General features: G+C 34.7%; 1 protein-coding gene across 1 annotated transcript; it reads right to left on the reverse strand.

The window, feature by feature from the left end:
• Positions 1-10,323: 10,323 nt before the first annotated feature.
• On the reverse strand, positions 10,324-25,123 carry CYLC2 (cylicin 2; the record flags this gene model as incomplete). The annotated part of the gene is made up of 4 exons (XM_082656875.1): positions 10,324-11,685; positions 13,142-13,263; positions 14,819-14,859; positions 25,050-25,123. The coding sequence occupies 4 exons, from the start codon at positions 25,121-25,123 to the stop codon at positions 10,324-10,326; spliced, it is 1,599 nt and encodes a 532-aa protein (XP_082513001.1).
• Between the last annotated feature and the right edge of the window lie 46,966 nt (positions 25,124-72,089).

Consider the following 72,089-nt stretch of genomic DNA (forward strand, 5'->3'; position numbering starts at 1 on the left):
TTTATGCAGAGAAATTAGCTGATAGCCTTATGGGGGTTCCCTTGTAACTGACTTTTTTTTATCTTGCTGCCTTTAGAATCCTCTCTTTTTCTTTAGCTTTTGCCATTTTAATTATGATATGTCTTCATGTGAGTCTGTTTAGGTTCATCTTGTTTAGGACCTTCTGTGCTTTCATTTGTCTTTCTATCTGCTGTTCTCATTGGCTGATTTCCATTATTATGTCTTCCAGATCACTTATTCATTTTTGTCTCTTATTAATCTTCTGTTCATTGTTTCTAGATTGGTTTTTATCTCATCTATTGAATTGTCTATTTTTGATTGCTTCATCTTTATAGTTTCTAATTACTTGTTACAGTGATCTGTATTTCTATCTATAATCTTTTTAAATTTCTTAAGCCTTTTTATAATAATGGGTCTCAATAGTGTCAGGGACAGGTGTCTCTGACATAGCTACCTAAACTCTCCTCTGGGCTGAGGACGAGCTTCTCCAAGAATGGCGACAAGTCACCAAACAGCCTCCTTTAGCATTTTTATTACCTCCTTTTTGAACTCAGGGTCTAGTAGACTGGTGAAGACTGTTTCATTATTTGATATTTCAGGGGATTTTTCTTATTTTTCTTAATTTGGTGTCATTTCTCTGCCTTTTCATTTTACTTATATTACTTATATTTCTCTTTCTCCATGAATTTAGGAGAAACAGTTATCTACTGTGGTCTTGAAGGGGTGTTTTTATGTGAGAGCATCCCTGTATAGACTGTGCGTGTCCAATATTTTTGATGCAGGGGCTCATTTTGGTACAGTCACCTGTGTTTCCTCAGGGTGTGCTGTCCATTATCCCCTTGATAGAGGGTGTGGTTGGTGCTGATATACCTAGAGCCTGTGTGGGATATGAGTCAGGGCTTCCTCTCTGCGCCATGTCTGTCATTGCCCTGTTGGGGACAAGGTCTGCTCTCCAGTTGTTGGATTAGAAGCTTTGAGGGTCAAGTTCAATCAGGCTTTGTTGCCCATGCGTGTATACCTTGCCGCAAAGGAGGTGATTGCTAATGTAGATGAGGCCTACGGTCACAGAGGACCTATAAGCCGCCTCCGTAGTTGTCCCTGGTTCTGCTCAGAAGCAGCCCAAGGTCGCATCCATTTCTCTCTTGTTTTCATCCCAGATCTAGTTAGTGCAAAACTGTCCTGTGTATTAATCTGCAGGTGGGGTTGGAGTTTGGGAGTTGTGGCTGCACAGGAATTGAGGTGACTGCACTGCTGCCTGAGATCTTGGCTGCCTCTGTGGCAGTCTTCTCCCAGGACTTGTCTGCCTCAGATCCAGCACTAAGCTGCAGTGTGGAATGGGTAGAGCTTGGGCACTGTCACTGGGAGACAAACTGCTGTGTACTTCTGAGCGTGCTGACAATGGCTGTCGCCATCCCAATGGGACCACACCCCAGATCCTCCGGGCTGTCTCTCTGTAGCTAAATGAGTCCTATCCCAGGAACTCTTTGCCCCAGATTTACTGGTTAGCCTTTACATACTGTTGTGCCACCATCCCCCTCTTTGCACACACTGACAATGGCCAGTTTTGTTTGTATAGGAGTTCTGCCAGTTTCCAGTTAGTTTTCCATGAGAATTATTCCACATGTATTTATACATATAGATATATGTATCTATATGTATAAATACATATATATATATATATATTTTTTAACTGTGATTGCATTGAAATGGAAATAAGTATAGGTAGATTAGCTGTAGTGGTTTAGGCAGAACCTGATGATACTTTCGACTCATATGCATTATTGGAGATGAGAACTGAGGACTACTTAGGAATAACTACAGAACTTGAAATCAATTTGAACTGCAACAGTGCCAGTTAAGATATTTAATACTGTACTTATTCTTGGAGTCTGCAGTTCAAATCATGTCCCAGGGTAAATGGTGATATTTTCCTCATTAAGATATTATGACAGATGAATTAAACTTTCTTGCCCACTTGACTTAATGATTCTTTTTTCTCTAAGCCTTTTTTTTTCAGTTTTATTGAGGTATAATTGACAAATAAAATTACACATCATGGTGATTTGATATACACATACATTGTGAAAGGATTCCTCCCATGAGTTAATTAACATATCCACAGTTGTTAACACTGTATTGTTTAATGAAATTTACTAAGAGAACTTAAATATTGTCACCACCTCCCCCAAGAAAAATTACTCTTCTCCCAACATTGGCAGTATGACTAAGCATTGACACTATTGAACACTGTCTTTCGTTGATCCCTTTTGTATCTTCTGGTTAATATTATGAGTATTTTTTGTGTATCAGTGAGAAAAAAATTAGCATGTTTACTTGAAACATGTAGCAGAATGACAAAGGTAACTCCTATAACTGCTGTGCCTTTGAAATTTATCCCAGTCTTATTCATAACATTAATTGGATTATTCACCCATTAACCAAAGGCATCTCACATGCTGTGCATTTTGAAAGGTCAAATCTGTGGGAAATTTTATTAAAGAAATCTCAGTGCTGATATTAATAAAAATAGTCTTCACGTTAAAGCAGGGTGGCAAATACATGGCCTACATGCTCTCTCTCTGTCCTTCCGTTTCCATGTCTGGGATACTAATTGATAAAGATATGATTTCCTACTGAGCCTTTTGTGAATCCTCCTCAACACAACACGCTATGCAGCCAGTTGATCAGAGCTGGCATCAGAGTTGGAACTCATTTGTCATCCCCATTTTAACACTAAGTAAATCCTTTGTTACCCCCAAATATTCACTTTAAGTGCGTATTTACTTAGGTTTTTCTCCCCCCACAAATATGGTTTTCTGGTTTTTGTCAACAAGATCTGCTCCTTATCTTTTTTTTTTGCGGTATGCGGGCCTCTCACTGTTGTGGCCTCTCCCGTTGCAGAGCACAGGTTTCGGTTGCGCAGGCTCAGCGGCCATGGCTCACGGGCCCAGCCGCTCCTTATCTTTTCAGCTCACCTGAGCTCACAGGCAACTGTGGATGTTTCCAGCAAACTGACAGTCCTGCCTTAAGCACCAGAGTCTCTTATTCTCTGCCTCAGAACTTTCTGTGTCACTACAGGTGCTTCCTAAGCAGGGACGACCCAGAACTGTGGTAAGGTTCTCAGTCTGTATTGCAATACTCAGTGAAGACCAATCCATTTCTCCCAGTGGGAGAGGAGAGTCAGCATAAATGCCCTGGCCTTGCCATTCCACAGTAGGAAGGTTCTGATGTGTGTTCTCTGTGGCTTCTCAGAAGATCCACAGGGGGACTGAGTGATTATCTGCTCATTAGTGTTTTGCTTCCCTGATTCACTTTTCTCATTCTTCATTTGTGCTTCCTAGGGTCACTAAAGTCCTTACGTCAGGGTCTACTTTTAGAACTAAAGCTAAAATGGTGTCTTTTGTCTTCATGTTGTGTAAAACATTGATTCACAAACTGCAGTCAGTGAAGTTTCTCCTGATGATCCACGGACTGAGCTGTGAGCTCTGACTCGCCGCTCCACAGCAGATCCAGTAAAGCCATTTTTCCTTCCTCTATGGAAAGTCCCACAGGACTACCTTAGAGCACTGTAGGTCAGAAATCCAACACGGGTCTCACTGGCTAAAATCAACATGTCAGCACAGCAGCATTCTTTTTCTGGAGCTTCTAGAGGATAATCTGTTTCCTTGCATTTTCCAGTTTCTGGAACTGGCCACTACTTGCCATCTCTATCACTATAGATGTATTTTTGATGTGTTTGTTGTGGAGAGGTGAGCTCCACGTCCTCCTACCCTGCCATATTAATCCCCCTCCTTTTTACTAATGATCTTTATTTCTGTATTAGAATTATTGATAATAGTGGTTTTATTAAAATTAGAGAAAACCAGTAGTATCTAAAATATATAATTTCAGAAAATTAGTGTATATTTTATATGGGGCATAATGTGATGTTTGCTCTCTCTTACGTAAACCATTTCTTACAAAGCATTAAAGTCCATCAGTTATTTCATCTTTAATGACACTCACTTTTAACATTTTTTTCTTACGTGCTCTGTGATGTTGACAATGTTACATTAACACAGATAGACACACATATGCACACATTCATAGGAGAAAAAAAAACTCAAACCAAAAACACCTTGTAAATACTCATACCACTGCAGGTGCTGAAGCATATTGTGGAGTATTTATAGAATTCTATAATATCAAACATGACTAAATGATGATTTATTGTACTACCTTACCTTTCGATTTAAGGAGGCCAGAGAACTTACATATTTCTTTCAGGACATATACATTTCTAAAGACAAGATTTCTTTCTTTTTTTTTTTTTTTAATAGTATTGCTTCTGTGATTTTAGTCACACTGAAAATCTTTAACCATCACTGCAAGCCATTGCAATGATTTAGTCATATATCCACTGATCAACAAGCTTACAAAAGTAGCAATTCTTTAACATCTGTATTTCAGTTTTATAGCTCTAAGCTTTACTCAGGGAAAATTAATCAGTAAAAGAGGGGAAATCAATCAGTAAATGAGGAAAAATATCTTCCACATATAAATTGTGTGATGAAAGGTCTAAATTGAGAATTGAAACATATAGCAAGATTATTGAGTAGAAGGTTGTCCTGTACATGGAGCTCTCCCTTCAAATTGAGCTCCCAGACTGTTTCACCTCCCGTTTGGCCTTAGTAGGAGACCAGGCAAATAAGGGTTAGAGAAACAATCTATAGTTAAACAACCAATCATCTCTGTTGCTTATTGTTAGGAATAAAGAAAAAGTTAGCAAATAACTAAAAGTTAGAAAACTGGATATTACCTAGAGACATGTATAATTCTCATTGACTGAATGATTTTCTTAATATTTTATTATAATTTTTTAATTTTAGTGGCCAAAAGCCTTTTTTTGCATATGAGTTACAGTTTTAAATTTTTTCTTTAATCATTTTCATATATTTCTAACAGTCAGAACTCATAGCCCACATTTAGGTCATAAAATATAGCTTTAGAAAAAACCCAAGAGCCTCTGCCATAGGTCAAAGTCTAAACTGATAAGTAAATTCATTTTTAGGTGATACTAGTAGTCCTTATGGAAGAATTAATAAGTACATAGGTTAGAAATCAGAGCTACATGTAAAGACTGAAAAACTGTGCCTGTATTTTTCCCCCCACTGTATTTGAAGGGGGTAAAAATCCTTAATTGCCCTTATGTAGTTCAAACATTTTTTAAAATTCTACTTTGTTGTGCCAGTCTATAAATAGGAAGGGTATGAAGCTAGGTAACATAACTTCTAAGTTAAGCTAACCATTTGAGAGGGAGTATAGTTACATTGAGAGGAATTTTATCAAATGAGATTAAGCCATATCCTTGTGAGCAAAATAGCAATTGAAGAATTAGTCTGACTTTGCTAAGACTTGTATGTTTCAGTTTAGGATTTTGGAGAAGCCTACCCCAAGTAAGTCATTTCAGTTAGGTGCTCCAAACTGACATATTCATTTACCTGACTTGTGGTTTGAGTGTATACTACATGTCTGAGATAGTTTTTTACCCTGAAGATACAGCAGTAAATAAGTCACATACTTTCTTTCCCTGGTGGAGTTTTTATTCTTGTTGGGGAGATAAGCAACACGCAATAAATGATTTTGACTAGAGAGATAGGTAAATAGATTAAAGATAAATTAGATTAGAAAACAGATAAGATAGATTGATTGATAGATATAGACAGAAAACAGGTGGTCGTGTATGTTACATAGAAGAATAAAGCATGTTAGTGGATAGAAGCAGCTGGGTGATAGGAAAGTGAATGGCAAAGGATGGGCAGAGAAACATGTTTGGATCAAAATGGATCACAGACCTAAATGTAAAATGCAGAACTCTGAAAGTCTTAGAATATAATATGAGAGAAAATCTAAATGATCTTGGGTTTGGTGGTAACTTTTTAGATACAAAACCAAAGAAATTCGTGAAAGAATTGATAAGCCAGACTTCATTAAAACAAAATAAAAAATTCTGCTTTGTGTAAACATTGACTAGAGAATAAAAAGACAAGCCACAGACTGGGAGAAAATATTTGAAAAATATTTGATAAAGGACTTATCCAAAATATTCAGGGAACTCTTAAAAATCAACAATAAGTAAACAAACAGTCTGGTTAAAAAAATGAGTCAAAACCTTAACAGACACATCACCAAAGAAGATAAACAGATTGCAAATAAGCATATGAAAGTGTGTACCACCTATGTGTCTTGGAAGAAATGCAAATCAAAACGAGATACCACACTAACTAGAATGGCCAAAATCCAAAACACTGATAATGCCAAATCTGGGAAGGGTGTAGAGCAACAGGAACTCTCATTCATTGCTGGTGGGACTGCAAAATTGTACAGCCCACTATAAAAGACAGTTTTCAGGTTCCTTTTGTGTGTGTGTGTGTTTATGAGCAAGTGTGTGTGTAACATCTATATGTGTATATATATATATATAATATATAATACATATATACATATATATATATACACACACACACACCTTTTTTGACATGCAAAAAGCTGTACATATTAGTGTATGCATGTTGATGACTTCATGAGTTTGGAGATAAGTATACACCTGTGAAAGCATCACCACAATCTATGCCATAAACCTATTCATAACCTCCAAAAGTTTCTTCCCACCTTCTTTATATATTGTTACCATTTTTTATATGATAAAAAGCAGATCTACCCGCTTAGCAAATTTCTAAGTACATAATGTAGTATTGTTACAAAACTAAACATATTCTTATCATACAATGCAGCAATTGTGCTCCATGGTATTTACCCGAAGGGGTTGAACATTTATCTCCATGAAAATATCTACATATGAATGTTTATAGTAGCTTTATTCATAATATCCAAAGTTTAGAATCAACTAATATATTTTTCAGTTGGTAAATGGATAAATAAACAGTCTTAAATCTAGGTAATGGAATATTTTTCAACGCTATAAAGAAATGAGCCATGAAAAGACATGGAGGAATCTTAAATGCATATTACTAAATGAAAGAAGCCAGTCTGAAAAGGCTACTAACTATATTATTACAACAAAATGATATTCTTGAAAAGGAAAAACTCTGGAGACAGTAAAAAGATCGGTGGTTGCTAGGGGTAGGGGGAAAGGGTGGGATGAATCAGCAGAGCACAGAGGAGTTTTAGAACAGTGAAATTACTATATATGTCATTATGCATTTTTTTAAAAACCCATAAAGTGTATACCACTGAGAGTGTACCCTGATGTAAACTGTGGGCTTTGGATGATAATGATATATAAATGTAGGTTCATCAGTAGTAACATGTACTACTCTGGTGGCGGATGTTGACAATGGGGGAAGCTATGCATGTGTGGGTACAGGTCATATATGCGAAATCTCTGTACCTTCTGATTAATTTTTCTGTAAACCTAAAACTGTTCTAAAAAATAAAATCTTTTTAAAAATATCCAGAAAGGTAAAATTTAAGGTGAAAATTGTTAATTTGAAGATGTCAACAATATGAAGTTTGTGGAGAATTGCGTTATAAGCAGAGGGAACAAGTGTGAAGCCTAGAAACCTTAATGGTCTATATAGTTAAATACAGAAAGAAATCCAGTGTGGCAAGAGCATGGTAGGCAATTGTGTTACCACATGAGGGCAGAGAAATAGTCAGCATCCAGACCATTAAATGCTTTATAATCTAGAGTAGAAGAAAATTTATGCTAAATGTGACTTTGATACACTAGAAAGTTTAGAGTAATGGAGAAACATCATGATTTTTGTGTTGAGAATGGTTTGTGGCAAAGTGGTGAGAAATGATGTAGGGGGCTTCCCCTGCATTTAGGTAGGGTTTGGGGGGGTTCCAATTGAGATGTAATGGCTAATTGGACTTTTAGTGTGGAAATGGTAGAAATGCAGTGAAGTAAACCAATTCAGTTATCTTGGAGGTAGTCAGGAAGGACTTACTGACTGATAAGCAGGGTAAAGAAAAAAGAGTAATTATGCATGACCCATCAATTTTGGATTGAGTCATCAGGTTAGATGTCACTGTCATTTACTGAGTTGGTGAAACTTTGGAGAACCACAGGTTTTGGTGGAGGGATATCAAGAGTTCTATTTGGGACATGTTAATTTTGAGGTGCCCGGAAGACAGTCATGTAGATGCTTTAATTTAATATTTGGATATATGAATTTGGAGTTGGGTGGAGAAATCAATACTACGTTTAAATGTGGGATTCAGCAGCATAAGAATGTTGTATAAATCCATGGGGATGGATGGAATAACTCAGGGAAATATATAGATAGAAAAGAGAAGAGGGACCAGGGTAAAAAGATACTGCTATTGGATTTGGCTACATGGAGGTTCCTGGTGACCTTGGTGCATTTCAGTAGAATAGTAAAGGCAGACACTCAGTTGTTCTTTCACTGTACATTAAATTTGAATCTAAAATTTGGCTTTTGAATACTGTGTTAGAAAATGATCTTAAAAGCATTTTTAGAGGTAAGAGGGGGATTTAAAATGATTTCCTAAACTAGTACAACATTGTTGTGTTATCAACTATACTCCAATAAAAAATGAAAAAAAATGATTTCCTAAATTCCCAGAGTGATGCTAACAATTTCAGAAAAGGTTGAATGCCTAAACATAGAATTTTACTCTAAGCAGAGGGAGAATGAGGAGTTTCCTGGAAGGGGGAGGAGAACAGTGGGGCAGGATTTGATTCTCTTTGTCATTGCAGCTGATCCAGATCAGCAAGGTAGGACCATCTGGAAGACCGTGAATTACAATAGCCATTAATCCTTGAGCAGTTGATGTATGGGGGACAAGGGCCAATATTTAAAGAACAGGCAAAACAGTTATACTTCACTATTAATAGAAAGTTAGCTCTTGAGGGCATATGGAATAGGAGACCCTTCCTTTAATATCAAGGAGAAGCTTTAACTAGGATCTAGAGTTTACACTGCAAAGAATAAAGGGGAGAGAAAATCACTTGGTGAGTTCTGCAACGATGCTGAGTTTATCTGAGAGAGAATGATTTAAATCAGAAAATATTTAATTGGCACTAATTGGCAGGTCCAAGATTTTACCTTTTGCTTTATATTGCTTTTTATTTTTCTTCACATTAATAAGATTCATGGGTCAAAAGAGAGTTTAATATAGTTATAAAGATATAAAGTTAATTGTTTCCACATCAAAATAATATCATATAGGTATTTTCACTCTGCTAGATTCTGTTGAATTCTGGTTAATTTGGTTTTGTATATATATTTATCAGATTATCAAGAATCAATATGTCTCATTTAAATTTACTCACATTTGTAGTTCGGACAATTTTGATTTTCATCCTTCCTTAAATGGAGAGAAGTTGGCCACCATTTTCTGTTAGAACAATCAAACGAAACTTTTGTTAAGTAATTGTTAAAATTATTAAAGTTCTATATCATAAGCCAGTCTCTTCTCCCTCACCTTAAATAATTCTACTTCCCTTAACCTTTTCATTGACACTTGTAAAATCTCCATTCATGTGGTGTTTCCCTCCATATTCTTAAATATTTCTTATTATGAAAAAGTCCAAACTTGCTGAAAGTCTAGTAAAAATCTAGTGAGCAGATTACGGAGATTTTATAAGAATGATAAATTTCAATTCAAACCTTTAAGTCAGTTTAATTGTTTTTAATCTTATTTGACTTAAAAGAAAACAAAACTAACTTACCAAGTATGTTTATCTTGTCTTGGAAGCAGAGTATTCAAAATCCATCCACCTGGTTGTAGCTGTTTATACTTCAGAGATGGTACAGGCTCACAAAAAAGCAGTAATTTTTTTCCTCTTTTTCTTTTTTTTTTTTTTTTTTCTTTTGAGGAACACTACCTTTAATTTGTATTTGTACTTATTTGAAAGTAGACTTTATGAAATTTGTTTGACTTCCTCTCATGACTCCTGTGGTTCTTTATTTAAATCTGTGGGTGCAATTTCAGGTTGTTTAAATCTATGGTTTCAATATCTGCATCCTTGAATTTTGTTGATGCCTTTGTTGATTTTTTTCTTCTTTGTATCCACAGATTCGACATCATTAACTTCTGAATATTCTTTATGAATCTTTCTAGGGATCTTTCATTGAATTCTTCATATCCCCAAATTTAGCATAAGTATCCTCCAAGTCCTTTTAACGTCTTTCTTATATTTTTCATGAAGGTTTTCTGAGCCCATCTTTGTGTTCTTCTTTCCCCCATTTAAAAACTTATTCCATTAATTCTTTGAATCCCCCTTTTCATGTATTCAGTTTCAGACTACTAAAATTGTTCCATCAAATACTCTTTTGAATTACCATCCAAGGCCTACTTGCCCTTCTTGGCATCTTTCTTCGCATCCTTCTTGGCATCTTTCTTTTCTTTCTTGGCAGCATCTTTTGACTCACTATCTGCCTCACCAGGCTTTTCATCTTTCTTATCTTTTTTACTCTCCTTCTTCTTTGAATCTTTCTTGTCCTTTGATTCATCTCCTTTCTCGCCAGGTTTCTTTGAATCCTTGCTCCCTTTCTTATCCTTCTTTCCATCTTTCTTTTCACCTTCTGGTTCTGTAATGGACTCCTTGCCCTTCTTTGAACCTTTCTTATCTTTTTTGGAATCTTTCTTTGCATCTCCTTTTTCACCTTCTAATTCTGTAGCAGACTCCCTGCCCTTCTTTGAACCTTTCTTATCTTTCTTTGAATCTTTCTTTGCATCTCCCTTTTCACCTTCTGTTTCTGTATCAGACTCCCTGCCCTTCTTTGAACCTTTCTTATCTTTCTTTGAATCTTTCTTTGCATCTCCCTTTTCACCTTCTGTTTCTGTATCAGACTCCCTGCCCTTCTTTGAACCTTTCTTATCTTTCTTTGAATCTTTCTTTGCATCTCCCTTTTCACCTTCTGTTTCTGTATCAGACTCCCTGCCCTTCTTTGAACCTTTCTTATCTTTCTTTGAATCTTTCTTTGCATCTCCCTTTTCACCTTCTGTTTCTGTATCAGACTCCCTGCCCTTCTTTGAACCTTTCTTATCTTTCTTTGAATCTTTCTTTGCATCTCCCTTTTCACCTTCTGTTTCTGTATCAGACTCCCTGCCCTTCTTTGAACCTTTCTTATCTTTCTTTGAATCTTTCTTTGCATCTCCCTTTTCACCTTCTGTTTCTGTATCAGACTCCTTGCCCTTCTTTGACCCTTTCTTATTTTTTTTAGAGTCTTGCTTTGCATCTCCTTTTTCACCTTCTGATTCTGTAGCTGAGTCGTTGTCCTTCTTTGAACCTATCTTGTATTTTTCAGAACCTTTTATTGCACCTGCTTTTTCATCTTCAGATTCTGTAACTGACTCCTTGCCCTTCTCTGAACCTTTTTTCTCTATTTTGACATCTTTCTTTGCATCTGCTTTCTCTTCTTTAGCTCCTAGTTCTTTCTCTGAACCTTTCCTAAGTTTTTCCTCTGAAACTGTGGACTCTGCTTCTGCATCTGATTTGTCCTTCTTGTCTTCCTTACTTTTCTTAATTATTGATGGAGATAAAGGTTTTGCTGCATCTTTAGCATCCTCCCTGGAGTGTCGAGCTGGTTTCTGTAGAGGCTGCCTCCTAGCAGCTAAATAAACAGATGGTCTCTCAGAAATTCTCATTAAAGAACGGTGCATCCATAATGGTGGTTTATGGGCTCCCCTTAATTTGTCTTCATCATATCTCTGAAATATTGGTTAGAATAATAATGAACAACTTGTGTGTGAGTTACACAGCCTTTATTACCAGATATTGAATACATTTAACTTGAACCATGAAAAGATTTTAGATTTTGATAAATAGTGGGTAAATGGTAGATTGCATAGTTTATTATGCTTTTTCAACTTTGTTCCTTTTTTGTATTAAAGGACAGCATGCCTCATTTAAGGCCTAATTTTAATTTAGAGGATCTTCATAATTCCCTCAAGATTTTATGTTAAAATTCTCACAGAACTTCACTGACTAATGACAAATCAGAACCTCTCTTCACAATCATGAGAGATTTAGGTTTTGTTTTTGTTTTTTGTTTTTTTACTCTGTGTTCTTGAGATTTCTTGGAATGTCTTCCCCACCTTCCATTTCTGTGCTAACTCAGAAACTAATTATTCTCTAATATCTAAGAGTTTCATGTTCAGGCATATCCTGGTCTCTATTGTCATATTCAGAGTCTCTGGAATTTAGAATGCTACCTGTGGTTAAAAGTAAAAGCCTAATACTCCTCTGCCTGACAAGATATAATTTGAGTATCAGATAGGAAACTGCAGTAATGATAACTATAACATTCAGTGGACATTAGTTTGAGCAGAATGGTACATTCTGTTTTCAACTCCTAATCAAATATTTTTAAAAGCTTAATTGCAAAAATAGCAAATTTTGGAAAGAATGTTAATGGCTGTAAAAATAAATTTAATAAAGAAAGGAAAATGAAAAAAGGATGAGAAAACAGAAGAAACCTAGGTTACTACTGATTAAATATATTCCCTAAAATAAACAAGAGTTCATGATATGTTATTTTGTGAAAACTTTTCTTGGAACATTTTCATATTCCTTGATGATTCCAGAAACATTGGGAAATATTAATCTTCTAATACTCAAAATCTGGAATTCTATATTATAGGAAATGAGAAAGCATTGAAACTTCCTTAGTTTATAATGTAACTCCATGATTCTCATGAGGGTGTTTCTCCAACTGGGGAATATTTTCTGAATATTCATACTAACTGTAGCCTTAGGATCTCCAGATTTCTGTGCTTCTTGGATACATATTTTCTATAATGTGGGATTGCTGAGCAAATATTTAATATGAAATAAGGGAGTAATTTTTATATACTGAAATGCAAATTAAATATATCTACTTTCTCCAAGTAGTAGAATTGAATTACCTTCAACTGTGCTGTATAATATGACATTTAAAGGCCACATGTGTGAACTGAATCAAATTGAATGTAAAATTCAACTGCTCAGTTGCAGTAGCCTCATTTCAAGTGTTCAGTAGCCATATTGGAATTGGAATGCAAAGATATAAAATACTTCCATCATCACAGAAATCCCATTGGTCAATGATGATCTGTAACATAAATAGCTATACATGATTTCACAAGATTATTACCAGTAAAAGTATGTGATCTTTTCAAAACTCACAGGAACTGTTTTGTCTTGTAGTTGGGAAGGTTTTGATCTCCTTCTTGTTCCTGGCCGTGGTGGTTTGGGAAATACCAGGGCAAAATGTTGCTGATTCCATGATTTTTTACTTAATTCACTGACTAAAATAAGAAAACATTAAGCATACACTTCAGAATAAATAGAATTTTATCAGACCTAAAATGGCAGTAAGTTTCTCTTGCCCATTCTTTCCCATTGCCCAAGTACTGTCAAGAGGTTAATAATTCATAAATAAATTTGGTTTGGTTTAGAAAAAATAAAAAATAAATAAATAAAATGGCAGTAAGTAATCATATGTAAATTAATAAATAAATGATTCAAATTATGGCTTCATGTATTTGGTAATGTTTGAAATTCTGTACTATTAATATGAGAAAATAAAATTTGATTTTTTAAAAGTTTAACTAGTTTTTTTTTTTTTTTTTTTTTTTTGGCTGTACGCGGGCCTCTCACTGTTGTGGCCTCTCCCGTTGCGGAGCATAGGCTCCGGACGCGCAGGCTCAGCGGCCATGGCTTACGGGCCCAGCCGCTCCGCGGCACGTGGAATCTTCCCAGACCGGGGCATGAACCCGCGTCCCCTGCATCAGCAGGCGGACTCTCAACCACTGCGCCACCAGGGAAGCCCTTAACTAGTTTTGTAGTTAATTATATAGTCATTGTGAAACTAATATAGTCTGTAATATAAATGGAAAAAAAACAGTTTTACTGTTTCCTTTTAATCTTTCTATCTCTTCCAATCTAGATTTTTCCTTTATACTCTTTTGGCTAGAATACAATTCTACTGAGAACAGAAATTATGGTAGCTACTTTTGTAACTCCCAAAGTACTTAGCACAGTTCCTATTTAAAATATTCAGTAAATATATGACTGAATGTAAAGGCTAACACTTAAGATCCCCTTAGTTAGTAACCATATTCTAAGCTACAAGAGTAAATGTCATACACTCCAGAACCGCATTGTCATCGGTGGCATACTAATGAAGAAAATCGATAAATAAAGAGTACCTACAGAATTGTGATTGTGAGAGTCGAGTTACATAGAAACTATAATATAAATGGTTAAAAATATTTAGGTTACCAATAAGACCTGTGAGAGAGATATCCTCATCTATTTAAGTATGTACAAAAATGCTGTATATAAGAGAAAATAGACTTGTCCTGTGAGTCTCCTAAAGATAGAATCAGGATCAATGAGAAAATATGCAGAATGAAAGATGTATTTAAGTTTAATATATGAGAGAAAATTGATTACTTGATATAAGAAGTCCTTCACCATCAGATTGACTGGCCTTGTCAAGTAATGAATTTTTTTGCCAATTATATGTCCGATATAGAATATCAGCAATGTAGCAGAAGACGTTCCTGACACAGGTAAGAAGTTATTTATCCATTTTTTTACACTGCCTTTCAACTGTAAGATTATCTAACTGTTTGAATTCTAACCTGTAAATATGTCCACCTTTATGTTGCTGAACATATTCACTTAATCTTCTGTGGATAGTAAGACAAAATATCTTTAGAAGGTATTCACTGAGCCCATGAGAAAGGTGCTTAGGAAAATTAAAAGCTGATTTTTAGTAATACTCCATGACAGCTGTTGTTTATTACTTATCCCTAAAATTAATCATACCTGTTTTAAAAAATTGAACTTTCTTACCTGGGATGTAATTATCACATGTCCCGAAGTTTATTTTTTGGCTATTAAAATAAGAGGGGAAAGTTTTAATTAATTTATACAAAATCACTCTATTTAACGATCATTACTGTACATAAACACTTGCCATGACCAACTAGAGAAATATTTTACATTCTTAGATCTCTATTATTATGTAAGATTACGAAAAATAGAAATGACCAAATATGTGTTTTTAACACAAACTTCAACATAACTAAAACAAGATGGATAAAAACATTTTTAAAAAAAAATCACCAGGACTTCCCTGGTGGCGCAGTGGTTGACAGTCTGCCTGCCAATGCAGGGGACACGGGTTCGAGCCTGGTCTGGGAAGATCCCACATGCCGCGGAGCGACTAGGCCCGTGAGCCACAACTACTGAGCCTGCGTGTCTGGAGCTTGTGCTCCGCAACAAGAGAAGCCGCGACAGTGAGAGGCCTGCGCACCGCGATGAAGAGTGGCCCCCTGCAGTTGCTCACTGCAACTGGAGAAAGCCCATGCACAGAAAAGAAGACCCAGCAAGCCAAAAATAAATAAATAAATGAAATTTAAAAAAAAAAAAAAAAGAAAGTCACCAAAATGCGTATCTGAAATATGGACATTTATGGGCTTTTTAATGACACCATGATTGAATTTTTCCCCACCTTATGCTCCAAATTCTCTTAAAATTGAACTATAAGACATTGTAAGAATTATAAGACATCATCTTAAAAACACTATGCCTAGGTGAGATCAGATCCTCAAAATAATCTCAGAATTTAACCAAATCCAAATCACTCAATGGCATGCATGTCTGTCTGTGAATGTGTGCATGTGTGTGTGTGTGTGTGTGTGTGTGTGTGTCAGTGTATATCACAAGCATTGATATGGATTTTGACTTTTTTTCTTCTCTAGGAAAATATGAGAAATAAAACTATGTTGCAAAGTAGTTTCTATTTACAAATTTCCATTTGTCTTAGTACTATATGAGCATGTTTATTCTCACAAAGGGGAGTTTTATATCTAATTCTTATTTATTTGTAATGGAGGCACATATTAAGATCTGTTAAAGAAATATTATTATACATCATCCCATTATATTACAGAAATAATGTCATTGTTGATCATGAGTGAGTTTGGGGCTTACACACACACGCATACACACACACATAAAAACACACATGCTCATAGAGTGATTTCCTTATTTTAACATTATATAAATATTAAGAATAAAGTGCAGTACAAAAATATCTTGGTACCTTCATTAAAATTTTTGTTCCCAGTAAAAAACCTGGCACATTTTTGCCACTCTACAAAATTTTGAATGAATTAATTGAATAAAATTCAGGATGTGTTGACTAAGTTACCTGGTCTAGTGATTTCTTAACTGAGGGCGTGTATTAAAATTACTCACCCTACTATATCTCTAGGTTTAAACCTAGCCAATCTACATTTATATACTGCTTAAGAAATTTTGATTTTCAACCATGATTATGAACTTCTCTTTTCTAAATGCTCTGAAAGAGGAACTGTGTCATGAAACAATATTATTAAATTTGAGATTTAAAAAGTGGTACATAGGCATGGTCCATTAATTTCTGTGTAAGCTCTGAGGAATATTCTTTGATCATAAAGCAATTCAATTAAAAATCAATAACAAAATTACAGTTGACCCTTGAACAACAAGGGTTTGAACTTCATGGGTCCACTTATATGTGGATATTTTTCAGTAATACTACCATACTACAAGATCTGTGGTTGGTTGAATTCCTGAATGTAATACCACAGATTTGGAGGGCCAACTATTAAGTTCTGTGTGGATTTTTGACTTTGTGGGAATTGGCTCCCCTACAGCCCATGTTATTCATGGGTCAACAGTATATTGAAAGTACATAAACATTTGAAACATAAACATCTCCTTCTAAATAACCAGCGGTCAATTTACAATTCACACTTATGAAAAAGAAGCAAATGGACAATAATTTATAACAAAAATTGTGGAATACTGCAGACAGTACATAGAGAGAACTTTATAGCTTTAATGGATTTTATTAGAAAAAAGTTTAAAATCAATGTTGTAAATTTCTGCTTTAAAATTAGGAAAATATCATAATAAAGTTAAAGGGAGAAAATAATAAAGCTTAAGCAAGAAAAATCAGTGAAAGGGAAAACAAAATTAGAGCAAATATAACCCCACTTTTATCAGTGGAAAGATCACCCAGACAGAAAATCAATAAGGCAACACAGGCTTTAAGTGACACATTAGACCAGATGCACTTAATTGATATTTTTAGAGCATTCCATCCAAAAGCAGCAGAATACACATTCTTTTCAAATGCCTGTGGAACATTCTCTGGGATTGATCTCATGCTGGGCCCCAAAGTGAGCCTCAGTAAATTTAAGAAAATTGAAAACATATCAAGCATCTTTTCCAACGACAAGGCTATGAGATTAGAAGTCAACTAACAAGAAAAAAAAAAAAAAAACTGTAAAAAACACAGATATGTGGAGGCTAAACAATGTGGATCATTGAAGAAATGAAAGAGGAAATAAAAAAAAATACCTAGAGACAAATGACAATGATAGCGCAATGACCCAAAACCTATGGGACACAGCAAAAGAAGTTCTAAGAGGGAAGTTGATAGCAATACAATCTTACCTCAGGAAACAAGGAAAATCTCAAACAATCTAACCTTACACCTAAAGCAACTAGAGAAAGAAGAACAAACAGAACCCAAAATGAGCAGAAGGAAAGAAATCATAAAGATCAGAGCAGAAATAAATGAAATAGAGATGAAGAAAATAGAAAAGATCAATGAAACTAAAAGCTGGTTCTTTGAGAAGATAAACAAAATTGATAAATCTTTAGTGAAGCTCATTAAGAAAAAAAGAAAGAGGGGTCAAGTCAATAAATCTAGAAATGAAAAATAGGAAGTTACAACTGACAGCACAGAAATACAAAGTATCATAAGAGATTACTACAGCCACTATATTCCAATAAAATGGAAGACCTAGAAGAAATGGACACATTCTTAGAAAGGTACAATCTCCCAAGACTAAACTAGGAATAAATAGAAAATATGAATAGACTGATCATAAGTATTGAAATTCAACAAAGTACAGGACCAGATGGCTTCACAGGCAAGTCTATCAAATATATAGAGAAGAGCTAAAACCTATCCTTCTCAACTCTTCCAAAAAACTGCAGAGGGAGGAGCACTCTCAAACTCATTCTGTGAAGCCACCATTGCCCTGATACCAAAACCAGACAAAGATACCACAAAAAAAAGAAAAGAAAATTACAGGCCATACACTGATGAACATAGATGCAAAAATCCTCAACAAAATACTAGCAAACAGAATCCAACAATGCATTAAAAGGATCATACACCACTACCAAGTGGGATTTATCCCAGGGATGCAAGGATTTTTCAGTATCCTCAAGTCAATCAGTGTGATAACACTACATTAACAAATTGAAGAATAAAAACCATATGATCATCTCAATAGATGCAGAAAAAGCTTTTGACAAAATTCAACACCAATTTATGATAAAAACTTTCCAGAAAGTGGGCAATGAGGGAACACACCTCAATATAATAAAGGCTATATATTACAAACATACAGCTAACATCATACTCAATAGTGAAAAGCTGAAAGCATTTACTCTAAGATCAGGAACAGGACAAGGATGTCCACTCTTACCATTTTTACTCAACATAGATTTGGAAGTCATAGCCACAGCAATCAGAGGGGAAAAAAAGAAATAAAAGGAATCCAAATTGGAAAAGAAGTAAAACTCTCTCTCTTTGCAGATGACATGGTACTAAACATAGAAAATCCTAAAGATGCTACCAGTAAACTACTAGAGCTCATCAATGAATTTGCTAAAGTAGCAGGATATAAAATTAATACACAGAAATCTGTTGCATATCTATACACTAACAATGAAATATCAGAAAGAGAAATTAAAGAAACAATCCCATTTACCATAGCATCAAAAGAATAAAATATCTAGGAATAAACCTACATAAGGAGGCCAAAGACCTACACTCTGAAAACTATAAGCTGCTGCTGAAAGAAACTGAAGATGACACAAACAGATGGAAAGATGTTCCACGTTCTTGGACTGGAATAATCAATATTGTCAAAATAACTATATTGCTCAAGGCAATCTGAAGATTTATTGCAATCCCTATCAAATTACCAGGGGCATTTTTCACAGAACTAGAACAAAAAATTTTTTAATTTGTATGGAGACACAAAAGACCCTGAATAGCCAAGTCAATCTTTTTTTTTTTTTTTTTGGCCACGCCACACAGCATGTGGGGTCTTAGTTCCGCCACCAGGGATCAAACCCATGCCCCCTGCATTGGAAGTGTGCATTATTTTCTTAACCACTGGACTGCCAGGGAAGTCCCAAAATCAATCTTGAGAAAGAAAAACATAGCTGTAGGAATCAGGCTCCCTGACTTCAGACTATACTACTAACCTATGGTAATCAAAACAATACAGTACTGGCACAAAAACAGAAATACAGATCAATGGAACAGAATAGAAAGCCCAGAAATAAACCCACGCACCTATGGTCAATTACTCTATGACAAAGGAGGGCATGACTATACAGTGGAGAAAAGACAGTCTCTTCAATAAATGGTACTGGGAAAACTAGACAGCTACATGTAAAATAATGAAGTTAAAACATTCTCTAACACCATACACAAGAACAAACTCAAAATGGACTACAAACCTAAATGTAAGACTGGATACTATAAAACTCTTAAAGGAAAACATAGGCAAAACACTCTTTGACATAAATGGTAGCAATATCTTTTTCAGTGCATCTCCTAGAGTAATGGAAATAAAAAGAATCAAATGGGACCTAATTAAACTCAAAAGCTTTTGCACAGTAAAGCAAACCATAATCAAAAAGAAAAGACAACCCACAGAATGGGAGAAATATTTGCAAACATTGTGACCTAATTAAACTCAAAAGCTTTTGCACAGTAAAGCAAACCATAAGCAAAAAGAAAAGACAACCCACAGAATGGGAGAAATATTTGCAAACATTGTGACCAAGAAGAGATTAATCTCCAAAATTTACAAACAGCACATGCAGCTCAATATCAAAAAAAAAGAAACAACCCAATCAAAAAGTGGACAGAAGACCTAAATAGACATTTCTCTGAAGAAGACATACAGATGGCCAAGAGGGACGTGAAAATATGCTCAACATCACTAATTAGTAGAGAAATGAGAAATGCAAATCAAAACTACAATGGGATATCACCTCACACCAGTCAGAATGGCCATCATCAAAAAGTCTACAAACAATAAATGCTGGATAGAGTGTGGAGAAAAGGGAACCCTCCTACCATGTTAGTGGGAATATAAATTGGTATAGCCACTATGGAGAACAGTATGGAGGTTCCTGAAAAAACTAAAAATAGAGCTACCATATGATCCAGAGTCCCACTCCTGGGCATATATCTGGAGAAAAGCATGGTTCAAAAGGATACATGCACCCTAGTGTTCATTGCAGCACTGTTTATAATAGGCAAGACATGGAAGCAACCTAAATGTCTATTGACAGATTAATGGATAAGAAGATGTGGTACACATATGCAGTGGAATATTACTCAGCCATTAAAGAGAATAAAATTATGCCATTTGCAGGAACATGGATGGACCTGGAGATTATCATACTAAGTGAAGTAAATCAGACAGAAAAAGACACATATCATATGATATCACTTATATGTGGAATCTAAAAAAAAAATGAAAAAAATGAACTTATTTACAAAACAGAAACAGACACACAGACATAGTAAACAAACTTATGGTTACCAGAAAGGAAAGGTGAGACATATGGATAAATTGGGAGTTTGGAATTGACATATACACACTACTATATTTAAAAGTAGATAACCAAGAAGGACCTACTGTGTAGCACAGGGAACCATGCTCAATATTCTGTAATAACCTAAATGGGATAAGAATTTGAAAAAGAATAGATATATGTATATGTATAACTGAATCACTTTGCTGTACACCTGAAATTAACACAATGTTGTAAATCAGCTATACTCCAATATAAAATAAAAATTTTAAAAAACCAAATTAGTGCAAATATAAAAATCCAAAATTTGTTTTTGAAAAGATTATTAACATTTATTAACTTTTAGGATTCCCTGGTGGTGCAGTGGTTGAGAGTCCGCCTGCTGATGCAGGGGACGCGGGTTCGTGCCCTGGTCTGGGAGGATCCCGCATGCCGCAGAGCAGCTGGGCCCGTGGGCCATGGCTGCTGGGCCTGCGCGTCCGGAGCCTGTGCTCCGCAGCGGGAGAGGCTGCGGCGGTGAAAGGCCCGCGTATCGCAAAAAAATTTATTAACTTTTAGAAAAACTGATGAAGAAAAACAGAACACACAAATTACCAATATCTGGAGAGATGAAGCCTTTGTAATTATATAGATTTTAAAGGATAATGAGGAATATCAGTAACAATTTTATTGTAATAAACTGAGCAACTCAAGTGAAATAGATGAGCTCCTTGTAAAACTCAGTTTATTTACCAATACTGACACAAGATGAAACAACAAAAATGTGAAGAGCCCTATAATTATTAAATAAATTTAATTCACTATCAAAAACCTTCCCAGAAAAGAAGGCACAGGCCCATGGAGTTTTATTGATAAATCAAATTAAAAACTTAAGGGAAAATACTAACAACTCTACACAAGTTTTTCAGAAACAAGAGGAAGCAGGAAGATATTTAAACTCATTTTTGAGATCAATATAAGTAACCCTGTCACCAAAATGTCTCAAGGACATTACCAGAAATGTATATTATAGACTAATACCATGCATTAACATAGATGCAAAAATTCCTTAACAATTTATTAATTATTCTTGCTGAACAATCTATAAAAAGGCTAACATATCATGATCATTGAGGTTTACTCTCTGCAATGTAACCTAGTTAGTTTAATATGAATTAATCGTTGTAATCACTCCAAATAACATATAAGAAATTCATCTGATTATCTCAAGATATGCAGAAGTAATTTTGAAAAAGAGTAACATTCATTCATAATTAAAAACTCTGGGTGCTTCCCTGGTGGCACAGTGGTTGAGTGTCTGCCTGCCGATGGAGGGGACGCGGGTTCGTGCCCCGGTCCGGGAGGATCCCACATGCCGCGGAGCGGCTGGTCCCGTGAGCCATGGCCGCTGAGCCTGCGCGTCCAGAGCCTGTGCTCCGCGGCGGGGGAGGCCACAACAGTGAGAGGCCCGCATATTGCAAAAAAAAAAAACCAAAAAAGCAAAACTCTGATAAAACTAGGAATAGAAGGCATCTTCCTCCAATAGATAAAATGAGTCCTGACAATAGTTATTATTAAAATCAAATTAATTAATGGTGGAATATTGACTGTCTTTCCTCTATAAACTATAAACAAGGCATGGATGCTCACTTCCTTCAGCATTGTAATCCAGATGCTGTATTGTTCCATAAGGCAATAAAAGCATTAAAATGGAAAGGAAGAAGTAAAATTGGACTTTATTCACAGAGGGCATTGTTTAGTAAGTAGAATATCTAATGACACCTAAAAAATAATTTAGAGATATTTTTTGAACATAATAAGATCATATGATACAAGGTCTAATTATATCAACTAATTATATTTCTATAACTAGAAAAGTTGGGCATATAAATTTAAGAAAACAATATAATAGTATAATTTGTAATAACAAAAATTATTTTAAAATAATTTTATTGAAATATATGTGAGACCTGTATAAGAGAACTAAAGAAAAACAAATTCCTCAGGGAAATTAAAGATGAAAGGGAAGAAATATATATATACACACACACACACATATACACACACACACACACATATATATCTGATTAGAAGTAAAAGAACCCTTTAAACCCACTAGAATAGCTAAAGTTAAGGATTAATGACACCAGTCATCAGCTACAATATAGAGCATCTGACATGTTCAGCATCAGTGGTGGATGTACAAATGGTACAACCACTTTGGAATACCACTTGATTTTTTTTTTAATTTTTTCTTTACTTTTTTTTTGATATGGACCATTTTTAAAGTCTTTATTGAATTTGTTACAACATTACTTCTGTTTTATGCCTTGGTTTTTTGGCCGCAAGACATGTGGGATCTTAGCTCCCTGACCAGGGATCGAACCCGCACCCCCTGCATTGGAAGGTGAAGTTTTAACCACTGGACCATCAGGCAAGTCCCTTGATTTTTTAAAAATAAAGTTAAACATACACATGTTCTGTGTATGGTTCAGCATTTCCACTAGTAGGTTACCCAAGAGAAATCTCCAAAAAACTTGGGAAAAATGTTTATAGCAACTTTATTCATAATAACCCAAAACTAAAGTAACCCATAATAATCCAAAACTAAAGTGATCAACAGGAGAATGGATAAACTAAGTATGGTATATTCATGTAATGGAATACTACTCAGCCATGTAAAGGAACATATTACTGATGTATGCAACATGGAAACATGGATGAATCCAAAAAAATATATTATACTGAAAGAAAAAAATCCAGAAACCCAAAAGCATATATGTTATGATTTAATTTGTGTTAATTTCAAGAATAGGCAAGATTTTCCATGGTAACTTAGCAGCCATTTGTGGGGGAGAGGCAGAATGGACTGACTGGCAACTGGCAAAATGTAACTTAATGGTGTGGTTGAAAATTCTTATGTTTCTTAAGGTTGGTTAGGTTAGAGTTAGTGACAATTCAATACATTTAGTTTTATTTTTACTGAGAAGAATTTATAGGACCCCTAAAATAGCAATGATCCAAATACCATAGTTCTCACTCTCTATATAAATTTACGTATGTCATAAGCAGTTAAATCAATTTAATCTTTTAGGACTGGAGAGAATTTTTCCATTCTTTCCCCTAAGTCTAGTTCTGCTGGTGAGAGCATCTCTCCCCTTGCCTCTCTGGGACAGTCAAGAAATTTTCTAGACCAGGATGCATTCAGATTCAATTCTTGAAGTTTCTTATGAAAAAAATACGATCTCTCAGTGTATGTTTTATTGGTTTTTATTTGAAAACTATTTTTATGTGAATATAAATTTACTTCTATCCTTTTTAAAATGTCCCTCAAAAGTGTGAAGATGGTCTAATTTAATTACTTACTCTAAAAAGAAGAAGAAACACAACAATTAAGTCAAACGGTTGTTATTTTGTGATATGCCTAGTTTTTTAATTAAGGTCTTGGAATACACACACACACACACACACACACACACACACACATACACACACACACACACAATAACTAATACTTCATCTTAACTAAGATTAAATGGAACACAGAAGCCACAAATCCGCCTTCACTTCAGGTCCACATATCTAAACATTCCAAAATCAGTCTCAGTGTCCGTCAGCTTTTTAATGTAAAGAAGATACACATTGTCAGCCTTGTGGAATGTAATATTACAGATTACAGTAATGTACATTACATTGTAATGTTACACGTGTACAATATAGTAATTCACAGTTTTAAAGGTTATGCTCCATTTATAGGTATTATAAAATATTGGCTATATTCCCTGTGTTGTACAATATATCCTTGTAGCACTGGTAATCACAAGTTTGTTCTCTATATCTGTGAGTCTGTTTCTTTTTTGCTATATTCACTAGTTTGTTTTATTTTTTAGATTCTATATGTAAGTGATATCATACAGTGTTTATCTTTCTCTGTGTGACTTATTTCACTTAACATAATACTCTTCAAGTCCATCTATGTTGTTGCAAATGGCACAATTTTATTCTTTTTTATGGCTGAGCAGTATTCTATTTCATATATATCCCAATATATCCTGACAACCGGCTCTGGATTTTGGGATTCTGTGTCAGATGCACAGTAAATAAGGCCACAAAGGACTTAGCAGAAAGTTTTCCAGGGACGGACTGGGGCCTGAGTCATTGTTGTATTGCTAGAGGGGTCTCGATGTAAAGGCAAAGGTCAAGAGCCACATGGGTATTTTCTTGCTGAGGGATGGCTCTATGTGTAGTATCCTGAGATTTCCTGTCTTTTTCTAACATTTTCTAGAGCAGTGTTTCTCAACCTGAGTGTATTTTGAATCTCCTCCCCCAGGGGATATTGTGCAACGTCTGAGATATTTTTGATTGTCACAGTTGTGTGCATGTGTGTGTGTGTGCGTACGCATGTGTGCACACATACTTGCTGATACTGACATCTAGTACGTAGGGAACCACAAATGCTACTAAACATCTTATAATGCACAGGACCCCCATTCCTTCCTGCCCCCCACCCTGTCCTCAACTCCAATAAAGAGTTATCCCCCCTAAAATGTCAATAGTGCCGAGGTTAGTAAACCCTGTTTTATATCAAGGTGAAACCCTAGGCCAAGATAGTAAGAGAGGACTTATTAATGCAGCACAGGGGAGAGAAAGATAAAATGTACAGTGGATATGAGATCTGGAAGCTAATGCTGGAAGTTTTTAAAGTTCAGATTTTTAGATACCTATCTGATGCCAAATCTTCGGGCAAACCTCTTGCACTTCCCTCAGATGTCTTAGACCTATTCAGTATTAATAATGGAAGGATTGAGTTGACTGACACTACTTGAATTGAAGACAAAGGCAAGAAGAGGTGAAACTCTTGAGTTGGGTTGTTGCGATTTGGATGAACAAAGGTATTAAAGAAGATTAATTGGGCAGGGGGTGTACTGAGCTCAAAGAGGAGAATTTTCTTTATCAGGTACAAAGTTGGTAGTCATGGCACAGAAATGTAAGTCTAATATTAAGTTCCTATCATTGTTGGAAGAGTTCAGAGGAAAGACAAGCAGAAAATTATTTTCTCATCTCAAATTCTCTGTTAAGAGAATGGGAAGTTGCCACTTGAGCCTAAGGAAATATGATAATTAAGGATTTTTATGTGGGCTTCATTGGCTAACAATGAGGCCATTTGATTGTGAATTCAACTGCACTTTTATTCTGCAATAGCACAAGAGTTTGGGGATTACAGTAGAAAACAACATAAAGAAATAGTCATAAAACCAAAAATAGGTTTTTAACCATTATGGTGAAGTTATTTGAAAGCTACACAATCCTCATGATAGTAGTAATGAAATCAATATTTTATTGTGCTTAAACATTTTAAAGTAAGTACAATATGATGTTATTCTGACATGGTGTATTCCCAAGCAGAGATTACTGTGTAATAGTGAGCAAGTCACTCAACATCTAAAGTAATCAGGACAAATACAGTCAAACATTTTACTAAAGATTGTCCTTTAAAGTAGTGATTGTATTATAATGAGGTAGGCACAGGGAAGCCTGTTTTATTTTCAAGATTTGTGTTTTATCTTTTCTTTAACAGTAATGTCCAAAGAAAACCCAGTTACACTTTCCTTTATATTTCCAGAGTTACATGCCTTTGCCTTTGTTCCATGTCTTCACAGGAAAATGGTATACATAATTGAAAGGTTTTATTTTCCTACCTCACTTTAACACAAGATAAATTAAGAATATGGACACTATTATCATCAAACTTCCCATGTCTGCATAGTCTGCTTTTCATTGCAAAGTACTTTTGCATACTCAGTATTTCTCAAGGGGATACAATTAGTGTTTAGTTGTTCTTCTTTGTGTTGGGCTGCCCCACTTACTACCAAAGGTTTAACACCCTTGACCCATGCTCTCTAAAGTTCAGCAGCACTCCTTAGTCACTGTGACAAAAAAAATGTTCTTATAAATTTCCAAATGGCCTCTAAGGAGATGATAGTTATCTGAATGTCAATCATGAATTCTTTCATTCTATATGATCCAAAATACAATATGATAAAAAAAATGAAGAATCACATGGAAAAAGAATTATCCATAGCCATGTATATATTTTACCCAAGTGAATGAAATAGTTAAGTCTTGGATCAGAACAACTTATGATATTGCTTGAGAACATAAGTGTCTGTTAAACACACACTCTCTTGTTTGTCGGTGACATAATAATAATATAACAAACATCTCTTTACATTAAAGAGAATAAATGTAAAGTTAACTAGAGCATTTCAGTTATTTTAAAACATAAAATTTGACAAGAGGACTTACAGTCTTGGTACAGACATTTCCCCCACCTATGATTTGCCAGGACTTAAGCACTATGAGTTCAAATTAGTGATGTTGAGAGGTGACATCATAAAGAGGCCAAGACCACTGAGAGTTAAAGGGGAAAACAGGAAGAGCCACTATTACTTGTGTTTTCCACTATTACTTGTGTTTTATGTTCTCTAATATTCAGTCTAATATTGGTGTTTACTTTCATTCATTATTACTGACTAAATACAACTGGTAGTTTCAAAATAACCAATTGATTTTACATCTTAATAAACAGATTGTTTCAATTTTTTATATAGTTTTAATTTATTGATGAAAAGGATGAATCTAAACATTTATCTACTAAGCTTGATTGTAATCCTAACTTCCCTGACATTCATGTATCTTTTGTTAAATCATTTGCATAACTTAACATTGCCTTTTCCCATTGTAACCTTATGGGCTGCTCATAGATACAAGGTTTTAAAGAAGGCTAGGTGATTATTAAAATTACCAACTTACTGACAGAGCTGAGTTAGATAATTTTAATTCTGCCTACCACTCCACCCCACTAATAGATGAATAAAAATACTACTAGTGGGGCTTCCCTGGTGGCGCAGTGATTGAGAGTTCGCCTGCCGATGCAGGGGACCCGGGTTCGTGCCCCGGTCTGGGAAGATCCCACATGCCGCGGAGCGGCTGGGCCCGTGGACCCGTGGGCCACGGCCGCTGAGCCTGCGCGTCCGGAGCCTGTGCTCCGCAACGCGAGAGGCCACAATAGCGGGAGGCCACAACAGGGAGAGGCCTGCGTACCGAAAAAAAAAAAAAAAATACTACTAGAGTAATATTTGAAAATGTTGCCATTATTTAGCTCCTTTTGGGGAATTTCAACTGACGTTTTTTTCCCCTAAAGAGTAGTTTGTTTGTTTTTTTTAAATTTTGTTGAAGTTTAGTTGATGTACAATGTTGTGTTAATTTCTGCTATACAACAAAGTGATTCAGTTATACATATGTATATCCTTTTTCACATTCTTTTCCATTATGGTTTATCACAAAATATTGAATGTAGTTTCCTGTGCTATACAGTAAAACCTTGTTTTTTATCCATCCTATATATAATAGCTTGAATCTGCTAATCCCAAACTCCCAATCCTTCCCTCCCCCATCCCCCTTGGCAACCACAAGTCTGCTGTCTATATCTTTGAGTCTGTTTCTGTTTCATAGATAAGTTCATTTGTGGCGTATTTTAGATTCCACATATAAGTGGTATCATATAGTATTTGTCTTTCTCTTTCTGACTTAACTTCACTTAGTATGATCATCTCTAGGTTCATCCATGTTGCTGCAAATGGCATTATTTCAGTCTTTTTATGGCTGAGTAATATTCCATTGTGTGTATATGTATATCACATCTTCTTTATACATTCATCTGTTGATGGACATTTAGGTTGTTTCCATGTCTTGACTATTATAAATAGTGCTGCTATGAACATAGGGGTGCATGTATCTTTTTGAATTATAGTTTTGTCTGGATATATGTCCAAAAGTGGAATTGCTAGATCATATGGAAACTCTATTTTTAGTTTTTTGAGGAACCTCCATACTGTTCTCCATAGTGGCTGCAACAATTTACATTCCCACCAACGGTACAGGAGGGTTCTCTTTACTCCACATCCCCTCCAACATCACAGCCTCACACCATACACAAAAATAAACTCAAAATGGCTTAAAGACTTAAATATAAGACATGACACCATAAAACTCCTAGAAGAGAACATAGGCAAAACATTCTCTGGCATAAATTGAACCAGTGTTTTCTTAGGTCAGTCTCTCAAGGCAATAGAAATAAAAGCAGTGATAAACAAATGGAACCTAATCAAACTTAGATTTTGCACAGCAAAGGAAACCATAAACAAAACAAAAAGACAGCCTATGGACTGGGAGAAAATATTTGCAAATGATGTGACTGTTAAGGGCTTAATTTTCAAAATATACAAACAGCTCATACAACTCAATAACAACAGCAACAACAACAACAACAACAACAAAAACAGGCAAACAAACAACCCTGTCGAAAATGGGCAGAAGACCTAAATAGATATTTCTCCAAAGAAGACTTACAGATAGCCAGTAGGCACATGAAAAAATGCTCATCATTGCTAATTATTACAGAAATGCAAATCAAAACTACAATGAGGTACCACCTCACAGCGGTCAGAATGGCCATCATTAAAAAGTCTACAGGGGCTTCCCTGGTGGCACACTGGTTGAGAGTCCACCTGCCGCTGCAGGGGACATGGGTTCGTGCCCTGGTCTGGGAAGATCCCACGTGCTGCAGAGTGGCTAGGCCCGTGAGCCATGACCGCTGAGCCTGCACGTCCGGAGCCTGTATTCCGCAACGGGAGAGGCCACAACAGTGAGAGGCCCGCGTACCGCAAAAATAAATAAATAAATAATGCTCTAAAAATTTATAACAATACACTTTTCATAATCTATGGTAAAGGCATCATCAAGAAAGGTAGAAGAGACGATTTTGCAAATACTATCAAAACTCTCTTTCTCAGTAGTATGCCCACTCGTGTGATGTCCTGGGGTCTCATCATCCCTTCATATACATCAGACAATCAACACTTGAAAGCTTCTTTAAAATGCAGTGGTCTGTTGGTACCAGGGATAAGGCCCAGGACCTCAACATTCCTCTTAAACACCAAACTCCCATAGATAAACTTGAATATCCAATATAGACTCTAGCACTGTACACATAAATATATCTGAATAACAAAGGTGATTATAAAACTGCAAAATATAAATGTAATATGATGAGAATACTACAGTGTAGAATTTAGCTAGGAATAAAATCACCTCCAGAGAAGCAAAGTGCAGAGACGTTACAGATTAAAATAAGTTTGAAATATTTACTGATTAATGATGTTTCTCACATAAACCAAAGTTCTGAGTATAAAAAATAAGATCTTTCTAAAAAAATCAAACAAAAAAACAAAAACAAAATCAGATCTTTCTAATATTATAGTTACTTTTTTCAAAATGAACAATATGGAGCACACACACTGTTACACTTGTTATTTCTTTCTTATATTTTTTCCTTTAATTTAAGTAGTGATTCTTTTTCAATTTACCAGTCTCAAGGTATCAATACGTCTGCCTAGGTCCTGTAGGATAGAACTCCCTATCAGTCCTTACGTAGCTATCTCGGCTTGGTTTCCTAACATAGGGGTTGACAAACATTGTTTTATTTTGTTCTAGATTTGGTTTATTTCAACCCTAGTTCTCCACCATTGGTAATTTCAACCATAAAACTGGACAGTGGCACCATTTCAACTCCATTTCATATCTGGATAATGTATTTCTGGCTTTGGCTTTATTTTGGTGCCAAGTTTTAAACCACTTACAATGTGTGAACTATGTAGTGGCACCAACTCACATCAATGTATCTATATTTGTGGCCTTCTTTTGGTAATATATTTATTTCTGAATTATAAATCCTTCTTTGGTGTCAACATGACTTAATTATTTATTACATTTAAGTGTATCTAATATTTCTGTGGGTTGAGAAGTTATTAGAGATTTTGTCATGTACTCAGTTCATTGCCTACCACAAGGAATCTTTTCAAAAAGTGTCACTGGATTAGAAAGTAGAACTTTATTTAACTATTGAAGCAAACTTTGAATTTCCACATCAAATATGAACATGCAAATATGGAGGGATTATCAGTAAGAAGCAACTGAAGTATCACTCTGCTTCATATAATGACTGATGCCAAAAGCAAACTTCAGAGCTCTCACTCCCCCACATCTCTCTCTCTATCTCTCTCTCTTATATATATATATATATATATATATATATATATATACACACATACACACACACCAACAGTAGCTCTATATTTTAAAAGTGACGGTAACCAGTACTCTTTTAGAAACTACCTGCTGATAGTCCACATGGATCAAAGAAATTCAAGAAGTGGGCCTCTCCGTAGCTCTCAGAATTTCCTTTTTAAAGCTGATATCATCTGTTTATGAAGCATCAGGAGAGATCTTCCTCTAACTTAGTGCCTGGATAAATTAAATGCTCAATAAACATTTGTTGAATAAATTAATAAATTTGAAATTGAACATGCAGTTGAATAAGAAATCACATAAATAAGTGTCAGGGTTTTCACCCACTGTCTTCCTGGAAACACAATTTAGAATTTGAAAGAGGCAGTCAATTTGGGCTTGCCACACCCTTGTCCAAATGTTTACAAAGTTAAGTGTTAAACTAGTCTCATGAAGCAGTTGTTTTAATAGTAAAGTTAGATTGTTCTCAGGCATTGCAACTTTTGACATACTGAAGAAATAAAGATGTTGCCACATAAAAAGCTATTTCCAAAATGTTGATTAACTTAAATCAGTATAGAAGAGATCTAACCATTCCTGCCCTTGATTTTTTATGTGCCATAGGCAAAATTGATTATCTCTAAGCACTTTAGATGTCTAAAACAGTGGTTTAGTGTCCCCCATTATACTCGGGTTATTACCATGTATCTACTCTCCTCCATTTAATTCTGGTATCAATATGCATCTTTTTATTTGAGAATATTTCTTTCGTATGTATCAGAACCACCTGAAGGACTTGTTAAATACTGATTGTTGGGACCCAACTCTAGAGTGTCTGATTTAATGGTTCTCTGGTAGGGCTTGAGAATTTACAGTTCTAACAAGTTCCCAAGTGAAAATAATACTTCTGCTAAAGAGACCACACATTGAAAATTATTGCTTTAGGCCTGTTGCTATGATTTAATAAATTAAAAAATAATTATTTAATCTTGTTATTAGAGTTAGTTGGAGGAAAGGGTCATCATTGCTATATATAAACATGTATCAGTAATGACAAATGACATTGTACTTTTTAAATTTAAAAAAAAAATTTATACAATTTTTAAAGATTACACTCCAATTACAGTTATTACAAAATATTGGCTGTGTTCTCATGCTGTATGCTACATCCCTTTAGCTTATCTTACACTCAATAGTTTGTACCTCCCACTCGTTCACCCCTCTGTATCCCCTCCCCCACTCCCCACTGGTAACCACTAGTTTGTTCTCTATATCTGAGAGTCTCTGTTTTGTTATATTCAGTAGTTTGTTGTATTTTTTAGATTCCATATGTAAGAGATATCATACAGTATTTGTCTTTCTACGTCTGACTTATTCCACCTAGCATAATGCCCTCCCAGTCCTTTTTTTTTTTTTAGAAAATTGATCATATGTCTTTCTTCTCCTGCATTAAAATAAAATTTTACATTCAAAATTGGCTCATTATTTTGGAATGTTATTTCATAAATAATCTAGGAAAATAAAAATATAGATAAGAATTTTTAGTTCATTCTTAATGCAATTATACTATATATTTCTGTTACAACCAAGAGAATGCAAATGCTATTAGTTAAACAGTTTGTCACAATTATGTTTATCCATAAATCATTTTTTAGCTTGGAAAATTGTCTAAACTTCAGTTAGAAGGTTGCTTTTCTTCCTTTGTGCTTAGCTACAAATTTAATTAGCTGCAATATCTTTTCCCTCTTACAAAGTTGTTTGTTTTTGTTTTGTTTTCTTTTGCTTACTTAAGTGACAGTAATTAAACTGTCAGTGAAAGGAACATTTAGAACACATACAAGAACATAACACGTGTAAATTTTGGTTATTCTGCTATGCCAAGTACAGGAAAACTGTGATATAAATGATAATGATAGAACAAAATAAATTGCTTTGAGGATAACTGATTTTAGATAGCAATTGCAAAATCTTTTTTTCCAGCTACTCCACTCAACTCTGGTGTTAATATACATCTGTCTTATTTGTTTGGGTATTATTATCCAAATATAAATATCTATCAAATCCAAGTATCTTTTGTACTATGAATGTCAAAACATTGTATTTCTGAATATGGTATTCTAAAGAACCCACTGTTGGCTAGAACATTTGTTATGTGATTACAGATGCTCAGTTTATTTATTCACTCATACAGTAAACACTTATTAGATTTCTGTTGCACATCAGGAGTTTTACTGTCTATGATATGCAAACATAAGAATTATGTTATAAAGTTCCTTGAATATATTAACATAGAGAAACTTGGAAGAAACTAATTTCAAGCCAATTTGAGGAAAATATGAGGATAAAAAAATCATCAAAGATTTTTCTTACTCTTTTTCTATGACTTAATGAAATAGTTTCCATTGTTATCCCTGTTTTTATTTCAATATCCAAGTGTAACATTTGATTAAGTTGCAGATCAAGAAGTTGTACGTAGGCTGTTTGGTTCCAGAATCAGTTCTTTTAAGCACTGCACATATAGCTCATAATCTTTCTACTTGCAGAAGGAAGTCTGAGGGGTTATGTGATCACAAAGAAACAACCCTGCCAAGAGAATTCAAAGAGTAATGTTTTATAGAAAGATGGTACTTAATCTGGGTCTTGAGGGATGAGAAATACATGAGCATTGATAAAACATAGAAATATAAAAAATTAAGAAGTAAGGAGAAAGAAAAGTAGTTTAATGTGGAACAACTGACACAGAAAGAAAAAAGTGTTGAAAGATGAGGTTAGGATTTAGGTAGGCATAAGTTTGGTGTAATATCTGTATGCAAATAAAATAGGTTTAGATGATGGTTGAAGAGGAAGCAAGTGCACAGTTAAAAATATAACAAGACAAAACAGTGACATGGGCAGTGTTGGCATGAGAATCAGGAGTTACATATAAATCCCCATCTAGTGTCTCTATCACAGTGCATAAGACACAAACAAGTCACTTATTTAATTTTTAACGTTCCTGTCTGTAAAAGTATTGAGCTGGATGTTCTTTTCAGATCCTTTTCTATAGAAGGATCACTTTTATTGAGGCAAAAAAACCATGGATGTGCTTTTCTCTTTAGATGTGTATTGTGTGAATAAGAATAATTGCAACCTGTTAGTTCCTCTCTCTCTCTCTCTCACACACACACATTAAAAACTGCCAGCAAATGGGTTAAATTCCTTATATACTATCAATATCATTAATAATTTTAAATGATGTTTTTTGCGCTCATTGATGCTATTAGGGATGAAGAAATTATGGAAACTAATGTAACCTAAAAATAGCAGGGGATTTCATGTGCAATCCTCCAACAGCTACGTGAGTCGTGGGAGGATTTTAAGTGGAGGTGTGATGATTTGACTTGCAAAAGACCATTCTTTTTTTTTTTTTTACATCTTTATTGGAGTATAATTGCTTTACAATGGTGTGTTAGTTTCTGCTTTATAACAAAGTGAATCAGTTATACATATACATATGTTCCCATATCTCTTCCCTCTTGCGTCTCCCTCCCTCCCACCCTCTTGCTACAGTCCATTGTAGGTCTTTCAAAACTACTTTGCCTTGAAGATCTTCTAAGAGGAAAATGGAGGAAGTTACATTTAAAACCTTTCTACCTATCTGAGATTATTTAGGTTCAGTATTAGATTTCTTTAAGTTAATATTGAGCAATTATTTTCTTAATTCAGAGACATGATTCACAGGGTTATGGTATGGATTAAATTGAGTTAGATAAAAAGGGCATCATAATAGTGTATAATGGTAATAGTTTACCTCCTTCCCATTTTCATGTAATGTTTAGCAAAATGGCCAAAACACAGTAATGGTTGGGTGAGAGCTCCATGAGGGTAAGAGCTGACTAAAAGTAAAAGAAAATTGCATTAGTTTGAGCATAAATTTCAACATAATGTTACCTTACAAACAACAGAAGTATTCTTGTTAAATCTTTTTATCCATCCAAGAAACACTGAGGACTACTTCTTAGGGATTAACGTTCAGTAAGAAGCTGACTATAGAATTCTGATCAAAAAATAATGAGCATTCATTCTGAATAGGAGTCTTCCTGAACTCACTGTAAAAAAAGTGTAAAACAGGTTATATCTGAAATGTTATCTATAAAAATTCAATAAGATTTTAAAATTAATATATTGTTTTAAAATAAAAATAAATGATATTGCTCCTATTATAAAAGTTAAACATGCTTATTTTAGAATGTGGAATAGTAGAGGTTATAAACCTGTATTTATTGAGTTAATTAAATGTCGACAGTTACTGCCCTGAACTCAAGGGAATGGAGGTGAGGTTTTCTCAATCTTTTACTCATTCTTCAGAAATGCCACAACAACTATATATCAGTTTTAGAAGAACAGCAATGAAGATTAAACCAATAATGACTTAAAAGATTGTTTTCTGCCCTCCAGCAGGTGATAGTTTATACATGAAAATAAACGTATAACTATATTTCCAATATAAAGTGTGGGAAATAGAATCACACACTATATAAGGGTTGATATGGATATGTGTTTAACGTATCTTTATCCAAAAATGAAAAAATAAAGTGAACATAGGTAAATAATAGTTTATTTCTGCAAATTATCAATGATTCACTTATTTCATTCTCAAGTGCAATAGTTGGCATTCATTATTCTAAAACTGTCATGGAATTCAGTAAATGCTAAAATACATATGATGAATTGGGTTATATCAAATATGTAAATCTGCAGTTACCTTTTTAAAAAGCAATGTAATGAGAAGACAAACAGTGCAACAGATGTCTAATTGTTCCAAAATTGTATTTTTTCTAGTTCAGATTTATAAAATGAATTCAGTTTTGCTGAAAATATGAGATTTCCCATTCTATACGTAAAATTTTAAATTATATGTAAAGAGAATATACATGGCATATTTCTGTAGCATGAGAATATTTTCTGGAATTTGAAAACTAATTTTTAATTTTTTCCTACTGACTAGATCATTTTGATGGTATTACTGAAAAATTCAGACAATCCTAGTTGTGACATGAGTGTCTGTATGTCTCTCTGCATATCTATATATTAACAAAATATTTGAAAAGTCATACAGAGGATTAAAATCACTTATAAATGCATTTATTATTTGAAAATTATATACTTGACAGCACACTCTTGAGGATATATGGCTTGAAGATTTGTTTTTATTGTTATTTTAGCCAATTTTCTTTCTGTTTTTCATCTAGACGTTTATATAGATATGAGGTTTTACTTTCTGTCATATGGAGAACTAATTATATTGTCTTTTCTTCAAAGTAATAGTTAGGTTATATTAATAGGATCCTCATTTTTCTCCTAACTTTAAATCTTGTTGGATAAGAATGAAACTACACCCTGAGAGAAGATTTCAATATTGTGCTTAAAACAAAAATGATAGTTTGATTATTTCAAAATTTCTTCATTGTTTTCTTACCTATATGTTAGGTGTCCGCAAATAAACCCTACTCCAACATCTTTTTCTATATTTTTTGTTAAAGTTGCCAAGTTAATTTAAACAACTTCTGGTTCATAGTACTGTTCCCACAAAATTCACCTTCCTACACTTGGTACGCCTGCCTTGTCAGCCCTCAACCATGAAAACCACGTTCCATGCACTTTTCCCTTAGGTCCCACTAGAACACAAGCTACATAAACGGAGAATTTTTATCTTTTTTCTTCATTGTAGTATCATTAGTTCTTATTATGTTCTTGACATATAGTGTATGCTTAATGTATAGGTACTGAATAAATGAAGGCCCTGAATTTATATCTTTATCAGTGCGTGTCTCCTAGACCTCATCTATTATTCCTTCAACTCAGCTGCATTTTCATCACCTCCCAATTTAAGTCATCCTAATCCCATTTCAGGAGGTAAAGTCCAGGAGGTTTACCTCCTTTACTTTCATTGTAATTAGTGGTTTTTATCTAATACCTATTCCTACTTAGGGTATTTAATAAGTGCAAAAATACCATCATTAGGACATATAAAGCTAGAAACGCAATTAAAACATATATAGTACATTGTTACTTGGCCTGCATTTCTTAGTTCAATATGGGATTAATCCATGGAAGACCTTTAGGGAAATTCTGATTAATTGGCATGGAAATGTTTCATAAGCCTAAATTTCATCTGATTATCAAAAAAATCTATATCTTCACCAAAGCCAGTGATTTAGCATATAGTGATCTGGGAAATTTTGATCATGATCCACAAGAACAATACACTCTTTTTTCATCTTGGCCTAGTACACATACATATACACACACGCACATATATGTTGATTATTAAAAATTACCCGTATAACAAATGAACCATACTTTCATTTTCTATTCTAATATATTCTATCTTATCATTTGAATTAAAATACTGGTTATAGGTTATTAAAAAAATTCTGTAGCCCTGAGACAATTTATATACTGCAGTTTTAAAATCACTGATCCACTACAACCTCTGTATTTTAAAAATAAGGAAAGACACTCAGACAATTGAATTAGATTAATAATGATGACATCACATTCTTATTTTAGCTAAAACTGCTTTGAAATTCATTTGTAAAAGAATGATACTCAGCCTTCAAAAATTGTTATTATAATATAGATACATGGATAATATTTACTTTGTAATAAGCTTATGAAAAATTATTATATCATAGTACTTCCTATAACAATGTCAAGTACCATTCAACACCTCTCTTACAAGATTTCCAAATCATAAAAATGTAAGCTGTTCAACTTTTAAATATGTATGTAAATAATTATTTGCACTTATTTATTTCTTCCAAGAGGGTGGTCATAAAGGCTCTTTCATTAGTCACATAACTGCTTACAAAGTGGAAGATTTCCTTCTTTTTGTAGCATTTTAATAATACAAAGTGAGTAATTTATAAATTAAATGCAGGCTTTTGGTAGAGCACCTATGGATATAGATCTCGAGAGTTGCTATTCTGAGTTTTCTTTAATTCTTGAGGAAATAAGATTCATAATTATGATGCACCCAAGGCTGACGTTTACAGTAGAATCTGTACTTTTTCTCACATATGTGTGAAATTATATGAAGCCAGAAATCTGTTTATAACTGGTTTCATATCAGAGTTATTTATACACAAGTATACAATTTAAAACTTTATTACACCTGTGATCAAAACTTTGAATAGTTGTTCATTACATCTATTGCATGTGGTTGTTGTGAAGATCAAGTACAATTTTATATAAAGACTACCCCTAGCTAGTGCTTGGTATATAATAAATATTCAAGAGTTATCTATTCTTTTCTCTTTTGTTTAGAAGTTTGGAAGTAAAATGTTAAGAATGGTTCTTAAGAATTGTTTTTTCAATGGGTACAAAGTTTCTTTTATGAAAGATGATTAAGCTCTAGAGATCTGCTGCACCACACAGTACCTATAGATAACAGTATACTATTCAGAACATTTTGTGCTTAAGCAGAGAGTCAACCATTCCTAGACTGACTGGAAGGATTAATAGGAGGGCCAGTGGTGCAATGGATAACCTGTCTGACTCTAAGGATCACTACAAAAACTAATGTAAGATGGTAAAATTACAAAATAAAGTAAAATAGCATGCTTGACAGAAACTTAAAGTATGATATGAAAAGGAAAAGAAAGGGAAGATAGATTTATCACACAAATATGTGTTTATTCAACCATTATTTATTGACTATACTTTAGGTATTAGTGTCTTGCCAATGTCTGAAAATTCAAGACAGAGTAAGACATTATCCCTGTCCTCCATAGCTTACAGCCCAGTGGTGATGGGAGTGATGTATTTGTAATACTAGTGTAAAAAGTTTATTAAGGGATCAAACGGGTAAGTTACAGCTTTGGTTTGCTCTCATCATTGCCCTCAAACAAGGTATTTCAATCACCTGCTTCCAGTTTTTAGGATATCTCAGATGCATTCAGTAATTTAGAATTGTCCAATTGGGGAGGGAGGTGCCATGCTCCCCTTCTTGCAAGCATTCCAGATATCTAGAGCAGTTCTTTTGGAGACATTATCTCCCCTTTGAAGATGGAGCAATGATGGACACAATTTAGGTATCAGTAATCAACAGAGTATATCAACAGAAGTGACAGAATGAATGAAAGGTTTTTGTTACTGTTCTTGTATGTCATCCTCAAAAATACGAAAACAGTTTGGCCCTTTGCAAAGAATGAGTCTCGACAGGCCACCACACTATGCTTCATTGTCTGAGTTTGCTCCAGCAAACAGGTGGAAAGAGACAAATATTTGTTCCTTGGATATAACTGGACAAAATAGGTTCATCAGGGGAGTGTCAAGTATCAGTGTTCTCTTTTCTACAGGAGGATAGAAAATCATTGTTTGGATAACTGAAATGGGGCACTGAAGAGTTTAAGAAGAATGCTAAAGGGAATGAGGTGGGTTTTATTTATTTATTTATTTTAATTTTTTATTTTTGGCTGTGTTGGGTCTTCATTGTTGCACACGGGCTTTCTCTAGTTGTGGCAAGTGGGGGCTGCTCTTTGTTGCCGTGCGCAGGCTTCTCATTGTGGTGGCTTCTCTTGTTGCAGAACATGGGCTCTAGGCACGCAGGCTTCAGCAGTTGTGGCACGTGGGCTCAGTAGTTGTGGCGCACGGGCTCTAGAGCGCAGGCTCAGTAGTTGTGGCGCCCGAGTTTTATTTTGTACCCGAAATAGGTAAAGCATAGAATATAGGTTTTGTACCTTACAAGACTAGGAAACCACAGGCAAAGGTAAAGGGCTTAGGTAACTAGAAAATATTGTATTTTTCTCTAACATGGATTAAAAGAGGGGAAACCTGGCTGGTATGTTGTGGGATAGTATTGATGACTTGGTTTTAGATTTATGAAACATGGTCCCGGATGATTGTTGAATGATGAACTGCTGACTGAGAATTTGTGTATATTTTGAGACATAGGAAAACTGGTTTGTTTAGAGCCTAGCTAACCATACTCATATAATGCTTTAACACTTCAATAATGACCAAACCCCACAATAACATGTTCATCTCTTCTTGCTTTATGTCAGACTTAAACTTCTGATAGCTCAGTGGATTTGCTGATTAGATCTTCCTCAGCTTGTGAATAACTAGAACTTAGCTCTGTGTAAGAATAATTTATTTATGAGTTTATATTTGTACTAAATGGAAACAGTATCATCAAGACAGATGAGATCCTATTACTGCATACACTTGCAACAGAATTTGCTACAAAAACCTGGGAAAATCCTTGCTGCAAGCCCTGAGTCACCTGCAAAAGGAGATAATCTTGAAAGAGTCAGAGTACGTGGTACCACCCTCAAAATTGAAGGCCTATGCCATTCAATTTCTCCAGAAATCATTTATAAGTTACAAAAGAGAAAGGTGGAAAGCATGAAGCATCTGCCTGATATTCTTTTAATATCTTAACTTTTGTCCTGAGAAATTACGCATCTGTGTTACTTTGTAAATACATACATACATATACACATATATGGATATATTGTATACACATATTATAACACACACACACACACACACACACACACAGAGAGAGAGAGAGAGAGAGAGACAGACAGAGACAGAGAGAGAGTGAGAGACTGAGAGAGAAAGAGAGAGAGAGAGAGAAATCTCAAAATTTTAGTTACCCTAAGAAGAAAAGCTATAGTTTTCACTGTTAATCATTTCAACTATAAAAAAGAGAATTGAATCACCTTGGTCCTTAGAAGCAGAAAACAGGTCATGTCTTCAGAGCTTCACAATGGAAGAGTCACTCGTATCAACTGTACCTAAGGCAGGGGCAAAGTCTCTACTCTTGAGACATTAAAGCAAAAGGAAAAAAAAAAATCTTTCATGCCTAATGGTTAGAAAGAAGTGAACAGAGTCTCTGACTTTTACTTAAATAATTTCTTAAGAGAACTTAACCCCTTTCTAAAGATGGCACTCTTAAAGTTCTAAATTTTGTATTCAGGTAAAAGCTGAAACAATGAATCAATGTAGGTGTACAAAGAAATTGGTATCTCTCAGAGAAACTTAGTTAACAATTTCCTAAAATAGAAACGTGAAGAATAAAATATAACAGTAAATCTAATAGTGCTTTGGGATGGAGCAGATCTAAATTTTAAAAAGGAGGGAAAATAAAAATCTGTCAAAACGAAAATAGATAGAACTAGAATAGTAAGAAAATATAACATTTGGTCTTATATCACCACGTTGCAGTGGTTTAAAATGGGAAATGAATATCCCTATCACGTATTATAATGGTGGAGTGACATTAAGAGTAAAAAATATGTGCCTACCAATGATCCCAAATCAAAAATTAACTCAAAAATGTATTAAAGTCCTTATCTTAGGGATGGAAGTATAAAATTCCTAAGAGAAAATAGGGGGCAGAGTTTCATAACACCGGATTTGGCAGTGAGCTCTTGGGTATGATACCAAAAGTTCAGACAACAAAAGTGAAAATAGACATATGGGACTATATAAAACTTAAAAACTTCTGCATGGCAAAAAGAGTGAAAATGCTACCTATGGAAGGGGAGAAGATATTTGCAAACCATGTATCTGATAAGGGGCAAATATCCAAAATATGAGGAATTCCAACTCAATAACAAGAAAACAAATAACTGATTTAAAAAAAAAATGGTCCAAGGACTTGATTAGACATTTCTCCAATGAAGATATACAGGTGACCAACAAGCATAGGAAAAGTTGATCAACATCAGTAATCAACAGAGAAATGCAAATCAAAACCACAATGAGATATCTCCTCACACCTGTTAGTATGACCACTATCAAAACAAAACAAAACAAACAAACAAAAATAACAAAATAGGGACTTCCCTTGGTGACGCAGTGGTTAAGAATCCACCTGCCAATGCAGGGGACACAGGTTCGAGCCCTGGTCCAGGGAGATCCCACACGCCGTGGAGCACCTGGGCCCATGCACCACAACTGCTGAAACCCGTGTGCCTACAGCCCGTGCTCCGCAACGGGGGAGGCCACTGCAATGGGAAGCCTGCGCACCGCAATGAAGAGTGGCCCCCACTCGCCGCAACTAGAGAAGGCCCGCACAGCAATGAAGACCCAAAGCAGCCAAAAATAAATAAGTTAATTTATTTTAAAATAATAATAATAAAAAAATTGTTGGAGAGGATCTTGAGAAATTAGAACCCTCATTCACTGCTGTTGGGAATGTAAAATGTGCAGCCTCTATGGAAAACAGTATACACATTTCTCAAAAAATTAAAAATACTATTACCATATAATGCAGCAATCCCTCTTCTGGGCATATATCCAAAGGAAATGAAATCACTGTCTTCAAGAGATATCTGCTCTCTCATGTTCATTGCAGCATTATTCACAATAGCCAAGAGGTAGAAGTAACCTAATGCCCATCAACAGATGAATGGATAAAGAAAATGTATATACATGCAATGGAATATTATTCAGCCTTAAAAAGGGGGTCATTCTATCATATGCTGCACCATAGATGAACCTGGAGGACATTATGCTAAGTGAAATGAGACAGTCACAAAAAAACAAATATTGCCTGATTCCATTTATCTGTGGTATCCAAGGTAGTCAGACTCTTAGAAACTGAAAGTAGAATGGTGGTTGCCAGGGTCTGGAAAGAGGGGAAAAGGGAAGTTTTTGTTCAGTGGGTATAGAGTTTCTGTTTTCCAAGATGAAAACATTCTACAGATCTGTTGCATGTCAATCTGCATATAGATGACGCAACTGTACTGTACATTGAAAGTTGTTAAGGTGGTAAACTTCATGTTATGTGTTTTTTACCACAATAAAAAAGAATACATATTGCCCTTCCCTTTGATATAAAATCTACTGAAAATTATTAATCAAAATGTGAAAATTCAAAAAAGAGATTTAAAAATGTATATTATATATATGTAAAATATACCATAATAGATTCTGATGACTTGAAAGGAACAAATGCATTGGTGAGAGTACACAAAATATACTATTATTGTAATGTGGAGACTGTCCATTTGATAAATAACTAGACAAGCATTTGCTGATTTCTGTGCTTCCAATCTAATGTATTTTTGTCCTCATAAGCCTTGTATCCTAGGATGCTTCATATATCAGTGGCATCTTTCCTTTCCCGTATACAGATTTAATTATTCAATAATCAAAACCCATTCTCAGAAATTTTTTTTACTTTATTATGTCTTGAACAACATTTATTCAAGTAGCTACATATTAAGTTGCCAAAGTCATTACAAGGTGGAATAGCTTAACGCATTCTACTTTTGGTGAATTATGTTTAGAGAGGGTGGCAAAATTAATTCCTCATATCATGCAGAGTTTTATAGTTTTTACTCATATAGTTTTACTCATAGCTCCTCTCCCTTTTCTAAAGCTAATATGGAAGTTTCAAGAATTGAGCCAGGGGAAAACTATACAAATCATTTATCTCTTATCAGTCTTCTAGATATGATGAATTTAGATTAATCTCAAGCTCCAAATACCTGTACCACAACACCAATCCTAAATAAATAGTAATCCTAAATAATGGAGTAAAGCTGAATTCAACAAATATTTACTGATTACTTTATATTAACCTGCATAATGTTCCTCTATGGACTGGAATAGAGAACTGAGTAATGCTTGACCTCAAGGAACTTCATGTAAATTGTAGATAGCATATATATATATATATATAGAGAGAGAGAGAGAGAGAGAGAGAGAGCGAGAGAGAGAGAAACATACACATATATACACATACACACGTATGGGGGGGATGGGAGGGAGAGGGAGAAAAAGAGAGGTAGAGGTAGAGAGAGAGAGAGAGAATATATTATCACTAAGGAAGAATTCAAACAAAAGGAAGTTCCTTACCCATAACAATGTGATATATGAAACATTACACAAGTATTTTATCAGATAATTATGTGGTTATGTTGAGTAAGGACAATACTATACTCACATAGTAAGGTCATTCACTTACATAAATTGAAAATAAATAAATGAAGAGTCAAATAGCTATTAAACTTTTAACTAATTTATTTTAAGAATATGTCTTATTCCATCACTTTACTTCTATTAAAATACTTCCATCATGTTATTGAAATTGCTACGTCTCAAGGGATATTCTTAAATACACTGTAAGTCAAAATATTCACAGTTGAAGGAAATGTTAGAGTTAAATTGCATTTTTTAAAAGACTGATCTTTTAAAATATTAGCACCAGAACTTCAAAAGTGGTTCAATTCACAAGATGCCATATGGCCATTAATTTCAGAAACCAGCATGAAAATATATGGGCTGAGTCAAAAAGTGAGGCAGAAATTGCATTAGAAAAATAAATAGATAAAAAATGAAAAAAAAACCACATTAATTTCTCACAGTCTCTGGATGCTACTAAATTTCTAAAGGATGTGTTTGTGCTTTCTGCAAACTGATCCATTGACTTGCCAGTTGTCAACCTAGATCAGTCTATAACCAACTATGTGTTTTTATATGTACAGCATATTATATAGCATACTATACATATAGTCATTTTGTTAATATGTTCTTTGCCCTGAGAAAGTGTATACTCAACCCAGCAATGTTTTGAGTGAGTTTTTTGGAATTATTGAAAAATATGTGATATGAGCTTTATACTTTGCAGAGGAGGGAGCCATGTGTTTTGCACAGTTACAGGTGAGCGATGAATGTAAGTCAACATTGTATTTTAAATACTTCACTAATTAAGCTTTCATATATTTTGAATGTTAAAAGTTTGGCAGAGAATGTAAAACAATTCTTAAATTGGCCAAAATCTCTTCAAGAAGAGTAAATCAATATTAATGTGGTGTTTGAGCTATTTGCACATAAATACACACACACACACAATTTAAATAGGGAAATTTTTTTAAAAGACAACAACCTTTAAAATAAGAGGAAACCATTGTGCCTTCTCCATTTATTCAAAGTTTTTCTAGGTACTTCATTAAAGATTTGAGCTTTCTTCTTAAATTCCTTGCAGTTTTGTTCATTTTATTTTGAAGTATCTAAATTTTTTACTTTATCTCTGAAATTTTTGTTTACATTTCAAACTATTATTTGCTTAGTGTAAGATTCTCAATATATAATTTTCAACCAACTGCATTACTAAACTATCTCAGTTTTGCTATAGATGGTTCCCTTTTTCTCAGGTGAAAATCATATGTCAAATTTTATTGGTCTTCTGTAGAATACATTTAATTTATTTTTCTTAGCTTCTTTAAACATTTTAATGTAACTTTCAGAATAATGATAATATGATTTTTTAGCAACCATCCTCATACTGATCTTTATAATATTGGTTAGGGTTAGTAAACATCCCATTATTTTTGACTTACTAATTTATTTTTAAAAATCAAGAATGAAGATGACATTTTATCAAATATGTTTAAAGTATCTACAAGTATATTAGTCTGCTTAGGCTGCCATAATAAAATACCACAGACTGGATGGTTTAAGCAACAGATATTGATTTTTTTCATGGTTCTGGAGGCTATGATGAAGGTGTCTGCAAATTTGTATTCTGGTGAGAGCTATTTTCCCAGCTGTGGGTAGATGGCTGCCTTCTACCTGTGTCCTCAAAAGGTCTTTTTCTACTTGGTTTGTAAGAATACAAGAAATATTAAGGAAATTAACACTTTATCCTATAGCATGAAACTGTTTCTTGGACTTTTAAAGTTTTTGTTAATGATTTTTTGGCATAAAGAGGTCTTAAATTCATCTATTTCTTTTAATATGAAAGTCTACAAGTGGAATGAGGAAGACATCCTTATTCTAAATTCCATAATCATTTGCTGTCTTTTGGTTTAAATGAGATCCCTCTCTTTATATATAGATGATGGGTAGATGGATGATAGATTGATAGACAGATGCTTTTATGTGTATATATATATATATATATATATACAAACCAAGCATATAAGTATGCTTATTTAAATTTATTTTAACCATATGGGTATACTTAGTTAAATTAGCTCAAATTACTGCTTTATATAAAATGAGTATGTATTTTATAGTCTCATATTTCCTCAGTTTTCTAATTTGTAAGACAAAGCATCTCTAGTTATATCTGTGTTTTGAAAACATAAACTTTCATATCACATGTTACTTTTAAGAGGCATCTTGAATTCAAATATATTGAAATGTAAAAAAATTGATTAGATTTAAGTAATGTGCTTTTGAACTGCATTTGAAAATAGATATGCATATAGGAATCCATATGGAATATATAGAAATGGAAATACTATAAATATAGAAGAGAGAGAGATACTCAGATCATAGTATGATATTCTGATCAATTGATCAAATGACCATTTTCTGTTACCATACGACACATTTAAACAATTTACATTTTTAAAACTATCGTTATTCAAGATGCAAAAATTCTCTGAATAACCCTTTAATTCAAATTTTTTCTTGGCAAATTTTACTAGTTAAATTTTAGGAGCTTTTTGGGAAAAAATTATCTCTTGAGGTTTCAATTAGAAAATTTTTAATTTAAATGTAAATTTCAAAAAAGTACTCATCAACAATATTGAGACTTTCATATATAAACAAGATATATGTTTCCATTTTTAAATGTTTCTTATCCTGTATATGCAGAAAAATTTTATAATTTTATATTCTGTTGTTGTTCTTGTTGTCAGCTAATTCTCCATGGAGACCTTGGCTTGCTGGACATCTTTCGAGCAGATGCAATACAGATTTTTTAACAGGCTATCTTTTCAAAGTTATTTTTATATAGCTAACAGCCTTGTTAAATAGAAATAGTGCCTTCCTCTAGGGAAGAAGCTAGATTTGTTTGCTTTCCAGGAAAATAAAGATATTGTCCTATTCTGGAACAAGGATTGTGAAGAATTGCTAGCAACCTTTAAAAGACTGGGGCTTCCCAGTTTAGTTATACAAGCAAAGCTTAATTTAGCTTATTTTGCAAAACAAATGATATTAACTTGACCTGGGTCACTTCTTGCTTATGTCTCTGGAAATCATAGGCAAGAACTGTTCCCCAAAATTGATATGAGGTAAACGCTAACCAATTCCCTACATTTAAGAAAATTCTAATATTGAAAACAATCAATGTGAAGAATAAGCAGTCATTGCCTCCTCACTAATACAAGCTGCTTTATAACTCCACATCCATGGGTTCCACAATCTTGGACTCAACTAACCAAGCATGAAAAATATTCAGAAAAATAATTCCAGAAAGTTCCAAAAAGCAATTTCCTGCAAGCCAGCAACTATTTACATGGGATTTACATTGAATTTACAGCTATTTACATAGCATTTATATTGTACTGGGTTGGCCAAAAGGTTCCTTCTGGTTTTTCCATAAGATGTTATGGAAAACCCGAAGGAACCTTTTGGCCAACCCAATATTAGGTATTGTAAGTAATCTAGAGATGAGTTAAAGTTTGTGGGAGGATGTGGGTAGGTTATAGGCAAAAACTACACCATTTTATATAAGGGACTTTAGCATTCAAGGATTTTGGTGTCTTAGTGGGGGTCGTGGAACCAATCCCCCACAGATATGGAGGGACAGTTCTATACCCCTGAGCTTTCCTCCCTGTTTTGTTTTGAGTGTACTTGGTTCGTGAATTTTCTTTTCGTTGTGAGCACAAAAAAAAAAAATCAAGATTTCCTAAACTTTGACTTCTTCAGCTGTACAACACAAACCCACTTTGTGTGCAGCATCTATCTGGGTCACTGCATATCACACTTATTGGACTTGGGAGGTAAGAAGAACTGATGCAAACATGGAGCTCATGCTGCATGCTGTTCCATGATAATAAGTCCTTTGTCTCTGATAAGGAGTATCCTGTCTTCTACCAGAATCCATGGAACTGTTGCAAGCTCATTAAAATGTCAGAGCCTTTATAGTTCTTAACATGAATCTCTAGAATAATGATATCATTTTCATAGAATGGTAATTTTGTACCTATTTCCTAATAAGTTTTTTTCATAATTTGCTTCATTTATACATTCAAAACAATGTTGATTGTCAATGTTGACCATCATGCTCAGTGTTCTCTTGTTTATTTTCCTTGTCATCTTCCTTGCTTATTCATCAAGTTTATCATCCTACTTCATCTTTTCACCTCAAACCTTCTATATTTTCAGCAGAGTTGGTCCTATCCGTAAGGCGTTCTAGTCATGTTTAATACAGCCATTTTTGTTGTATTCTATTAAAAGTTACTAAATATATTCACAAGTATCTTAATTTTATACTAGGTCCTATAATAGATACTTTTTAGTGGTGTGCTCTAATTTTGTTCTTTCAGTAGAGTATTATGTGGTAGTTTTCTCAGGCTATTTATGTTGAATATTAAGTTGCCCTTGAATAAGTTATATATATTCAGAGTGCTTTGATATGATGTGTTAACTTCCCTTGTCTCTGCTCTATTTGCATTTCTGAGACAACGATTCTCTTTTTCTGCTTTGCAACTGTAAGTGAAGCTTGGGGTGTATAATTATACTTTTCTTAGGGCTTCATCTAAGAAAATGTGGATTTTCCGTATAGAACTTTAGCTTTTCCCATTACTTCAATTCGTTCATTCATTTATTACATATATATAGATTCATATACATACAATATATTGAACATTTGTCAGGCACCAGACACTGTGTTAACTGCCAAGGATAAAATGGTGAATAAAACACACAGAGTCTCTGATTTCCTGGAGTATGTGTTCAAAGAAGTACAAAAAATACAATAGTTAAATAGATATATAATTTAAAATAATGTGAGAGATGTAAGTATAGGAGGGTAGAAAAGGCTGCTCTAGTTCTGGTGATCAGGGAAGTCTTCCCCAAGGAATTGACTGCAAATGATCCAAACTCAAGGAAAGGTGGGAGGAAAAATTTCCTGAAGAGTCAATGCATATGCAGTGGTATTAGACATAAGAGAGGATGTCCTGTTTAGAGAACTTAAAGAATGTGTGTGGGCTTCCCTGGTGGCGCAGTGGTTGAGAGTCCGCCTGCAGATGCAGGGGACACGGGTTCGTGCCCTGGTCCGGGAAGATCCCACATGCCACAGAGAGGCTGGGCCCATGAGCCATGGTCGCTGAGCCTGCGCGTTCGGAGCCTGTTCTGCACAACAGGAGAGGCCACAACAGTGAGAGGCCTGCATACTGCAAATAAAAAAAAAAAGAATGTGTGTGACTGAGGTGCAAAGAAGGAGTAGAAAGGGACATGAGATTAATTTTAGTACATAGATGTGGCCATGACCTTAAGGTCATCATAGGCTAAGTTTGTTTGTTTGCTTTTATTTCTAAGACCATTGAGAAGCCATTTTAAATAAGGCTTTACCTATTAAGATATGCATTTCTAAAGACCTTCGAAGAAAAGAAGGTTAAAAGAGGAAAGGAGTTGAGGATATTAGGAAGCTACCACAGTGGTCAAGTGTTTGGAGAAAAACAGTGGAATAGAAAAGATTATGAAATATTTAGTAGTCAAATTTCACCAAGATTTGGTGATGTGCCTTCAGATGCATTGAATTAATCTCATTCCATTAGGAAATGCTACTAGTTTCCTCTCTGTCCCTTCATATACTTATTCTCAGATAAGTATCTTTTACTTGTTTTCTTTGAAGAAATTCCTCTCTGAGTGAATATAGAAAAACTGTGAGAAGAACAGAAAGACACAGGATTTGGACTTCTCTAACAGGAATATCTGCACAACAGAGTTAAGACTGTCCAGTTTTTTATTTATGTTTATTTATTCATTTTTTCCCCAAACAATGGGACTTAGACTCAAGGGGAGAGATGGCTAGGGTATGCAATACCTTTCTATATTTTGTAAATTATTCTGTTTTATGAGGTAAAGCTGTGGATGTCATGAAAGAAAGCTTAGGTTGTCATTATCTCAATTCAGCTTTATCTATTTGTCAGAGTTCTTCAAAATTCTAACATTAGGTTTTATGTCATCTTAACATAAACAGGGCTTTGTAGATATTTTTGTGTTTATTTGGTTTTGTTATCCCTTTTGTCCTCAGAGATATTATAGAAAGAAGTTGGAAGAGGCAATGTAGGCTGCTGATAAAAACAATTCTACTTTTAATTAGAACTTCTCCTAGCATTTAATTTAATTGGGATTGGGCTAAACTTTTATTCAAAGAGCTATGAGACCTTCATAAATCATTTAGTTCTGTACCTTTGCCTTCAGACAATTGAGTACCTAAAACTAATGGGAGAATATTCAATATTGTTCTTTAACTACTCAAAACTAAGATAAGGAAGGATCAATAGGCAGGTTCACTTAATTACAACTGTTAACTATTTGTAAGCTTGATTGTGTTATCTCCAATGACTGCTGACTTCATGCATAGGATTCACCATAGGACTGGCTGACAAACTTACTGTGATTGATTTATAGTGATATGAGTATTATCGATGCTCCCCCCACCACCAACCACACTAAAGAAACACAATAGTTTTAATAGAATTCATACATATGTTATCAAGTCTTTGCACTGTCTTGTGACTTATATATCATTTTGTAGAAAATCCATTCATCAATTAATTCATTTAACAGAACAGACTATATACTACCTTCTACTCTATGCCAGGTTTTATAATGACTGACTGTTATGTGCTAGGCACTGTTCTAGAACTCAATTTACCTCCAAACAAAACAAGTACAAGCCCTGCTCTCAAGCATGTTACCATTGCAGATAACCATTGGAATCCTACTGGAGAACATGTGCCTCAGATTTATTTCACCTGTGGGGCAAGGCACTGGGGTATATATACCTGAATTCTCATTAGACATCAGTGTGTATTGTTCCCAGAGGGTGTTACATTTTCAGTGTTTCTGGCTTCTGAGGACACAAGTATAACAGACTCAGCTGGCACAGGAATCTTTCAAGAAAACAGATGCATATGCTAGTAGTTAGAAATTGAACCAACGTGCCCTCACAATGCTATAGTTGGAAGGAAAATGTTTGGGAAGTAATAGCATATTCTACAATCCACCTCTGCACAGCCCAAAGCAGTACATGCTTATGTTCATGCCATCCTGTCACTGAATTTTCAAGGTGGTATCTGGTCACAATTCCTTTTAAATAAATGACAGCCACAGAATTAGTGAAATGATACAGTCCCTGGTGCTGTATATGGTCTTGAGGACGGTTACTTACTGAATTTGTGTCCCCACCCCCCAAATTGATACGCTAAAACCCTAACCCCCAAAGTGACAATATTAGGAGGTAGGGTAAAAGAAAATCTTAAAAATCTCCTTCATAAGTATTGGTGGGAGGCTTTAGCCCTCATATTAAGCAGGTAGTGGACTAATTTTGGAGTGAGATACTGAGGAGGAACTAAGTGGGCATATGGTTGTCTCCAAAACTCTTGTAGTAGATAAAATATACAGCTGTTTCCAATTAGTTTTGTCAGCCTCAGTAATTGCCTTCGGGGTTGCTGAGTCCTTGGAGAGCCCCTGATGGGGGTAAAAGGCCAAAATCTCAAATACTATGGAAAGCTGAGGGGCTGGAGTGAGAAAGGAAAGGTCTGGCAGGAGTGAACAGAAGGAAGGAGGAGGTAGAAGTTTTGAAGGAGGACATATTCAAGGGATCTGAAGGGAAGATCAAAAATGGTAAAAAAAAAAAAAAAAAAAGGGCAAAGGATCTGGGATGATGGGAAGGGAGAGGTCCTAGATAAACCACTTAGGGGAGAACTTAAGTTCCCCCCCAAAGGTCATTCAAATTCCAACTTATTCTTAATCAAATCATGCCGAAAAGGAAGGAAGCAGACAGAGTTAGCACCATAGTGACAGAGCAAATGGTCAACAGGAGTCTTCAGAGGAGAAAAATCAGAAGAGTGAGTTTCCAGTGGGGAAGGGAGGCACCAAATTAATAGCAACAAAGAGAAAAAAAATTCTAAAAAGATATCTACAAAGAAAAATAATCCAAATAAGATTTCTACAAAGAAAGTACTCCAAATGCCAAAGAACCAAAGTTCAGTCAAAGGAGATCTCAAAATTTCCCATGATCTAAACCAATAACTTTCAAATAAAGTAGGCTGGGACTATAACCCAACTTCATGTGTTTACTCAGAATCCTAAGAAACACAAGCTATCCTACTGTACTTCACGTGGACATTCATCCAGAGCACTGGATAAGGAGTACAACTCAAAATTAATAAAGGTTTTAGTAGTTCCTAATAGGTCTAATTAGTCACATACTTAGATGGAATTGGCAAATTTCAATTAGTATATCCTTGTCTATAATGTAGATTCATTTTATTATGCTTTCTTGCATTGTCTTTAAATCATTATTATAGTCCCATTTAATACATTTGAGAGCTTTATACCAGCCAAATATTATGCCTAAAAATAATGATTGATGCACATTTAGCTCTACTTTTCTTTAGTTTTGACAGTTCTATCCTCTTAAACTTTTAAAGAAATATCTTGATTTAATGGTACACAATTTCCCAATTGGTAATATTTCCCTAAAGAACTTAAACAGTGATTACTCTGATCAGCAATATATTCTTAAAAGTTTGTCTTTTCAGTTGAAGCTGAATGGTTCAAATTATCTTTGGAGATATTTGATGGGAAGAAATTTTAAACAGAATGATGTCTATATAAAGCAATAATTATATTCAGAAGAAAATATTTTTCGTTGCTGCTCAGTGTTATGACTTTCTAAGGTGGCTTTTTCTTTGAGATGCCTCTATTTATTAAGGTCTTTTGTTAAGTGTCATAGAAATGTCTAATTTGTGTTATGGTTGACATTAAGGGAAATGAGAAAAATGTCTATCTCAATAAATTTCCTGGATGTAAACTATTTATAGTTTTTTTAAATATGTATAGCATATAAAAATTAATCCAAACTATAAGAGTTTTTTTTAAACAATTTGAAGGTACCTCTTTAAGTTATATACAGATGCAGATCATTTTCTGCAATTATTGAACAAGGACTTTAGTTTGTGGTATGCCAATTCTTTTTTTTTTAATGGTGCAACAAATGATAATTCAAGGATATCTATGATGAAACTATTAAATCTTTCTTCTTAAAGTGCCTATAGCTATTTGAGTTTATGCTCTGTTCTCTTTTTCTACTTTCTGATCCAGGGGTTCATCCACCTAACTCCTCTCTTTCATTTGACTCCACCTAGTAAGTTCTGTGCCTTTCCACTATTTTATGCTTAAACAGTCTTATAGAGTCATCACAGTGATCCCAAGATCAGCTACACAAACTGCTATAGTTAAAGAGCTTAGCCGTTCATTAGTACAATAATGTAAATAGCAAAACAGAAAAAGTTAAGTGTCTCCAGAGTGTTAAAGCAGAATTTAGAAATCTTGAAATTTTTAACAATCTGGGTCTGTATACTTGCGAACAGTATTAACTTTCTTAGTTTTAATTTATTTATTATAAGTAAAGTTCTTTTTAAAAAAATTTTTGGCTGTGTTGGGTCTTCATTGCTGCACACGGGATTCCTCTAGTTGCAGTCAGCACGGGCTACTCTTCATTGTGGTGCCTGGGCTTCTCATTGCGGTGGCTTCTCTTGTTGTAGAGCATGGACTCTAGGTGCGCGGGCTTCAGTAGTTGTGGCGCACAGGCTTAGTTGCTCCATGGCATGTGGGATCTTCCTGGACCAGGGCTCGAACCCATATCCCCTGCATTGGCAGGCAGATTCTTAACCACTGTACCACCAGGGAAGCCCCAAAATTCTTACTTTTATTTTATTATTTTATTACTTATTATTGTATTGGTGATTATCACCAGTCAACCCTTTTTGCTGCAAATGTTTGCCTTTTTCTATGGCTGTTTGTCTTTTTAGTGAGACTATTGATCAAATCATGACAGAGAATAATAGGTGCCATTTGTTTAAAGTTATTGGCAGATAAGGCACATTCATATGGGCCAACTCTGAACACTCTGTGGTCTTCATTCATCAGAAATGTACTATGTCTTGGGTGTTCACACTGTTTCTTCCCTTCTGTAGTTTTCTTAATTATGTTTGATAGTTGAAGCAATAATTTTAACACTGTCTGATATGGTTATAAATGTACGTGGAGTAAATATTTAAGAAGATTATATGATCAGTGGGGAGTATAAAAGGATGTAAAGAGCGGTAAATGTTCTACACTTCAGTCAACCTGGTAAAATTACACTAGTAGACTCTGATAAGTTTTACATATATGTAGTATATAATATTACATATAATTACACATGTATACATTATATTATATATACCCATATACTTTTATATATTATATATAATATTTATACTTATATATAATTTATAATTATATATAAACATTTATAATTATATATTTCTATAATACCTGGATCAAACACTAAAAATGCTATACAAAGAGATATACTAAAAAATTGAATCAAACAAAATAAAATTCTAAGAAATGTAATCTAAAAGTAGGCAGCAAAATAAAAAAGGGAAACAGGAAAATAGAACAAATGGAAAACAAAAAATGAAAAGACAGGCTTCAGCCCTAACATATCAATAATTATATTAGATGTAATGCTCAAAAATATACCAATTAAAACACATAGATTAAAAGTGTGGATTAAACATTGCCTGACTATATGCTATCTACTAGAAACTCATTTCAAATATAATAATATAGGTAACTGCAAATTAACAGGGTAGAAAAATATTTATCATGCAAGCAGTAATAAAAAGAAAGCTGGAGTGGCTATATTAATATCAGAAAAAGTAGACACAAGACAAATAAACTTACTAGAGACAGAGATAGATATTATAAAAGGAATAAAGAGTCAATCCACCAAAAAGCTATAGCAGTCATAAAAGTGTATACAGCAAACAACAGAAGTCCTGTGGTTGCCTGTCTGCAAGCTGCAGGCCAGGAAAGATGGTGGTATAATTCAGTCCAAGTCCAAAGGCCCAAGGACCAGGGTTGCTGATGGCTTAAATCCAACTCCTAGGTTCAAAGAAGATGAAATGAAATGTCTCACCTCAAGCAGGCAGGCAGGAAGCAAAACGGAATGATTTCCCTCCTTCTTCCAACTTTTGTTCTAATCAGGCCCTTAATGGATTGGATAATGGGGAGAACAATTTTGATTACTGAGTCCACTAAGTCAAATGCTAGTCTCATCTGGAAACACCCTCACAGACATGCCCAGAAATAATGTTTAATAATGTTTAAGTTGACACATAAAATTAACCACCACAACCCTTCTATCAATACTTAATAGAGGGCTTCCCTGGTGGCACAGTGGTTGAGAGTCCCCCTGCCGATGCAGGGGACACGGGTTCGTGCCCCGGTCCAGGAAGATCCCACATGCCGCAGAGCGGCTGGGCCCGTGAGCCATGGCTGCTGAGCCTGCGCGTCCGGAGCCTGTGCTCCGCAAAGGGAGAGGCCACAACAGTGAGAGGCCCGTGTACCTCAAAAAAAAACCCAAAAAACTTAATAGAAATAGATTATCTGAACCCCCCGCTTTTTTTTTCAGCATTATGACTATTCAGGAAATTGGATTCACAATTTAAAATTTTTTCAAAGTAAATAATTTCCAGAGCCAGATGATTTTACTGAAGAATTTCTTAAATGATTAAAGGAGAATTAATATAAATTCTATACAATTTCTTCCAAAAACTAGGAGTGAACAGTTCTCAATTCATTTTATGAAACTAATATTAAAGTATTACAAAAACCTGACAAATACACTACAAAAACTAAATGTAAAGAACAATACCCTTCATGAGTATAAACACAAAAATCCTTAACATTAGCAAAGAACTTTCAACAGTATGTAAAATAATTATACACCATGTCAAGCTAGGGTTGATCCCAGGGATGAAAGGCTGGTTCAGTATCCAAATATTAATTACTGTATTCCACCACATAAAAAGTCTAAAGAAAAAATCATGTGATTATTTCAAATGATGCAGAAAAGCATTTAATCAAATTCAACACCGATTCATGTAAAAACTCTCAGAAAAATAGGATTACAGGTAAGCATCCTCAATTTGATAAAGAGCATCTTCAAAAAACCTTCTGCTAATATTATACTTAATAGTGAAAGACTGACTATTCTCCTCTTAATACAGTAACAAGGAAATTTGTCCACTTTCACCTCTCTTTTCACCACAGTGCTAGAAGTTTAGCCAATGCAATTAGGCAAAAAAAAAAAAAAAGAAGAAAAAAAAAGGAAATAAAAGATAAATAAAATAGTTTCTATTTGCAGATAGCATTATTTTCCATATAGACAATGACACAGATCTACAACACTCCTGGAATTTATAATTGAGTTCAGCAAGGTCACATGATAAACATAAACACATGTATTTATCATAGGATACACATACAAAAATCAATTGTATTTATAATACTAGCAGTGAACATAGTGAATACATATGTTGAAAATATAAAACTATTTACAATTACCTAAGGAAATACTTAGATATAAATAGGAGAAAAAAACTGTATACGGGACTTCTTTGCTAGATACTTCAGATCACATCAGAAAAAAAAAAAAATGTAGAGACAGATGGTTTTTATGGACAAAATATTTTAAAAATTAAAATAAAATTAAAATATTTATATTGCCATAAGATTGATCTCAAGATAATATCTCAATAAGAGTAATCATTCAGTGGGGAAAAGAATAGTCTCTTCAACAAATGGTGCTAGGACAACTTGATATATGTCTATCAGATAGATAGGTAGATAGGCATATAGTTATAGATATATTCACAAAAGAACAAATAGATAAAAGTTCATATATATTCACCACAGCATTTATATATTAATGAAAAATTATTACTGATGTTTATGGAACCATTAGAATATATAATGGTACATCCAAACAATGGAATATCATGTACAGAATTTTTTTAAATGAAGATTATATGTGTGTGCATGTGTGTATTCTTTCACGTTATATACTCAAGACATCATTAAGTGAAATCAAATGTGGCAGGATAGGGGCTTCCCTGGTGTCGCAGTGGTTGAGAGTCCGCCTGCCGATGCAGGGGACACGGGTTCGTGCCCCGGTTCGGGAGGATCCCACATGTTGCGGAGCGGCTGGGTCCGTGAGCCGTGGCCGCTGGGCTTGCACGTCCGGAGCCTGTGCTCCGCAGCGGGAGAGGCCGCAGCAGTGAGAGGCCCATATACCGCAAAAAAAAAAAAAAAAAAAAATGTGGCAGGATAGTATTAAATTATGATCCCATTTATATAGAAAAACTTATGCTTTCAGTCTCAATGTATACCCGCATATATAAATAGACTAGGCATTGGGTTGTAAAACTATGTATAATTTGTCTCTGGAGACTAAGACTTGGTGTTGAGAAAGAGAGATAATTTGAATTTTAACTTTCTATCCTCCTGAATTAAAGAAAAATTAAATTCCACATATATTTTATTTTAATAATAAAATACTAATTAAAATAATTAAGAAATTTTCCAACAAAACTCATTAATGTAGATAATTGCTTTACATTCTCCCAAAGGAATACTTGCTTTCACAAAGACATTAATTTTTCTTGGTAGACTTTTCATATGTTTTGAGACAAATTATTTGATATTTAGTATATAGAATTCTGATCCTATCAATAATCCTTAGGAATGTACACACGTGGCACCCATATATTCTGCAAGATAAGTTGAACTACTGGAAGTTTGATGGTTTCCTGGACAATGAAAAATGTTTATAATATCTAGACAGGAAATTGTACATTCTTAGTAGTTTGAGCTATTCTCAGTTATCCAAATAGTGAAAACACACAGTCTATACAACCCAAGTCGATTAAAGAACATCTATTATTGAGGAATGTTGTGTAATTCCTTGGAATTTATTAATTATTCTATTTTATAATAATATAGTTTGATCTGGTAACACTACCAGAGGAACTATCTTTTTTAAATTTTATTGAAGTATAGTTGATGTACAATGTTAATTTCTGCTGTACAGCAAAGTGATTCAGCTACATATATATAATACATATATATATTATTTTTCATATTCCTTTCCATTATGGTTTATCACAGGATATTGAATATGGGTTCCCTGTGCTATACAGTAGGACCTTGTTGTTTATCCATTCTATATATAATAGTTTGCAACTGCTAATCCCAAACCCCCAATCCATCCCACCCCCACCCCTCCTGCCCTTTGACAACCACAAGTCTGTTCTCTATGTCTGTGAGTCTGTTTCTATTTCGTAGATAAGTTCATTTGTGTCATATTTTAGATTCCACATATGTGATATCATATCATATTTGTCTTTCTCTTTCTGACTTACTTCACTTAGTATGTTAATTTCTAGGTCCATCCATCCATCCAAATTAGCATGATAATCTCTTCAAGTGGCATGATTTCATTCTTTTTTATGGCTGAGGAGTGGGGAACTATCTTTTTGAACCATATATGGAAAAATATTTATCTTAGTTATATTTTACACAAAACTAATAGTAATGCTTGGAAATAATTGTCACCTTCTGATGAAAATCTCAATGCCATTTCATTAAGTATGTAAACTCAGTATAGCATGCAGAAGCTTTGTGATTATGGCCAACACTCTACTTTGAAAATAAAATATGCTGTGTTTGGCAGCACCTGAAAAGGCTCTCAATTAATCCAACATTTTAGTATCTATTTGCATAATTACCTCCCCTATAGCATGGGCTCACCTAGTGACACATTTCTACAAAATAAAATATGGCCAAGGTGATGGGAGGTTACTTTGAAGATTAGGTTACCGAAAACTGTCATCTTTCTGGCTTTCTCTCACTCTCTTGCTGATGAAACCATTTGCCCTATGGAGATGCTCATCCAGCAAGGAATGAAGAAAGGCATCAGGTCAGCAGTCACCAGGCAACTGAGTTCCTCAGTCCAAAAACCTATGAGAAATTTAACCCTGCCACACAACCATGTGACAGATCCTTACGATGACTGCAGTCCTGGCTGAGCCCCTTGATTGCAGCCTTGTGAAATATTCAGAGCCAGAAGACACGGCCCGCCATGCCTGGATCCCTGACCCACATAATTGTGATTTAATAGCTAATAAGTTTGGGGTAATTTCTGTGAAGTAACTGAAAACTGATAATATTTTGGAAAGTAATTTCAGAGGATTTAATTAAAAAATACCTAGACATTGGAGACAAAAAACCACTAGCTTTAAAAACTTATTGGAACATAGAATATCAATATAACACAACAGAACCAATGACAGGAGTCATGAATTTCCCATTGCTCTCCATAATGATTATGCAGTCTTGAAATTATTTGGTTTACTTCTGAATAGTATGTTTTCAGAAGAATCTTGGGCCATATGAAGTGTTTCCAGAGGGTGTCCAGAATATGAAATATGTGAAAATTACATTGAAAGGGTAAAGCTTGTGAGAGTTACGATTAGTGTATTTTGAAGCTAAAAGCTACGAAAGCTAAGCTAAGGTGGTAATCATATTGCAGTATAAAAGCTAAGGTGGTAATCATATTGCAGTATAAAATTGTATCAAATTAATACATTGTACACCTTAAAATTATGCAATGTTATATAGCAATTACATCTCAATAAAAAAAGCATGACATTCAGAAATACAATTTTATTGATTATTTGTCATTTCATAGACTGGCTCTTAAAACAATTAGCAGGAAAACATATTATGGCTTCATATAAGAAAGATTTTTAAAGATTGACAATACTTATTCTGCTCAAAAAATTGATTATCTTATGCATATGTGAACTCTTGACTACTAATATTGTTTTGGAAGTAGTAGGATGAACATGTCTTAGGGATAGTATAAAGATGAGTGCTATATTGAATTGGAAATTTACTAGATATAATTTAAAGTTTCATATAATTATTATTTTCAAAGAGACCTGTCAAAGTTCCATGGTAAACAAATAATTAACATTAAAGTTTCCTAATTCTTATTTCAGGGCTTTAATATTTATTGAAAAAAATGCATGTGTAAGTGGACCTGCGCATCTCACACCCATGTTGTTCAAGGGTCAGCTGGATATCCTTTTGGTTCTGCTTCTCTGAAGAACCTAACTAATATACCTGTAGCCTATTAAACAAAGCAGTAGCCTTTTAAGTCAGAAATAGAAGACTATCGCTAGCCCCTCCTCCCCACAGTTGAGCTTAGTCCTTCTACTGAGAGGCAGTGTAGCAGTGTTTAAGGATGTGGGGTTTGGTGCCAGAATCACTGTGTCCCAGCCTGGCTCTATTAAATAACTAATCATTAAACCTTGGGTAAGTTATGAAACCACTCTGCTTTAGTTTCTTCATCTGTAAAATAGGAATAATGTGATATTAGTACCTGTATCACAAGGTTGTTATGAAACTTATATTATTTAATTCATATAGAACACTTAGAATAGTGTTAAACTGACTAAAAGCTCTCAATAGTTATTAGCTATTATTATCCCCTGGTTGCATGTTAGATCTCATAGGGATATTTTAATGGAAATTTCTGTTTTCTTTTCAAGTATTCACTATAAACATTATTATTATTATTATTATTTTTTTTTTTTGCGGTACGCGGGCCTCTCACTGTTGTGGCCTCTCCCTTTGCGGAGCACAGGCTCCGGACGCGCAGGCTCAGCGGCCATAGCTCACGGGCCCAGCCGCTCCGCGGCATGTGGGATTTTCCCAGACCGGGGCACGAACCCGCGTCCCCTGCATCGGCAGGCGGACTCTCAACCACTGCGCCACCAGAGAAGCCCTATAAAAATTATTTTAAATGTTTTATATAAAAATTTCTAAATTCTAAAAGCATTATCTATAGCTCTATCTTTCTAATTCTCATTTATTACTTGTCAAGATTCTCCAGAGAAACAGAACCAATAGAATGTGTGTGTAGTATGTGTGTGTGTATATATATATATATATATATAATATCAATAACACAATAGACCAACTAATATATATATAGTCTCTAAACTATAATATCGTTCTTATTTAAATAGGTTGAAATCTGTTTACGGATTCCCTTTTCCCATGGAGCCCGGTGCTAGAACCCTATCATCCTCAATTCCCTATCCCTTTTGATAAAATAAAAACATCTTTAAAGAACTATCTTTCTAGTAGACCTCATTCCTTATTCCATTTTATCCTCAATATATTTATGTCAGTTGACATGTTTCACACTCTCTACTCTTGCTCTTAAGGCATCAAAAAGTTCTTCGTTACCTTGTTATTCAGTATATTTTTACTTTATATATTTTGAGTTCTCTGACTTTGATACTTTAGTCTCTTTACTCATAAATATGTGATGAAAAACTGCGTACAAATTAGAAATGCCTTAGCCAAAATAATTCATTATGGAATTTATAGTGGATTGAATGGTAGTCTCCAAAAATTCATGTCCACCCAGAAACTCTGAAGACAGCCTTACCTGGAAATAGGGTCTTTGCAGATGTAATTAAAGTAAAGCTTAAGGTGAGATCATACTGGACTAGAATGAGTCCTAAATCTAATGGGAGTGTCCTTGTAAGAGACAGAATAGGACATACAGAAACACAAGGGAGAAGATGATGGGAAGATACTGGCAGAGACTGGTGATGTGTCTACAAGCCAAGGAGAGCCATGCTGGAAGCCAGAAGAGCTAGAAGAAAGGCACGGAATTAACTCTCTCTGAGCCTCCAGAAGGAACAAACCCTTGTGACACCTTGATTTCAGACATCTGGCTGTCAGAACTGAGAGAGAACACATTTCTGTTGTTATAAGTCACTAAATCTGTGGTAATTTTTTATGGCAACTGTAGGAAACTAATACAGAATGCATTACATAAACATTTACGGAATAATTGTTATGTTTCAGGCACTGATGTTTACACTGGTATGTTACATTCAGTAAGACCCAGGCCTAGATGTCATTTTGTTAAGTTTAATTACAATAAATTTGAGGAATGACAGTAATATAAATAGTTACAAATTGGTAAGTAACTGAGTTCAAGCTGTGGAGTAGTAAAAAAGCTGCTTTCTTTCTTTTTAAATTTTGCTACATATTTCTTTGTTTCATTTACATTTATTGGCATTTCAATCACACTTCAGAGCTTTAAAATAGTGTCAGCTTCTCCTACAAATCACTAAAACCTACTGCTTGTGGGTATTGATTAGTGGCTTTAAAAATATAAAGTGATACTCTCTTTCATCAGAGAAGATAATAGTGTGTGAACAGTTATGAATAGAATAGAATAGAATAGAGTAGAATAGAATAAAGTAATCTGAGTTGGAAGGAAAATATAATGTTTCTTTCCCTGTTACTTCAATGTCAGCCAAGTAGAAAAAATATATATATATAAACAAGTTGCTGGAACTCAAACATTTAGCAGTGCTTCACAGCCTTGTAAGCTCAAGTAACAAATGAAAAATCAAACAAGTTTTTCAGGTTCTGGGAATATCTGAATCACACATAAAATTTATCATCTCACCTTTCATATATATCATATATATACACGTATATGTATATATATATGTATATGTATGTAATATCTCAACTTTTTCAAGAAGACATTTTTGAAAACTGTATTAAGCATCTGTAGTACATGATTCTCTGTTTTCATACTTTCAGACTAAAATGCAAATTTATTTAACACAATCTCTTTGGCTATTCCAGTTTAGAATTCAAGTTTTGTTTTGTTTTCATCCCTTGTGCTCTAAGCATGAAATCAAAAACTCAATATATTTCCCCCATAATGTCCTCTATTTCTTTTTTTTTTTTCTGTATCTATATGTCTATATAAAAGACATAAAATAAACTTTGGAACTACTGTAGTCTGGATGTAAGCAGACTAGAGTAGTTCCTTATTATTGGAATAAAAAAGGTGGGATTGAGAAGAAATGTGTTTACAAGCTAAAGGGAGGTCTTAAAGCAATAATACATATTTTGAGGTATATAGCTTTCTCTAAATAGAGATATTGGGCATTTTAAAGAGGTTTGCATTTTAGAAGACTCTTCTTGTAGTTTTGGAGTGAACAATTAGGACCGTGCAGCAAAAATCTAGGAGAGGGGTACTGTGGCATGGACAAAGGGATTGGTAGTGGGGATGGATTGGATAGAACCCTTTCAAAAAGAAGGAGGCAGGGAAAAACCTAGCTGGATGCAAAACCACCAATGAATGGCAAATGGGGAAAGGCTCCTTTGTTCTTTTCTTGTTTAGTATTGGACCATTATGGAAGAGCATTCATTTTTATAAAAGTGAACTCAGGAGAGTCACAGGAATAACTTCAATGAGTTTTTCTAAATGTTTGGGCAGTGAGAAAAGGAAATTCAGTCATCACTGAGTTATTCAGGGGATGGTTATCTAAGTGATGGACTTTTTCAGAATTTTTCCCCCTGTTTTCCATCTGTTGCTTACAATTGTTCATTTAACTGCTCATTAGTCTCCTTATCTGAGGGAAGGAAATTATTTTGAAACTCCAGTGTCTTTAAATGCTGTATCCTGTTTGCATCATAATTAAGATTGTGTTTGCTTTTGTGTCTCTGATTCCAGTAATTCATTTCCTAGCATCAAAGAATATTTTAGAGCAGGAATAGCTCTTGAAAATCATTTAATCCAATGCTACCATAAATGTTACATGAGTTGTCCTAAGTCACATAGCTGGAAGGGAGGAAAAAACTGGATCAAACCCTATTCCTTCCACTGAGCTCACTATCTGTCTTCACTACATTATGATAACATTGAAAATTATCTTTAAAAAATTGGTACATTAGGCAATTTGTAGGTTTATCTTTTTACAGCTCAGATCCATGTCAGCTTCTCACAGAAGTTGTTTCATGTATCTTTATTTTATAATGCTGGCTTTGGCTGCCTCCTATCAGACTTCATGTACCTTTTAAGCCTGGCTTTGGATTTGCAAGCAAACTTTCACACTTCTTTATCTTCTTTGGTTTCATCAAAACAAGCATGCGAGTCCTTTACTTTGAAGTTTATTTGTTAATTATGGGTCATCAACAGGAAAATAAAAACTGAGAAAAAGAACAACTTATTTAGAGATAAGTCCCTTCTTGAGATGGTAACTTGAGTTTTCTAAACTGGATATTTCATTGAACTTTTACTCTTTCCATTTATTCCTACATTTGGGACTCTCATTTGCTCCCCTTCTTTCTAACCACACACTTTTCATTACTCCAGGATTTGGTTGGGAAAAATAATATGTGTCCTTTGCTTCTAGCATGACTGCCACATTGGGCGGCCTATACTTATTTGGGAAAATAAAGATTTAAATTTTAAAAAGTTGAAGTAAAGGACAGGAAGATAACAGTAGCTGTGTCATAAGTATTATTTTTGCTTTGAAGGACATTAATACGTGGTGTGTGTGTATGTGTGTGTGCGTGTGTGTGTGTTTATTTATAATCCAGTTTCTATCTTGCAATTGAAATTAAATCAGTCACTCTAGGAAAGTAGAGTAACCTATGTAGCATTTTATTAGACTGACATTCAGTAAGTTGCCTATCTCATTGCACTAACCTATAAATATTTTGCAAAGGATAGGAACCTGTTGCCATCTCATTAGTAATAATTGACAAAGAACTGGGGTAGAAATACATATGTCAAAAGCCATTCAACATCCATTCAACAAATATTTATTGAAGTGCAACTATATTCCATTAATTAGTCTAATCACAATAATGTGATATTTCACTATACTTTTCCATTAACCGTTTCCTTTTCATGAAACTAGCCAGCCTTATATCCTACTTCACCATTTCACAAACATGTCCAGATTGAGAAGACTGCCATGTATTCTCAAAAGCCTTGCCTCCACACTCTTTGGCTTCCAGGAATGGCCTGTTTCTGCCTGTAAAACTGTACCTATTTTAAAATTTGATTTATGTGTTTTTATTAACATTTTCTTCCTTGGAATCACTCTTTCTTCCATGCCCATGGATACATTCAAAGTAGAGAAGTGAGCCAATATTAATGAAAGCCAACCAAGTGCCAAACTTCTAAATGTGCCGTCTTGTTTAATCTTAACTGAAAAAAGTAAGTATAATAACTTTTATTTGTTACAGATAAGAAATCAGAGGCTCAGAAAAGGCTTATCCAGTATCATAGCACAAGCAAATGTAAAAGCTGTTATTTGAACTCTGATAAACTGACCCCAGCTTAAGGTCATTTCCACACTGAGGCTCTTCACTACATCTCCTTACCTTTAACTATGTATATATACATATATATGCATCAATGACATTGCATTTTTAGCTGAGAGGAGGAACCATGTGTAATTTAAACCTGTATCCCAAAGTGACAGAGTATTTTGCCAAATGTTGGACAAAATAAATGCTTATTAAATCAAGTTAAGTTGAATAGTTTCTGTCTTATAAAAAAAGTGAATTATATGTAAAGGCATACTGAGAATCCTGTTATAAAAAGGCAATAACAAGTCTCAGTCCTTAAGAGAGGTGAATGTGATTAATTTAAACATATAATAGATACCTTGAATTGAGGAGGGGTAGAGGCCCATTAAATAGCTAAGCCTCAAATTTAAGTGCTTAAATAGTTTACTGAGAAATGCTGCACTGTCTGCGAATATTTACTGGGGAACAAAGCCTGACTCTGTTTTAAAAGTACTATTGCAATGACTGATAGACTCACTTTAGTTAATCAACCTGGAAAGTTTTGCAATCAGAATTAGAGCAAGATACATGGAAAACACTAGAGTGGTTTTCTAATAAAGGTAAATAGGATTCCTTCAAATCAAATGATGTGTTAGCTGTATAAGAAGGAGCTGGATCTTTTAACATTTCCACAAGTTATTGTTGTAGGATACTTCTTTCATTTGAACCACTGGTTTTTAGTGCCTGAGGTAGATCAGCTCACTTGGGTTTAAAATGATCACGCCTGGCAGCCTTCTAATATGTAAAGGTTAGTGGATGGCATCCCATGAGAAGAGTCTTACATTGCTTGGGAAAGAGCTTATATGTAGGCTGGCTTTTTAATTAATAGTATTTAATGGATCATGTGTTTCATCTGGTATTGACCAATCTGTTATTCTCTCCTCTAAGGCTATAGACTAAAGGTATAATACATATCAGCCTTCAGTAGATGGATGTCATAGGCCTCAAAGTGATTAGGTCAATAAACACTGCTGGATTAGTAAAATTCATATCTATCACTCAAAAATCATAGCTAAGCATATGCATAATTGAAGGTTGATTGGTGATATAATCATTTTACAAGCAAGATAACATCTTACTGTAAGAATTTTATAGAGAGAAAATACGTAATCCAATGATCAGTTTCTGTGTCCTCAATCAGGGTTATGTAAAATTTTTCTGTAAAGGGCCAAATAAATATTTTAGGCTCTGCGGGCCATAAGGTATTTGTTGCACCTATGCAACTCTGCCATTCTAGCATGAAGGTAGCAAAAACAATATGTAAACAAATGATGTGGCTGTGTTCCAATAAAAATTTACTTATAGAATTTATTCACAGAAACAGAGGGCAGGATATGACCTGCAGACCACATATGGGCTGCAGGCCTTAACTTACTAATTCCTGTTCTAGACTCTGCATGTGATTTATCTTGTTTAATTCTCACAACATTTATATGAGGTATATGTTATTATTATTACCATTATTATTATTTCTGCTTTAAAATGAGTATATTAAGGAACATAATGCTTAAATATATTAACATTCAACTTAAAAGTTGAGCTATGATTTGAAACCATATTTTCTTACCCATTTACTATACTTCTTCTTGTATGTGTTATTCTTTTGGTCAAATGTTTGTATTAGTTAAGGCTAATTTCAGCTCTGAACAACCAAAAATATAAAATATGAATAGCTTAATCAGGATAAAAGTTGATTTGTAATTTAAAGTCAGATGAATGGCACAGGGTTGATATGAAAGCCAATGATGTCCAGAAATCCAAAATTTTTAACTTGTTTTTCTGTGATTTTCATTTTGAACTTTATAACTTGTGATTCAAGAAGCTTGCTCTAGGCTCAGCTAACATATCCACACTCCAGACAGTAAGTAAGAGAAAAAGAAAGGGTGGTACAGGAGAGCAATGCCATTTGCTTTAATGAAACTGCCCTCCTGTTACATACAATGCATCTGTTTTTTCACATGACCACATTCAAGAAAGCTTGGAAATGGTCTTTAGTATAGGCAACTACATGCTCAGGTAAAATCACAGATTCTATTATTCTAGAAAAAAGGAAGAATTGAAATGAGACAACTGGCAAGCTCTCACAAGAGTTACGCTTTCTCTGCTCAATGCAAGGCTAGTAAGGTGGTACCTGAAATTTACCAAGCTACTATAAGGAGAACACAGCATATAGGCTTTAAATAGGCGCTGCCATCTAGCCTTCATCATAGTCCAATGAAAAGAGTTTCAGGTAGATTAAATAACTTGCCCAGATCCATACAGATAATAAAGAGCAGGTTCAATAAACAAACCCAACTAAGTATAATCTCCGAGTTCCTACCTTTTCAATAGAATAGTAGTTTTTGAACAAGTTAGGGGTTTTCAAGCCAACTTGAGGATGTGTCAAAAAGCTAAGATCAATAGAAAAACACTCATACTAATAAAATATCTCTTAAATCTTCTAAAGGCAAAGACCCAGGGAAACCAAAAATGGAACATTTATAGCAATAATTCTCAATGAAGGGATGAAAAAAGGGTCACTTGATGGAATTTGAATTGAGATGAGGGAGAGGGAATTTTTTAATATATATTTTTATTAGAAGTAGATATGATTAAAACAAACCCAATAAAAATAAAGGTGAGAGGGCTTCCTTGGTGGCGCACTGGTTGAGAGTCCGCCTGCCGATGCAGGGGACACGGGTTCGTGCCCTGGTCCGGGAAGATCCCACATGCCGCGGAGCGACTGGGCCCGTGAGCCATGGCCGCTCAGCCTGCGCGTCTGGAGCCTGTGCTCTGCAACCAGAGAGGCCACAACAGTGAGAGGCCTGCGTACCGCAAAAAAAAAAAAAAGGTGAGAAAAGTTGTCCCAGTGCAAAGTATAAAAAAATCACCTGGGGATCTTCATTAAAGTGTAAATTCTGACTCAGTAGGCCTGGAGTGGAGCCTGTGATTCTAAATGGCCATCTTTTCCCTGTGTCTTCATGTGATGGAAGGGAACCTAGTAGCTCTTGTGTGGTCTCTTTTATAATAATATTAATCCTTTTCAAGAGGGATCCACTCTTATGACCTAAATATCTCCCAGAGGCCTCACCTCTTAATACCATCACATTGGGCATTAGGTTTCAACATATGAATCTGGGGGGATGCAAATAGTCAGTCCACAGCAGACCCCAAAAGCCAAAACAACCTTGCAAAAGAAGAACAAATTGGAAGTCTCGCACATCCTGATTTCAAAACTTAGTACAAAGTTATAGTAATCAAAACTCTGTGTGGTACTGACATAAAGACAGATATATAGACCAGTGTAGTAGAACAGAGAACTGGATATTCACATACAAAAGAATGAAGTTGAACGCTTATTTTATACCAGGTACAAAAATCAACTCAAAATGGATCAAAGACCTAAATGTAAGAGCTAAAACTATAAAACTCTTAGAAGAAAACATAGGGGGAAATCATGACATTGGATTTGGCAATGATTTCTTGGATATGACATCAAAAATGCAGGCAACAAAAGAAAAAAATACATAAATTTTACTGCACCAAAATTTAAAACTTCCATACATGAAAGGACACTATCAACAAAGTGAAAAGGCAACCCACAGAATGGGAGAAAATATTTGCAAAAGATAAGGAGTTAATATGCAGAATATATAAAGAATTCCTTCAACTCAACTATAAAATAACAACCCATTTTTTTTTCAATGGGCAAAGTACTTATATAGACATTTCTTCAAAGAAGCTACCTAAATGGCCAGTTATACCATGAAAAGAGTCTTAGCGTTACGGATCATTAGAGAAATGCAAATCCCAACTATAGTGAGTTACTATTATACCTCACACCCATTAGGATGGCTACCATTAAAAAACCAAAAAAAAAGGTACTAACAAATAGGATGTGGAGAATGTAAAATGGTGCAGCCATTTTACATTTGAGGAACCAAATGGTTCCTCAAAAAAATAAAAATAGAATTAACATATGGTCCAGTAATTCCATTTCTGGGTATATACCTTAAAGAACTGGAAGCAAGGTCTTAAAGAGATATTTGTACACACATGTTCACAGCAGCAGTTATTACATTAGCCAAAACATGGAAGCAACCTAAATGTCCGTCACCATTGAGGAATGAATGGATAAACAAATTGTCAGGTGCATATGTGTGTGTGTGTGTATTTTAATTATATTGTATATGATATTTTTATTTATATCACATGTAATATATACAGACATGTCTCAGAGATACTGTGAGTTCAGCTCTAGACCACAGCATTGAAGGGTATATTACAATAAAATGAGTCAAACAAATATTTTGGTTTTCCAGTGCATATAAAAGTTACTTTTACACTATAATATAGTCTATTATCTGTGCAATAGCATTATGTCTAAAAACGATGTTTATACCTTAATTTAAAAAATACTTTATTGCTAAAAATGCTAACCATCATCTGAGTCTTCAGTGAGTTGTAATCTCTTTGCAATAGTAACATCAAAGATCACTGATCACAGATCACCATAACAAATATAATAGTAATGAAAAAGTTTGAAATATTGAGAGAATTACCAAAATGTGGCACAGAGACATGAAGTGAGCAAATGTTGCTGGAGAAATGGTGCCAATAGTCTTGCTCCATGCAGCGTTGCCACAAACATTTAATTTGTAAAACAATGCAGTATCAGTGAAGTGCAGTAAAGCAAAGTTCAGTAAAATGAGGTATGCCTGTATAATGGAGTATTATTCAGCCTTAAAAGTGAAAGAAATTATGACATATGTACAAGGTGGATGAACTTTGAGGACACTATGCTTTGTGAAATAAGCCTGTCACAAAAGGACAAATACTATGATTCCACTTAGATACCTAGATTATTGAAATTCATCGAAACAGGAGAAAGAATGTTGGTTGCCAGGAGCTAGAAGAGAGGAGGATGAGGAGTTATTGTTTAATGGATACAGAGTTTCAGTTTTGCAAAATCAAAGGAGTTCTGGAGTTAGCAGTGGTGATGGTTATACAACAACATCCATAATGTACTTAAAGTTTTGAGTGCACTTAAAGCCACTGAATTGAATACTTAAAAATGGTTAAAATGGTAAATTTCATGTTACATGTATTTTGCTACTATTTTTTTTAAAAGCTGCTCGTCTTCTAGTCTATAGCGGCAAGGCTGTAAGGGATACATGGACTCCCTATTGAGATCCTGAACTGCACTGTGCGCCCAACAATTCTGACAAATGTAAATAATTTAAGAATATCACTTCAGATTTTATTGCATCGTATTCCCTTGACGTTCTCAAGCAACTAATACAATTGTCCAAAATCTACATTTTAGGGATGTATGTGTATCTGTGTGTGTGTGCGTATTTGGAGTGGGAGAGGATACCCTTCTTTCTAAACTTCATACCTTTCTCAGGAGTATCACATTTTAAACTATTATCCTTTTATTTTCAAAAAAGATTAGGAAATTGAAGATGGTGTGGGTGGGAAGAAAGAGTTTTCCTCCGATCTCAGTAGCGTCTGAATCAATTCTTAAACTTCATTCTTTCTCAATAATGTACTTTGCATTAAAAGCAGGTTAAATCCTAAATTGTTGCACTTTCCCCAAGTAACAAATTGTTTAAATGGCATTTGAGGAGGAAGTTTTTAATATTAGTCTATCTTAAAAATATATATATGCAAATAAGATATTTAGATAGAAACTCTGAGTGTAATTATTTGGTAACATTCTATTATATCCACTTTAGAACTGAGTCACAATTTCTCACTGTTATGAAAACACTACTTCCTTTTCCTTCCTCTAAGATACAGATTAGTTCAGTCGTCATTTTTTGACACTGTACAAAGAAAATTATGGAGATTTAAAGGTAAAATCTCCCCCACACACACCAGAATTCCTCCTTTTCAGAGAAAATCATATAGAATTATATAATATTGGGGTTGCAAAGAGCCTTAAAGGGCTTCCCTGGTGGCGCAGTTGTTGAGAGTCCGCCTGCCAATGCAGGGGACACGGGTTCGTGCCCCGGTCCGGGAGAATCCCACATGCCGCGGAGCGGCTGGGCCCGTGAGTCATGGCCACTGGGCCTGCGCGTCCGGAGCCTGTGCTCCGTGACGGGAGAGGCCACAGCAGTGAGAGGCCCACATACCGCAAAAAAAAAAAAAAGAGCCTTAAAGACTACCCAGTTTAACCATCCTCCTAAAACATGAATTGGATATTTAATTATAGATTTACAATTGTGGCAATTGTAATTTCAAGGAAAAAATAGTTAAGGTTTTAAGATATGTCCTCTATGTAACATAAAGAGTAGAGAAACTTACAGAGAAGACTTAAACCTGTCAAGGCTGGACAGGACCACAGCATTCCTTTTGTATTTCAAACAACAGGGAAATATTGCTCCACGGATAAAGATGATGCTAAAAAGAGGAAGCCAAGAACTCTTGGGATGCAGCTGCCACCCAAGTAAGAAGAAATGATTTCAAAATCTCAGAGTGAGTATGCATTTTACATAGCTTGGCCCTTGGTGACATTTATTTATGATTTATTGATTTTTGGAGCGGTGCGGGGAATAGTAGAGGGGGGAATACAGAGAAGTGGAAAACCAGGACACTTAAAAAGTGGAGGCCAGAAAGGGCAAACGGGGCCTTTGGTTCTGATATGTCATATGTGGGCACTTTTTCCTTTCTCGTTAGGAAATTAAGTCTTGTAATGACTCAAGAAATCTCATAGCCCCACATCTGTGGCCTATGGATATCTGAAAGAGGAATAAATACATTTGGGGGGGGTGTTGAAAATATATCTGTTAAAATCCTGGGTGGGTGGGAGGGTAGGAAGTACAAGTTTTGCTCTGACTCCCTGTCCTTACATATCTGCCTTCTGCCTAGAGTACAGCTGCACATCTTAAACAAACTATATGTCACATTCACCTTGAAGAATCTTCTGACAGTCCTTGTCATCTCTAGTATAGAATTCATAGTGTTTTTTCTTCTGTTCCTCTACATGATTCAAATATCTTGCATAACACCTATTATTCTATATAGTAGTTATTCATATGTAAGTTTGGCTCCCTCAGTGGATCAGTGAGTATAGGGACCATTGTATGTTTTAAACTGAGGTACTTCCCTCACAGTTCAAGATACAAGCAAATTAACAAATGACGGAAATGGTGTGGGTACTGGAAAACTTCTAAAAAAATGCCTGAAATTTTATTGTTAGATGCTTTCCAAAACATCTAAAACAGTTGTAGATATGGAAATTAGTGAGATTTAATTACACTAATATTCTGATACCAAATTTTTACCTTAG

The sequence above is a fragment of the Grampus griseus genome (genome assembly GCF_964374135.1).
Source record: "Grampus griseus genome assembly, chromosome: 6".
In the NCBI taxonomy this organism is placed as follows: Eukaryota; Metazoa; Chordata; class Mammalia; order Artiodactyla; family Delphinidae; genus Grampus; species Grampus griseus.